The 72,089-nt window shown below is 40.2% G+C and overlaps 1 protein-coding gene across 1 annotated transcript; it reads right to left on the reverse strand.

The window, feature by feature from the left end:
- Nucleotides 1–25,332: 25,332 nt before the first annotated feature.
- SLAMF1 (signaling lymphocytic activation molecule family member 1) lies at nt 25,333–58,285 on the reverse strand. Its single transcript, XM_060088335.1, has 7 exons — nt 58,210–58,285; nt 49,746–50,087; nt 47,516–47,800; nt 36,707–36,805; nt 31,693–31,766; nt 26,784–26,876; nt 25,333–25,383 (listed from the first exon to the last, which is right to left on the reverse strand). The coding sequence occupies exons 1-7, from the start codon at nt 58,283–58,285 to the stop codon at nt 25,333–25,335; spliced, it is 1,020 nt and encodes a 339-aa protein (XP_059944318.1).
- Nucleotides 58,286–72,089: the final 13,804 nt, after the last annotated feature.

Here is a 72,089-nt window from a genome sequence, read left to right on the forward strand (position 1 = left end):
CCTGAAAGTTTCTAATTTCTGGAGGGATCAGGTAGAGAGAAAAGATAAATATTTCAATTTATAAGGTATAATTTACCAAATTGTTATAAATCATAATCAGCTTAAGGGGAAAGGTTCCCTTACATCTGAAAAACAAAGATTGAAAGCCAGTAATATGTCAGACAAAATGTCATAAAAATTATAATCACATTTTTCAGTTCTTTCAGTCCCATGTAATTAATTTTTGTTCTGTTTGAGTCCATTTTTTCCATTAGTTTTGTTGACCTTGCCTGATGATTAAGAATGATAGTGACAGTGATAATTTCAACAAGTTTGTGGGATTTTTTTAAGGCTTGTATGTTTTGTCCAGTGAAGTGGGTGCCTTGATCACTGGAGATTGTAGAAAGTATACCCCAAGTAGAAAATACATTTTTAACCATTTCTTTTTTTTATTGTGAGAGCATCAGCTTTTCATCAAGGGAAGGCTTTAACCCACCAAATAGAAAAATGGGGTTTTCCAGGGAGCCGGGAAGAGCCAATTGGCTGTATTAGGTTTCCCATAGCTCTGAGTATTTAATTCACAACTATTGTTTACCCATCTTAATTTCTCTGATTTAGGAGCAGACTGTTGCCATGACACAAGGATATCAGGATGACAAAAGTCTGACATGAGGGGTTAATTTTTGTAGAAATAGATTGGACTTTATATGTGCCATAATCTTTATACATTCTGTTGTTGTTGCCTTTACATGAAAGTCAGCTAGGGCATTTCCTTAGTATTCGGGTTCAGTCCCTTTAGAGTGAGCCTCAGCTTTGATGACAGATAGCATTTTTTGTTAGGACATATATGATTTCCAGGAACTTCATATAACTTCTGGAACACCTATAATATATATTTATATAGACATAACATAAGAAGGCTTAACGTTACCTTTTATTTGAAAATGCTTCCCCTGTAATCCAATCTACCAAATAATCCTAGTTAGTTTATATTTTTCTGAGATGCTTAAGGGGCCCTGTAAAATATCCTAAAGTTAGCTAGAGAAAGAGATTTAGCCTGTTATCAAAAGCAACATTCTAAGAAAACTTTGTTCTCTTAACAGAGAGAGAGAACCAGATTCCAGCCTTAAATTAGTTTACTGTTAATAACAAAATTCATTTAACTAATTAAATTCACTAAAATCTTAATCAATCCTGACCATGTACAAAATTCTTTTAACAAGGTTCTTTTTCTACAAATTTTTCATAGTTTTCTGAATCCATATTAATTTGTCCCATTTTTCCACCCAGAAATAACCAACTCTAAGAAAAAATTATTCTCCTTTTTTCTCCAACAAATGTATATCCAGTCTTCATATTTTCTATCACTGACAACCTATTTCCTACATTCTTTACACACTGAAATGCTTCCTTTGTCATTTTTAGTAGCTTGAATTACTTATATTACCATTTTAACCCTTAAAAACCTTAACCTCAAATGAAAATCAAGAAACAAACAATTGTGAACCGTATGTCATACCAATATTTCCTGAATAGCAAAGAACTTAACAACATATACCATAACCTCTAAAAACACACATTTTTATAGCATAATTTTTAATGTGGTACAAGACATGTACCTAATAAACCCAAATATCTTTAAGTTTTTTTCTCTTAATAAAAAGGCTTGTCTAGCAAACAAATTTCTAGTATTTTATCCTAATTAAAATGACCTAGACGTTCAATGAATTTTTATCATTGAAGTTAACTTAGCAAAACCCTAAAGTTTCAAGTTACTAAGAATCTAGAAAAACTAAAACATAATTATTTCTAAAAATTTCACGTAAGACATCTTTACCATTTATCTCTTTTTCATTAGTTATGACAATATCATCATATCAAGATAATTTTCTTGCTGACAAATTTTGTAATAAATATAATATGAACTATTGACTTTCAGGATAGCTAGGTACAGTAAAAAAGTATTATACTTAATGTTGATGACTCAAAAGACATGTCTGTATTAATTAATAAACTTAAACAAAATTTAATACCAAATATTAGTTTAATACTGAATATTTCCCAGATCACGTGAAGCTGAAAGTCATTTGGATTATTTTCTGTTGTATTTTATTTATTTATTTATTAAAAATATTTTTTAACATCTTTATTGGAGTACACTTGCTTTACAATGGTGTGTTAGTTTCCACTTTATAACAAAGTGAATCTGCTATACATATACATATATCTCCATAAGATCTCCTTCTTGCGTCGCACTCCCACCCTCCTTATCCCACCCCTCTAGGTGGTCATAAAGCACTGAGCTGATCTCCCTGTGCTATGCAGCTGCTTCCCACTAGCTATCTATTTTACGTTTGGTAGTGTATATATGTCCATGCCACTCTCTCACTTGGTCCCAGCTTACCCTTCCCACCCCCGTGTCCTCAAGTCCATTCTCTACATCTGCATCTTCATTCCTGTCCTGCCCGTAGGTTCTTCAGAGCAATTTTTTTTTTAGATTCCATATATATGTGTTAGCATATAATATTTGTTTTTCTCTTTCTGACTTACTTCACTCTGTATGACAGACTCTAGGTCCATCCACCTCACTGCAAATAACTCAATTTCATTTCCTTCATGGCTGAGTAATATTGCATTGTATATATCTGCACATCTTCTTTATCCATTCATCTGTTGATGGACACTTAGGTTGCTTCCATGTCCTGATTATTGTAAATAGAGATGCAATGAACATTGTGGTACATGACTTTTTGTTTTTGTTTTTGTTTTTTAACATCTTTATTTGAGTATAATTGCTTTACAGTGTTCTGTCAGCCTCCGATTTACAGCAAGGTGAATCAGCTATACACATAAACATGCTCCCATATCTCCACCATCCCACATCTCCCCCCTCCCCCCTCCCCCTCAGGTGGTCATAAACCACCTAGCTGATCTCCCTGTGCTACACGGCCGCCCCCCACCAGCCATCCATTTCACGTCTGAGTGTATATATGTCCATGGCACTCTCTCACTTTGTCACATCTTACCCTTCCCCCTCCCCATATCCTCAAGTCCATGTTCTAGTAGGTCTGTGTCTTTAGTCCCATCTTACCCCTAGGTACTTCATGACCCCCTTTTTTTTTCTTATATTCCATATATATTTGTTAGCATATGGTATTTGTTTTTCTCTCTCTGACTTACTTCACTCTGTAAGACAGACTCTAGGTATGTCCACCTCACTACAAATAACTCAGTTTCGTTTCTTTTTATGGCTGAGTAATATTCCATTGTATATATGTGCCACGTCTTCTTTAACCATTCATCTGTTGATGGGCACTTAGGTTGCTTCCATGTCCTGGCTATTGTAAAAAGAGCTGCAATGAACATTTTGGTACATGACTCTTTTTGAATTATGGTTTTCTCAGGGTATATGTCCAGTAGTGGGATTGCTGGGTCATATGGTAGTTCTATTTTTAGTTTTTTAAGGAACCTCCATATTGTTCTCCATAGTCAGTGAATCAATTTACATTCCCACCAACAGTGAAAGAGGGTACCCTTTGCTCCACACCCTCTCCAGCATTTACTGTTTTTGGATATTTCGATGATGGCCATTCTGACTGGTGTGAGGTGATACCTCATTGTAGTTTTGATTTGCATTTCTCTAATGATTAGTGGTGTTGAGCCTTATTTCATGTGTTGTTGCTAGCCATCTGTATATCTTCTGTGGAAAAATGTCTATTTAGGTCTTCTGCCCATTTTTGGATTGGGTTGTTTGTTCTTTTGATATTGAGTTGCAAGAGCTGCTTGGAAATTTTGGAGGTTAATCCTTTCTCATTTGCTTCATTTGCAAAGATTTTCTCCCATTCTGAGGGTTGTCTTTTCATCTTCTTTATGGTTTCCTTTGCTGTGCAAAAGCTTTTAAGATTGATTAGGGCCCAATTGTTTATTTTTGTTTTTATTTCCATTTTTCTAGGAGGTGGGTCAAAATGATCTTGCTGTGATTTATGTCATATTCTGCCTATATTTTCCTCTAAGAGCTTTATAGTGTCTGGCCTTACATTTAGGTCTTTAATCCATTTTGAGTTTATTTTTCTGCATGGTCTTAGGGACTGTTCTAACTTCATTCTTTTACATGTAGCTGTCCAGTTTTCCCAGCACCACTTATTGAAGAGGGTGTCTTGCTCCACTCTATATTCTTGCCTCCTTTATCAAATATAAGGTAACCATATGTGTGTGTTTTTATCTCTGGACTTTATATCCTGTTACATTGACCCATATTTCTGTTTTTGTGCCAGTACCATACTGTCTTGACTACTGTAGCTTTGTAGTATAGTCTGAAATCCGGGAGCCTCATTCCTCCAGATCCATTTTTCTTTCTCAAGATTGCTTTGGCTATTCGGGGTCTTTTGTGTTTCCATAAAAATTGTGAATTTTTTTGTTTCAGTTCTGTGAAAAATGCCATTTGTAGTTTGATAGGGATTGCATTGAATCTGTAGATTGCATTAGGTAGTGTAGTCATTTTCACAATGCTGATTATCCCAATCCAAGATCATGGTATATCTCTCCATCTGTTTGTATCATCTTTGATCTCTTTCATCACTGTCTTATAGTTTTCTGCATAAAGGTCTTTTGTCTCCTTAGGTAGGTTTATTCCTAGGTATTTTATTCTTTTTGTTGCAATGGTAAATGGGAGTTTTCCCTTAATTTCTCTTTCAGATTTTCACCATTAGTGTATAGAAATGTAAGAGATTTCTGTGCATTAATTTTCTATCCTGCTCCTTTATCAAATTCATTCATTTGCTCTAGAAGTTTTCTGGTAGCACCATTAGGATTATCTATTTATAGATAGTATCATGTCATCTGCAAACAGTGACAGCTTTACTTCTTCTTTTCCAATTTGGATTTCTTTATTTCTTTTTCTTCTCTGATTTCTGTGGCTAAAACTTCCAAAATTATTTTGAGTAATAGTGGTGAGACTGAATCACCTTGCCTTGTTCCTGATCTTAGAGGAAATGGTTTCATTTTTTCACCACTGAGAATGAGGTTTGCTGTGAGTTTGTCATATATGGCCTTTATTATGTTGAGGTAAGTTCCCTCTATGTCTACTTTCTGGAGGTTTTTTTTTTATCATAAATGGGTGCTGAATTTTGTTGAAGCTTTTCTGCATCTGCTGAAATGATCATACGGTTTTTCTTCTTCAATTTGTTAATATGGTTTATCACATTGATTGATTTGCATATATTGAAGAATCCGTGCATTCCTGGGATAAACCCCATTTGATCATGGTGTATGACCCTTTTAATGTACTTTTGGATTCTGTTTGCTAGTATTTTGTTAAGGATTTTTGCATCTATGTTCATCAGTGATATTGGCCTGTAGATGTCTTTCTCTGTGACATCCTGGTCTGGTTTTGGTATCAGGGTGGTGGTGACCTCATAGACTGAGATTGGGAGTGTTCCTCCTCTGCTATATTTTGGAAGAGTTTGAGAAGGATATGTGTTAGCTCTTCTCTAAATGTTTGATAGAATTCGCCTGTGAAGCCATCTGGTCCTGGGCTTTTCTTTCTTGGAAGATTTTTAATCACAGTTTCAATTTCAGTGCTTGTGATTGGTCTCTTTATATTTTCTATTTCTTCCTGGTTCTGTCTCAGAAGGTTGTGCTTTTCTAAGAATTTGTCCATTTCTTCCAGGTTGTCCACTTTATTGCCATATATTTGCTTGTAGTAATCTCTCATGATCTTTTGTATTTCTACAGTGTCAGTTGTTACTTCTTTTTCATTTCTAATCTGTTGATTTGCGTCTTCTCCCTTTTTTTCTTGATGAGTCTGGCTAATGGTTTATCAATTTTGTTTATCTTTTCAAAAACACAGCTTTTAGTTTTACTGATCTTTGCTATTCCTTCCTTCATTTCTTTTTCATTTATTTCTGATCTGATCCATATGATTTCTTTCCTTCTGCTAACTTTGGGGTTTTTTTTTTCTTCTTTTTCTAATTGCTTTAGGTGTAAGGTTAGGTTGTTTATTTGAGATGTTTCTTGTTTCTTTCTTTTTTTTTTTTCCGTACGTGGACCTCTCACTGTTGTGGCCTCTCCCGTTATGGAGCACAGGCTCCGGACGTGCAGGCTCAGTGGCCATGACTCACGGGCTCAGCCACTCCGTGGCATGTGGGATCTTCCCGGACCGGGGCATGAACCCGTGTCCCCTGTATTGGCAGGTGGACTCTCAACAACTGCACTGCCAGGGAAGCCCTCTTATTTCTTGAGGTAGGATTGTATTGCTATAAACTGCCCTCTTAGACCTGTTTTGCTGCATCCCATAAGTTTTGGGTCATCCTGTTTTCATTGTCATTTGTTTCTAGGTATTTTTTTATTTCCTCTTTGATTTCTTCTGTGATCTCTTGGTTATTTAGTAATGTATGGTTTAGCCTACATGTGTTTCTATTTTTTACAGATATTTTCCTGTAGTGATATCTAGTCTTATAGCGTTGTGGTCAGAAAAGATACTTGATACGATTTCAATTTTCTTATATTTACCAAGGCTTGGTTTGTGACCCAAGATATGATCTATCCTGGAGAATGTTCTGTGAGCACTTGAGAAGAAAGTGTAATCTGCCATTTTGGGATGGAATGTCCTATAAATATGAATTAAGTCCATCTACTTTAATGTGTCATTTAAAGCTTGTGGCTCCTTATTTATTTTCATTTCGGATGATCTGTCCATTGGTGAAAGAGGTGTGTTAATATTCCCTACTATGATTGAGTTACTGTTGATGTCCCCTTTTATGACTGTTAGCAGTTGCCTTATATATTGAGGTGCACCTATGTTGAGTGCATAAATATTTATAGTTGCTATATCTTCTTCTTGGATTGATCCCTTGATCATTATGTAGTTCTTCTTTGTCTCTTGTAATAGTCTTTATTTTAAAGTCTATTTTGTCTGATATGAGGATTGCTACTCCAGCTTTCTTTTGATTTCCATTTGCATGGAATATCTTTTTCCATCCCCTCTTTCAGTCTGTATATGTCCCTAGGTCTGAAGTGGGTCTCTTGTATACAGCATATATACGGATCTTGTTTTAGTATCCATTCAGCTAGTCTATGTCTTTCGGTTGGAGCATTTAATACATTTACATTTAAGGTAATTATTGATATGTATGTTCCTATTACCAGTTTCTTAATTGTTTTGGGTTTGTTTTTGTAGGTCTTTTCTTCTCCTTTTTTCCTGCTTAGAGAAGTTCCTTTAGCATTTGTTTAAAAGACGGTTTGGTGGTGCTGAATTCTCTTAGCTTTTGCTTGTCTTTAAAGGTTTTAATTTGTCTGTCAAATCTGAATGAGATCCTTGCCGTGTAGAGTAATCTTGGTTGTAGGTTTTTCCCTTTCTTCACTTTGCTTTTGTACATGTCCTGCCAGTCCCTTCTGACTTGGAGAGTTTCTGCTGAAAGATCAGCTGTTAACCTTATGGGGTTTTCCTTGTATGTTATTTTTCCCTTGCTGGTTGTAATATTTTTTCTTTGTATTTAATTTTTGATAGTTTGATTAATATGTGTCTTGGCGTGTTTCTCCTTGGATTTATCCTGTATGGAATTCTCTGTGCTTCCTGGACTTGAGTAACTATTTAGTTTCCCATATTAGGGAAGTTTTCATCTATAATCTGCTCAAATATTTTCTAAGTCCCTTTCTTTTTCTCTTCTTCTTCTGGGGCCCCTATAATTCGAATGTTGGTGTGTTTAATGTTGTCCCAGAGGTCTCTGAGACTGTCCTCAATTCTTTTCATTCTTTTCTCGTTATTCTGCTCTGTGGTAGTTATTTCTACTGTTTTATTTTCCAGGTCACTTATCCGTTCTTCTGCCTCAGTTATGCTGCTATTGATTCCTTCTAGATAATTTTTAATTTCATTCATTGTGTTGTTCACATTGTTTGTTTGCTCTTTAGTTCTTCTAGGTCCTTGTTAAATGTTTCTCATATTTTCTCCATTCTGCTTCCAAGATTTTGGATCACCTTTACTATCATTACTCTGAATTCTTTTTCAGGTAGACTGCCTATTTCCTCTTCATTTGTTTGGTCTGATGGGTTTTTACCTTGCTCCTTTCTCTGTCTTCTCATGTTGCTTCACTTATTGTGTTTGGGGTCTCCTTTTTGCAGGGTGCAGGTTTGTAGCTGTCATTGTTTTTGGTGTCTACCCCTAGTGGTTAAATTTGGTTCAGTGGGTTGTGTAGGCTTCCTGCTGGAAGGGACTAGTGCCTGTGTTCTGGTGGATGAGGCTGGATCTTGTCTTTCTGGTGAGCAGGACCGCTTCTGGTAGTGTGTTTTGGGGTGCCTGTGACCTTATTATGATTTTAGGCAGCCTCTCTGCTAATGGGTGGGTTTGTTTTCTTTTCTTGGTAGTTGTTTGGCATAGGGTGTCCATCATGGTAGCTTGCTTGTCATTGAGTGGAGCTGGGTCTTAGCGTTGAGATGGAGATTTCAGGGAGATCTTTCACCATTTGATATTACATGGAGCCGGGAGGTCTCTGGTGGACCAATGTCCTGAACTCAGCTCTCTCACTTTAGAAGCACAGACCTGACATACGACTGGAGCACTGAGACCCTGTCTGCCACATGGCTCAAAAGAAAATGGAGAAAAAAAGAAAGAAAGAAAGAAAGAGAAAATGAAATAAAGTTATTAAAATAGAAAAAATTATTTAAAATTAAAAAAAATTTTAATAATTAAATAAAATCAAAAACAGAGAGACAGAACCCCAGGACAAATGGTTAAAGCAAAGCTATACAGACAAAATCACACAAAGAAGCATACACGTATCCATTCACAAAAATAGTAAAAGGAAAAAATACATATCTATATATATTAAAAAAACGACAAGAGCAACCCAATCAATAAGCAAATCTACCAGTGATAATAAACTCTAAATACTAAACTAAGATAAAAATAAAATCAGAAACAAATTGGATGCAGAAAGCAAACCCCAAGTCTACAGTTGCTCCATAAGTCCACTGCCTCAATTTTGGGATGATTCATTGTCTATTCAAGTATTCCAGAGATTCTGGATACATGAAGTTGATTGTGAAGATTTAATCCACTGCTCCTGAGGCTGCTGGGAGAAATTTCCATTTCTCTTCTTTGTTCATCCTGCTCCTGGGGTTCAGCTTTGGATTTGGCCCTGACTCTGCATGTCGGTTTCCTGAGGGCATCTGTTCTTCACTCAGAGAGGACAGGGTTAAAGTAGCAGCTGATTCAGGGGTTCTAGCTCACTCAGGTTGGGGGGAGGGAGGGGTACGGGATGCAGGGCGAGCCTGCAGCGGCAGAGGCCAGTGTGACGTTGCAACAGCCTGAGGCGCGCCATGTGTTCTCCTGGGGAAGTTGTCTCTGGATCACGGGACCCTGGCCATGGCAGGCTTCACAGACTCCTGGGAGGGGAAGTGTGGATAGAGACTTGTGCTTACACACAGGCTTCTTAGTGGCTGCAGCAACAACCTTAGTGTCTCATGCCCATCTTTGGTGTCCGCGTTGATAGCTGCAGCTGGTGCCCTTCTCTCGAGCTTATTTACGGGGTGCTCTGAATCCCCTCTCCTCGAGCACCCTGACATAATGGTCTGTTGCCTCTTAGGCAGTTCCAGGTTTTTTCCCAGACTCCCTCCTGGCTAGCTGTGGTGCACTAGCCCCCTTCAGGCCGTGTTCATGCAGCCAACCCCAGTCCTTTCCCTTGGATCTGATCTCCAAAGCCCGAGGCTCAGATCCTAGCCTCCACCCGCCCCAGTGGGTGAGCAGACAAACCTCTCAGGCTGGTGAGTGCTGATCGGTGCTGATCCTCTGTGTGGGAATCTCTCTGCTTTGCCCTCTGCACCCCTATTGCTGCATTCTCCTCTGTGGCTCTGAAGTTTTCTCCCCGCCACCCCCCGACTCTGCCAGTGAAGGGGCTTCCTAGTGTGTGGAAACTTTTCCTCCTTCACAGCTCCCTCCCAGAAGTGTAGGTCCCATTCCTATTCTTTTGTCTCTGTTTTTTCTTTTTTCTTTTGCCCTACCCAGGTACGTGGGGAGTTTCTTGCCTTTTGGGAAATCTGAGGTTTTCTGCCAGCATTCAGTAGGTGTTCTCTAGGAGTTGTTCCATTTGTAGGTGTATTTCTGATGTATTTGTGGGGAGGAAGGTGATCTCCAAGTCTTATTCCTACGCCATCTTGAAGGTCTCTTCAGTTGTATTTTAAAATGATTGATTTGTAAACATTTACTTTTCTTTAAGCTAATTAAATAAAGCTCATTTACAAATTAACCTCAGCAATATTATCCAAAGACAAAGACACATAATCATATTGAGACTTACATATATCCAGACAGAGATCTCATAGCTTCATCTTAAAATTTAATCATGAATCAGATATTTTAATATAAAACTTATTAATTTATAAAATTTACCTACTTCCTTCTCTATTGTAAAACAGCTGTAATTACATAAGTCTCATAGTTCAGGGATCTACCTGTGGGTCACTTTTTCCCCTGAATCTTAGGAGTATTACCGCCAGGCCATATTACAAGGGAAAATCATCTTTTTATATATCACTGGCTTATAAATGAAATTATCCAATTCTGGAGAATGCACCTCAAAGGGCTGCATCTGGGAAACAAATTTTTGAGTTTCCCACAGCTGGCACACTTACACACAAGATAAAATGCAAACACACACACAAAGAACAAAATCTAATTCCTGTGGGAAAGAAAAAAAAGGGTGAAGTCCAACAATTTTCTCAGTTTTTCAAACAAGGATCCCTCTTTTTAACAACAAACAACATGTAAATGGAAAGGTATGGAATAATGACCACACATGTCATGGCAATTTACCTGGCAAATGCAAAATCAAAAAAATAACATTAGGAATAAGTTAAGTTTACTTACTTGAGCTTAAAAGGTCTCTTTATACTTTTTTCCTTGGTTTGAAGTTCTATTTATTAACCCAAGGCCAAAGTCTCAGGCAAAGGTGAGCTGTGTTTGTATTTCAAGGACATGATAAGAGTTAAAGCTTCAAGCTTTTTCCTAGGAATATTTTTGTTTTCTCAGGGTCAGAATTCTGAAGAATTTTATCAAGCCAGCTTTTCCTAACTACTTGTGCAAAAAGAATGAGTTTTGGAATTTCAAAAGAGTTTCATCCTAACCAGTTTTCTCCAGAGTCTAAACAATATTGTGGCCACAGAGTTTTAAATCATTTTTTCCTTAGTCATAGGTTCATAGCTATAATAAGATCATTTTTCCAAAATATGCCCCAGAGGGCATGTTCCCCAGACAAGAGAAACAAAACACAAATGATGCCCCCAAAACCAAACGTTAGCATCCAAATAAACAAAGAACCAGTTCACAAATAGGGTAGAAGTCCAACAACTATTCCTCTTTCCAACAAGGTACCCCACACCAACATGAAAAAAACAGGCTTATTCTGGGGAGGAAAAGCCCAGGGTAGAGAGGAAAGGAATTTTTGGTTTTACACACAAAAGCCTCTTACCCTCCTACACTGAGTCTGTCAACTCCCAAATGTCTGTTCATTAGTAGAGACAAATCAAAAACAGAGTTTTTTTTTCCTTCATCACAGAATTGAAAGTACTGTGAGCCAACAATGTCTGGTCAACCGCAAGAACTTGGGGCTGCCCCCAAGACAAAGGTGCTCAGGCAGCTGCTGAACAGGATTCAAGAGCCACCGTCATCCAGGCGCTGATGTGCCATGGGCAAGACACCCACTTGGGACTTCCACCCCAGCTGGGGTGCCAACATTGTTACCAAACAGAACGTGGGTCCACTTGCCTGTGCACAGTAAAGCCAATCTACTGACATCAGGTTGTGGTGAAGGAAAGTGTAATGTTTATTACAGGGCACCAAGCAAGGAGTCCAGGTAGCTAGTGCTTAAAAGGCCTGAACCCCTGGAAGGTTTTCAGGAAAAGGTTTTTAAAGACAGGGTGAAGGAGAGGGTTGTGGGGTATGTGATCAGCTCATGGACATTCTTTTGATTGGTTGGTGGTGAGGTAATGAGGAGGCAGCACCATCAACCTTCTGGTTCCAACTGGTCTGTGGTCTACATGCTTGTGGGCAGCATACAGTTAAATTCTCCCACGTAGAGGGGGTTTCAGCATCTGTAAAACAGCTCAAAGGACAGGGCTCAGAATATTATCTATAGTTCTTGAGGAAGAACTAAAAGCCCTTGACTTTGATTAATGGCTGAAGTATTATTTTGTCTTGCTTGACTGGTTTCCTTTCTTTCTGTGTTGTCTCACTTCTTTGATTCATTTTGTTCTTTTATTAAAATTTTTCTACAGAGAAAAGGCAAGCAGAGGATATTGGGGGAGGGGTGTTCTGGGAAGGGCCCATAGGGTCCTGCTTAGTTACACTTGGATTTCTAGATTTCGCCAGGATGTGTTCAAGTGTGTTTTTTTTCTTCAATATATTCCTGTATGGTACTGATTTTTTCTTCAGTAAAGGGCAATTTTCTTCTGTTTCCTTGATTATTACTTCTTTTCTAGCCTCTCTACTTTTTATTCCTGAAATTCCTATTAAAATATCTGAAGCTATCCTCCATATGGATGAATTAACATCTCCCAGTTTTCTCTTTGTCTTTCTGGTTTACATTCTGTTATAATTACTTATAGACATCTTATGGAACATCTTCCAAACACAGGTTTCAACCATGTTCATACTGCTCTTCAGCTTTTTGCTTGAGTTTTAAATTTTGGTAATAAATATTGATTTCTAAGAGTCTTTTCTTAGCCTCCATTTGTACCTGACTCTTCATTTATGATTATCTTTAATTCCATGTTTGGGAATTCTCTACACTAGAAAAAGTGTATGCTAAAAAAAAAAAAAAAAACATATCAACAAAACCCTGTAAGAAACAACTATGACTGGAAGAGAAGGAAACTGTGAAAGAATTGTTAAAGTGGTCAGAGGAAAACAGGAGAGGTAATGCCATGAAATTCAAACAAAGAAGGTTTTACATAAGAAAGGAATGTTGAAGAATTTTTAATTCTGCAAATAATTGAATGAGAAATGAAAGAGTATGTGCAATTTTTAAAATAATGTAAGCAAAATTTAGGTTCTGAGAAAGAAATAAACCAAATAACCAAGTGGCATAAAAAGGCTCAAAATCCATTTACCTGTATGGCCATAGCTTTGAGCTTAACAAAAAAATCCCCAAAAAAACTGTCAAGAGGGAAGAGAAAGGAGGATACCACAATTTAAGTGAAAAACAAGGGGAAAGTTATAAGATGACAATGTTGTACAAATAGTTGAAAACATGAGAGAAAATGCAGAAGACTACAGTCCCCACCCCTTTGCTATATTACCCCATCAGGTTTTTATTAACCATTCTAGGCCTTGGTTTCCTGATTTGTAAAATAAGGACAAACTATAATAGTACCCTAAGTTTGTTTTGCAGTTTCAATGAGAATGTCTGTAAACAGCAAAGTGTTTGGCACATTGTGAGCTTTCAATAAATGTTAGTTCTTAATATTATCATTACTAAGAAATGAATAATAAATAGCATATCATTTGAACAACATTAATGATCAGGAAACTGTCCACCAGAGGGCAACTGATGGTGAAACATGAGGCACTGACAACAATAAGAAAGACATAATTATCTTTTATTGATTGCTGAGTTTGTTTCCAGGACTATGTTAAACAATTCCAGATGAGAAATATTTGAAGGAATTGGGGTTGATTGGCTTGGAAAAGAGAAAATCTGGTGAAGGGGCTGGGATTAAGGTGGGGAGTGGAACAGTGTAATAACCATGGCCAGATATTTGAAACACTGTTGTTTGGATGATGGCATCAAGGTGCCTCCATAAGGCAGAACTAGTCACCATGGATCTTGTTCCAGGAAGCGGACTTCAGTTCAACATAAGGTTTCCTGCCGGTCCTCCTGCCTTCACCAACAAGTGTAGTCATTCCCCAAGGACTACACCTGGACCTCTAGTACGCAGATGCTGCTGTGGGAATGTCTCATTTTGTAGTTGAATCTTGAATGTACCCAAACAAAATTTTTTAAATTCTGTTTCTCATTCTTATGAAATCCTCCCTAGCTACCTAGTGTATGGGGCCATGAACTTAGAGGTTCTTTATCTAATAGATTTTGTTTTTCTAGCTGGCTTAAAAAACCATCAGCAGTTTGTGGGTAACCTAAAATGATAAATATCAGTGGAGGAGGGGATAAATTCTGCAACAATTTCTATATTCTCAGCATGCAAACTAAAATCAATCACTTTTTATATCAACATATGGAAATCTATTTTGGGGTCATGAAAAACAAAGATGTTTATGTTTAATTGTTAATCAGAGACAGTGTGAAACGCCTGAAGCTTACTAGTGCTGTCTCCAGTTGTTTGGAGAAAAAAATCATGTGGAGAACAGTAAGCCCCCTACACACACACACACACACACACACACACACACACACACACACACATGCTCAAGTGCACATCTTCCTTAAGTTATTTGCTCAGAGTCCATTATTAGCATCTAATCCATATCTCCTGTGCATAAGGAGAGGTTCCATTTTTAAATACAACTCATTTTTTTCTTCCTCTCTCCTCATCTCTCTTATTTCTCTCCTACTTTTTTTTTTTTTTTTTTTTTGCTGTATGCGGGCCTCTCACTGCTGTGGCCTCTCCCGTTGCGGAGCACAGGCTCCGGACACACAGGCTCCGCGGCCATGGCTCGCGGGCCCAGCCGCTCCGCGGCATGTGGGATCTTCCGGGATCGGGGCACGAACCCGTGTCCCCTGCATCGGCAGGCGGACTCTCAACCACTGCGCCACCAGGGAAGCCCTCTCCTACTTTTTTATCAAAAATTATTTGAAGAGAAGGTAAGAGAACTAACTTAAAAACAGAAAGATCAATGTTAGTTTAAAAAGTATATTCTTCTAAAAATTTCCAGTAACCTGGAATTAGAGACAGATACAAATGAAAAGCTAAAAAAATTCTGTGACTATGTACCAGGGATAATTATTCTATTTATGTGACTTTTAAAAAAGACAAATAATCATGGAAATTAAGTGGAATAAAGAAGAGAAAACAAATATGCTTTTCAGAAGGGACAGTATGGTGGCTCTGAGTGAAAGGTCAATCTTCCTCCTTGTTATTTGGACTTTAACCTTTTCCCTCTCTCCATCTTGCAACACCAATTTCTACCTCATCACTGGACAGCAATGTAAATACACAAACATGCTTTACAAACGAATCCCCACAGTATCATATCCTAACCTCACATCTTCTACCACAGGGGTCCCCAACCCCCAGGCCATGGACCGATACCTGTCCATGGCCTGCTAGGAACCAGGCCGCACAGCAGGAAGTGAGTGGCGGGTGAGTGAGTGAAGCTTCATCTGTATCTACAGCTGCTCCCCATCACTCGCATTACCACCTGAGCTCCACCTCCCGTCAGATCAGCAGCAGCATTAGATTCTCATAGGAGCCTGAGCCCTGCTGTGACTGCACATACGAGGGATCTAGGTTGCACACTCCTTATGAGAATCTAATGCCTGATGATCTGAGGTGGAGCTGAGGCAGTGTTGCTAGCAATGGGGAGTGGCTGTAAATACAGATTATCATTAGCAGAGAGGTTTGACTGCACAGAGACAATAATGAATGAATTGCTTGCAGACTCATATCAAAACCCTATCAGTAAGTGGCAAGTGAAAACAAGCTTAGGGCTCCCACTGATTCTGAATTATGGTGAGTTGTATAATTATTTCATTATATATTACAATGTAATAATAATAGAAATAAAGTGCACAATAAATGTGATGTGCTTGAATCGTCCCCAAACAATACCCCCCCAACCCTAGTCTGTGGAAAAATTATCTTCTACGAAACTGGTCCCTGGTGCCAAAAAGGTTGGGGGCCGCTGCTCTACCATATACCATCTCATTTTCTTTCCTCTTATTGAAAGCAAGACTTATTGAACTATGAAAATATTGTCATTGTCTTCATGCCCTTATTTTACTTTCTTATTTCAGCCCTCTCCAATAAATCTCAACTCCACTAGAATTCTTCCTGTCAAGTTAATCTGTAACCTCCACATTGTGAACTGTATGGGTTGATTCTTTGTTCTCTTCTTTTTAAAATAATTGTATAATTTATCATCGAAACCAGAAGTTTGAGATTTAAAGGGGCACTTTAATACTATTCAATTTTTTGAAATATTAGCATTTTGGATGACAAATTGATTTTTTTATAATGGTGAACTGGTAAAATAGTTTTGTAAGAATATTTTCAAAATGAAATTTTTTTCTAAAAAGATATGTTTATGTTTATTGAAGTAAAATAAAAACTTTATTACTATTTATACATTAAATTATATTTATATTATTGGTCATCTGAACATCAAAAATAACATAAAATAAAAAATTTAAATAACATAAATAGAATAATTATCCCTGGAACATAGTCACAGAGCTTCATTAGTTTTTCAGTTGTATCTATCTCTAATATCAGGTCACTGGAATTTTTTATCATTTTTAAAAATAAATTTATTGGAGTATAGTTGATTTACAGTGTTGTGCTAGTTTCAGGTATACAGCAAAGTGAATCAGTTATACAGATACATATATCCACTCTTATTTTAGTTTATTTTCCCATATAGGCCATTACAGAGTATTAAGTAGAGTTCCCTGTGCTATACAGTAGGTTCTTATTAGTTATCTATTTTATATAGAGTAGTGTGTATGTCAATCACAATCTCCCAATTTATCCTTCCCCCCCACTCCTTATCCCCTGGTAAACCATAAGTTTGTCTGCTACATCTGTGACTCTTTTTCTGTTTTGTAAATAATTTCATTTGTACCACTTTTTTAGATTCCACGTATAAGCCATATCATATGATATTTGTCTTTCTGTGTCTGTCTTACTTCACTCAGTATGACAATCTCTAGGTCCATCCATATTGCTGCAAATGGCACTGTTTTGTTCTTCTTTGTGGCTGAATAATATTCCTTTGTATATACGTACCACATCTTCTTTATCTATTCCTCTGTTGATGGACATTTAGGTTGCTTCCATGTCCTGGCTATTGTAAATAGTGCTGTAATGAATATTGGGGTGCATGTATCTTAATTTGAAGCTTCTTTGGTTATTTTATACATAATATACAACTTTATATTGAAAAAATTCTATGCAGAAAAAACTATGATTGATAATAATGAGAGAAAATAGACATTAGAAGCAGACCTACAGATATAGATTAAATAAAGATTTTAAAATAACTGTGATTAATATTTTGAAGAAAATAGAGGAAAAGATGTACACAATAGATGAAAAGACAGAGAATTTCAACAGAGAATTTGAATCTATTTAAAAAATTAATTTGACATACTAAACCTATTAGATGATGAAATAGAAGAATATCTTTATAACTTTGAGAGTGAGAAAATTTTTTAACCAAGATATAAAAAATGCAAATAATAAAGTGAAAATTTTGTTCTTTTTTATGGCTGAGTAATATTCCATTGTATATATGTACCACATCTTCTTTATTCATTCCTCTGTTGATGGACATTTAGATTGCTTCCATGTCCTGGCTATTGTAAGTAGTGCTGCAATGAACATTGGGGTGCATGTATCTTTTTGAATGGTTTTCTCCAGATATATGCCCAGGAGTGGGATTCCTGGGTCATATGGTAGCTTTATTTTTATTTTTTAAGGAACTTCCATACTGTCCTCCATAGTGGTTGCACCAGTTTACATTCCTACCAATAGCGTAGGAGGGTTGCCTTTTCTCCACACCCTCTCCAGCATTTATTGTTTGAAGATTTTTTTTTTTTTTTTTTTTGCAACACGTGGGCCTCTCACTGTTGTGGCCTCTCCTGTTGCGGAGCACAGGCTCCGGACGCGCAGGCTCAGTGGCCATGGCTCACAGGCCCAGCCGCTCCATGGCATGTGGGATCTTCCCAGACCAGGGCTCGTGCAGGTGGACTCTTAACCATTGCACCACCAGGGAAGCCCTGAAGATTTTTTTGATGATGGTCATTCTGACTGGTGTGAGGTGATACCTCATTGTAGTTTTGATTTACATTTCTCTAGTAATTAATGACATTGAGCATCTTTTCATGTGCTTTTTAGCCATCTGTAAGTCTCTTTTGGAGAAATGTCTATTTAGATCTTCCACCTATTTTTGGGTTGTTTGTTTTTTTGATACTGAGCTGCATGAGCTGTTTGTATATTTTGGAGATTAGTGCCTTGTCAGTTGCTTCATTTGCAAATATTTTCTCCCATTTTGAAGGTTGTCTTTTCATTTTGTTGATGGTTTCCTTTGCTGTGCAAAAGCTTTTAAGTTTCATTAGGTCCCATTTGTTTATTTTTGTTTTTATTTTGTTTATTTTTGTTTTTATTTTTATTACTCTAGGAGATGGATCAAAAAAGATCTTGCTGCAATTTACATCAAAGAGTGTTCTGCCTATGTTTTCCTCTAAGAGTTTTATAGCATCTTACCTTACATTTAGGTCTTTAATCTATTTTGAGTTTATTTTTCTGTATGGTGTTAGGGACTCTTCTAACTTCATTCTTTTACATGTAGCTGTCCAGTTTTCCCAACGCCACTTATTGAAGAGACTATCTTTTCTCCATCGTACATTCTTTCCTCTTTTGTCATAGATTAGGTGACTATAGGTGCTTGATTTTGTCTCTGGACTTTCTATCCTGTTCCACTGATCTCCATCAATAGAAGAATAGGTAAAGAAGATGTGGTACATATATACTGTGGGATATTAGTCAGCCATAAGACGAACAAAATAATGCCATTTGCAGCAACGTGGATTGACATAGAGATTGTCATACTGAGTGAACTCAGACAGAGAAAGACAAATATCATGTGATATCACTTATATGTGGAATCTAAAAAAAAGTTACAAATGAACGTATCTACAAAACAGAAATGGAATTATAGTTGTAGAAAGAGAACGTATGGTTACCAGGAGATAAGGAGTGGGTAGGGATAAATTGGAAGATTGGGATTGACATATACCCATTACTTTATATAAAATAGATAACTAATAAGGACCTACTGTATAGCACCAGGACCTCTACTCAGTACTCTATAATGGCCTATATGGGAAAAGAATCTCAAAAAGAGTGAACATATGTATCTGTATAACTGATTCACTTTGCTGTACACCCGAAACTGATACAACGTTGTAAATCAAGTTACACCAACAAAAAAGTGAAAATTTACAACTACATCAATTTAAGTTTTATACTTAGAGAAAGACACTATGCACAGTGTTAAAAGAGAGGTGTATGTAACCAACTGAGACTTAATATCCCAAACATATAGGAATAACCTGCATATTATCAAGAACAGAACAGAATATCTCATGATACTGAGTCAATAATATGCATAGGCAATTCATAAAAGTGGAAACTAGATCAGCAAACAAGTATATGGAGAGATGCAATACCCTTCAATAGGGATCAGAGGAGTGAAAGTTAAAACAACTATGCTATATCACATACTTGAGTGGCCAAAACAAACAAAACAGATAATATCAAGTGCTGTTGAGGAAGGGGGAAAGGAGATACTCTAATGAACTCTCAGCGAGAGTATAAATTTTGCAGAACAATTGCACATATCTAGAGAGCTGAGTATTTGCATAATTTATTACCCAGCAATTCCATCCCTGTTACTACCCAGAAAATCACTTATATGGGTGGCAAAAGAGATATAAAATGATGGATATATGGTCGTTCATCATAGCATGGTTTGAAATAATAAAGAGTTAGAAAAACTTCAATGTCTATCAATAGGGAAATGGATAGATGAAAATGTAGCATGTCTGGAGGATGTAATACTATATAGTATTGAAAAAGGTTGATGTAAAGCTACATGTTTCAGCCTAGGAAGATCTAAAAATCACAACATTGAGCAACAAAACCAAAATGAAGCTGAGAAGCAGAATGAGGTGTCTATATACGTAACTTGAAAACAATTCTAGATATTCATTTATACTTATAAACACACACATAAATAAATATATAGATAATGAACTAAAAGGTCACACATTAGATAAATTCTATTCAAGGACATGGAGGAGGGAAAGAGAACAGAGATGTGGTATGAAGGGGAAAAATAAGGATAAAATTAAAATGAGATAAAAGAGGTGTGGTACATGGGCCAGTGATGATCATATACCATGAATTGAGGAATATGCTTAAATGTATTCATCCAGTTCTGTAGACCTGAGTCCAACTTAAAAACCAAAATGACTGTATATTGCTCATATCATGGAAGATAACAGTTCCATTCTTGTCTGCATTGGTACATCTGAAGCAGAGTTCAATCTTGAGCGGTAAATTTTAAGAGGCATTGACGAGTTGGACTGTGTTCAGAGGAGAGTAGTCAGGACAGGAGGGAAATGTAAGGGGCGTGTGTCACGTAACAGATAATTGAAGAAAAAGGAGACTTAGACACAATAGAATCTTAGGAGAAGGAGGTCTTCATTTCCACTGTTATTTAAAACATTTTAACTTTAATAAGCTTACTCTTCTCACTCTTGAAGTCTGAATTTTGTGCACCTCCTCTGTGCTTACTGAATATCCCTTACCCTCTATGTCATTAGGGGGACTACACATTCTGATTTGCCCAGCCATTGCCACAGTATAATTATTAACAGCACCTCCTTTTACTTTCAAGCAGTCCCAGTAGAGCATATGGTTGTCTACCTACTGTAGTATTTTATTTATTTATTTATTTTAATTTTACTGGAGTATAGTTGATTTACAATGTTGTGTTAGTTTCAGGTGTACAGCAAAGTGATTCAGTTATACATATATTCATTCTTTTTTTAGATTCTTTTCTTATATAGGTTATCACAGAATATTGAGTAGAGCTCACTGTGCTATACAGTAGGTCCTTGTTGGTTATCTATCTTATATATAGTAGTGTGTGTGTGTTCATCCCAAGCTTCCGATTTATCCCTCCCCCCACATTTCCCCTTTGGTAACCATAGTTTGTTTTTGATATCTTTAAGTCTGTTTCTATTTTGTAAATAAGTTCATTTGTATCTTTTTTAAAATTAGATTCTACATATGAGTGATATCATATGACATTTGTCATTCTCTGTCTGACTTACTTCACTTAGTATGATAATCTCTAGGTCCATCCATGTTTCTGTAAATGACAGTATTTTGTTCATTTTTATGGTTGAGTAGTATTCCATTGTATATATGTGCCGCATCTTCTTTATCCATTCCTCTGTTGCTGGACATTTAGTTGCTTCCCTGTCCTGGCTATTGTAAATAGTGTTGCAATGAACATTGGGATGCATGTATCTTTTTGGATTATGGTTTTCTCCAGATATTGGATATTGTAGTATTTTAATTGCCTGTATTTTTTTGTATCTCCTACTGGATGACAACCCCTAATGCTTAGTGGGAACTTAATAACTATTTGTTAAATGAGTGAAGCACTGAGCAGAATTAGGAGTCTTCTGTGAAAGAAACTTATTGCAGTTAACTTTGATTACAGTCTGTTTTCAACTCACATTGGGCCTCCTTATCTCTAGGGGGAGGGGTCAACACTCCTTCCAGCCTGTAAGTGCTGTGAACTGGTGAGAATCCAGCCACCATTTCAGCAAGTCTATGACTAAGTCCACATCCTTTAGATGCAAGCGAAGTGGTGTTGGAGATGCTGGTGTGGGGTGGACTATATTGCTACATCTCCCTCTTGTGGTTGTTGTGTGGAACTCTTCACAAAATCCTCTGGTTATAACCATAGCCTCTAAGTTGGTGGTTCTATAGATCGGGGTCCACAACCCCCGGTCCACCTACCGGTTCTGGTCCGCAGCCTGTTAGGAACTAGGTCGCACAGCAGGCAGTGAGCAGCAGGCGAGTGAGCGAAGCTTCATCTGCCGCTCCCCATCGCTCGCATTACCACCTGAACCCCTCCCCCCTCCTACCTCCCACCCCTCCCACCATGGGACCACAAAACTGGTCCCTGGTACCAAAAATGTTGGGGACTGCTGCTGTAGATCTTCACCCAGATTTTATTTGTGTTTGAGGTAGGGTTTGGGCAGGGAGCTCTAATATTTAGATAACCTTGGTAATATTGGCAGATGTGGGTCATGCTTAAGTGACTAGGTGACCACTTTCAAAGTATGATTTTTGATAGATCTACTACTTGGTATATTGATGTATATTTAGTCTATGCAAAGATGACTAGGGAACCAGTATGTTTCTAGATCAGCAGCTCTCAATTTAGGGGTTCTCAATCAGTGGGAAGATTTTGCCCAGTAAGGAATATCCGTCAATGTCAGGAAGCATTTTTGATTGTACTGACCAGGGACAGGGGATGTGCTACTGGCATCTAGTGGGCAGAGGCCAAGGATGCTGATAAACATCATATGATGTACAGAACAGCCCCCATGTCAAACAATTATCTGGACCAAAATGTCAATAGTGCTGCAGTTGAGAAACACAGCCTAGATTTGCTCCACAAGGGGAATTTGGAGAAATTCAGGGAAGGCAATTACCCTGGCAGTGACAAAAATTAAACAATCCTTTAAAAACAAGTTATCTTCTCCATGTGGAGTATGACTTCTGACCTTCCCCCTAAGATAAGGACAACTTCATACTTCATCGAATCAAATCAGCCACCTTCAGTGCTTCACACCATAGCTATAGAGATACAAGGTCATGAAACATGTTTTGCCACACTGCTATGCTATGCCTTCTCTGGGCAACACAAAGACAAAAGTGCAATTTCTTGGATGGACTGTCTATATTTTACTCATTTACAGGAGGTAGAAAGAAAATCTTGAGGAAGAGAAGTAACTTACTGTAATCAGTGGTTTCTTGGTCAACGTATGGACTCTTTACCAATCACATCCTGGTCGTGTAACTAGAGTTAGTGTCCTAAGGAAGCTCAAGGTTATGCCCAGCTGTATTTCAGAACCCCAGCCACTTAAAACTGAGAATGGGCCTGTTCCTCCTGAGTTCTCCAGAGTTCAGATATGCTCAGTCAAAAGAAAACATTAGAGAAGAAACACGGGGAAACCAGAAATTGAAGTATCAGTTTTATTTTAAGCCTGAGGAAGAAGAAAACTTCAGCTCATGCCTTAGGGGAAAATTGGAGAATGGTAAGAGAATAATCTGAGGGGTTCTCTGCTTTCCCACTTGAACCTGGGACCTGGTGATGCAAGACATACATCAAATATTGTTTGAAGAATGGCTCCAAAGACTCCTAATCACAGCCATCCTCCCAGTGAGCTATTGAGTTTTGTCAGGGAATTTTGAGGGGATAGCCTCTTCTTTCCCTCTTTGTTTCTGCCCTTCCATCAGGTAGAATTCAGCCACAGGAAAAACCCAAATGTTGGGAACTGAGCTGTTAAAACAATCTGAGTTATAGTAAAAGAATGATTGCTCATAACCCCAGGGTTTACAAATCCTGGTTAGTAGCTCCTTGGTTTTTTAGTATAGACAGCTAATGAGCCTAAGATTACACAAGGGTGGTATAGTGGACATTGTGTGTGTGTGTGTGTGTGTGTGTGTGTGTGTGTGAGACTGTCCAGCATGGAATCTCACTGCTTGTGTTTGGGGAATTCCCTAATTCATAAGAGACAGATCCCACCACCACCGCTATGAACATGGAAATTGTCAGGTATTCAATTCCCAACCTCCCTTGGAGGTAGAACATGGATGTGTGACCTAGGATTGGCCGCTTGGTCCTGGACTCTGATTTAGAAACTAGAGATGAAAAGCTGAAGAATGGACCCTGGAGAAGTCACTTTGGTACAGATAGTACAACAGCAATTTGGAGTTTTCAAGTCCAGCTGAGGCAGGGAGGGAATGATGGAGTCTGGGTCTAGTGTTGGGAGGACTGGTGCCCAGCATTGTCATCCCTGGGCTGGTTTTTTAATTTGGGCTGTGGCCCTAGTCACAGTCCAAGTCTCCCCTTGCTTGCTCATTTTCAAACCATCATTTTACAGAACCTCCTAGCAGTTATCTGAACCAACCAGTATCTTTTCCATAGATTCCTTTTATACATAGAAGAATGCAGAGTCAGTTTCTGTTCTTCACAAAAAAGAATACTACTGCATTGGTTCCAGGAAGTGGGATGCTCCAAACACCAGAGCTAAAATGTGAATTGATTGAATAGAGGGGATAAAATACAAGGCTATAAGGAACTCAGAGTTTTGAGCTGGAAAGTTGATGACTCTTATTATATGGGTGTAAGACAGTTGGTGATTTCTTAAAGTGCTCACTAGGGTCACACAAGACCCTATCAGAAAGAAGTGCTTAAATTGAAGAAGGCCTATCTGAAAGCGAGAATAGAAGGGAAATAGGACTTTAATGGAAGAGGCTCTTTCTGTCTGCAGCCAATAACTTAAGTTATTAAGCATTCAATTACTTGAAACTATTGGGCCAATATATATTATTGTCTACTTCAGGATAAATTTAGTGATGGGGAGAGGTATGCAAGGATTAAGAAGTGTCTGGTAGAGACCTTGAGGATGTGAGGCCATGGATGTAAAATGGACTCAGAATCAGTTTGAAGAGTCTTAGTTGAGGCTCCAGGTTTGTTGTTCAATGGAGTAAGCAGAGAACTAGGATTTAAAAATCATTTTGGGGAGTGAAAAATCACTCTGGGACAAGTTCTGATTATCCCAAGTTCCTTTGTAACAGCATCACCAAACACCACTTTTCTTTAAATCTGAACATCATTTGCACAGAACTATACTTTTAAGAATCTTAGATTTTTTTTCATTCCATTATTCAAAGCTCAGAGACCTCAAAGTCATATTTTCAGTTTATTGACTCTTAGCTTCCAGGTTTTACAAATAAAATACATTATTAGCTTCTTTTATGGAATAATCTCAGAGTGTTTATTAATCTCATTGAGACAATAATCTCATTGTCTATTCAGAGAGAGAAACTGAGGCCCGGAGACTTGATCAAGTCTGCATGGTGATCGGGAGCAGCTCCCAGACTGAGGACAGGCAGCCCAAGTGTAAGCTGTTCCAGACTTTGTGGCTGGTGGTCAGCTGTCTGAGATAGGTACTAGATGTCCTGTCCTGGCTTTCTGCCTTTGGCTTTTATTACCCAATTTCACCAAAGAGCGAGACACCTCACTGGACCGGCATTATCCATTTCATCTGCTACACCACAGAGATGGAAAGCTATTCCAAGCAGCTCTCTGTTCTGAGCCTGTGCCTCCCACAGAGCAGGCTAAGTGCTTGGGAAGCCTCACTTCCTTATCCATGTCGCAGGTAGATGTGGGAGAAACATGACCAGGGAGTCGATCCGAGAAGAGTACAGATGTGTAGATGTCACAAGAAACTTGGGACTTGGGACCAAGTTCAGTGTTTATTTTGGCTCCTCCGTATTCCTTCAGAAAGTCCCTTCACTGGATCTGTGGTGTCAGCTCTCTGGAAGTGTCACACTGGCATATACTGTGATGGAGCTTGATTCCTGGGGGCAAAACAGAACAAGTCTGTAGGTGGAGGGACCAGCACTAGGTTCACAGGATACAAATGGAAACAGTGATGCTTAGAAAAAGGAAAGGGTCTCAAGAATCAGGTAACATTGCAGCTTGCTCAGGGTCTGCCACAGCTGGGTACTGCTAAATGTAGCACTCAGCTTCCCAGACTGCCTGCTCGCCCACAGCTCCCTTCAAGCATACGCATGTCATCAGGGAGACTAGGAGACCTGTCCCAGTCATCTGAGGACCTGCACTCAGTTTAGAGAAGCCAAAAGAGTTCTAAATTACTGAGCTTTAAAAAGGGGGGGATTAGTGAGACCCAAAGAGAGAAGAAAGAAGTGGTTCCAGCAAGAGAGGGATGGGGAAGAGATGAAGGTTGTGGGCAAAGACCTCTCACAGGGAGAGGAGATTCAAGAGTCTGAGACAGAAAGAGACAGGAATGAGGGAATTTAGGTGGTTTTGCTGTAAAATGTGAAATATACCGAGTGTTGTGTTTCTTCCCCAAGAAAACATCATTAAAAATCTACATTATTTAAAGCTTTTAAAGTCAGATTTATGTTTTTACTTCCCTTTGGATAGGAGAGTGGTCTGTGAATACACCTCAAGATGAAGACGAGGCATCCTCCCAAGCATTGCTGAGTATGTGTACAGTAGGAGCTTTGAGGAAAATGGGTAAATGTAGGCATTTCTGTGGCCTTTTGATCCTCCATTGTCTCCTAAAATGCTTTATTTAATAGGGTCCAACTAAAGCCAAGATTTTAGCCCAGAATTTACTTCTGTTCGTTTAGTAAAAGGAAAGATTCCTGTCAAGTAAACTTAATCCATGCTGATCTTGCAATGGGGTAGAACAGGTGGGCCATGTGTCATACTCTCTTCTAGGCTTTACACCTGTGCAGAGTTCTACTCCTAAGTGTTCTGATTAAACAGGGCTGAGTGGAGACTAGGCAAATTTCCCCTGACAATTCTGTTATGCAGCTGGACTTGAGAACTCCTGGATTCAAGGTGTGATTCCTGAACTTAACTGTGCATCAGGATCACCAGGAGGATGCTGTTTTTTAACATGTAGATGCCTGGTTACCCACCATAGACATTCTGATAGAACAGAATCCTGGGTAGAAGGTCCCAGGAACCTTTATTTTTTAACAAATATGCCAGTTGATTCTGATGTGACAGCTCTCAGAGAAAGCCTGGTGAGCAGAGAGTGAGCAGAGACCCCATGTAAGCAGCCATGAGGGGTTTCCCGGAAGCCCTGCAATTGAGGCTGCAGATGCTCCTTGCTACCTGCTTGCAAGGGCCTACATCCTCCATTTCAGCTCTACACAGGTTCCACCCTTTCCTCTCCTCCACCTATTCCCTCTCTACAGAGAGGAGGCACAGAGTGATGCCTCACCTGGACGGGCTCTGGAACAGGCTCTGTGGCAGCAACGTAAATAGTGGTGCAGGGGTCCTGAGCTGGCAGAGAGTCAGGTTTCTCCTGAACAGACTACAAGGGAAGAAAAGAAAGCAGGAGATTAGCTGAGCAGCAAGTTATTTCCCATTCAACTTTCCCCATGGAGAAGTGTAGCATCAAGAAGTCTTGAGTTAGAAAGCTCCTTGGAGTCATTTGGTCCAGCCTCCTTCCCAGGTGAAAATTCTCCCCCAAATTCCCTGGAATTCAATTCTCTGGGCTTTGCTCAGACTCCCCGAGTGACATCTTGGAGCTCACAGCCTTGTGAGGCAGCCTGCTTCATCATTACCACTTCCCAGATGTTTTAAACATCTTCCTCACAGTGAACTGAAATTGGTGTGGTTCTTACATGGGCAGCTGAAGGGAATAGGATTTTTATAGTATTTTCGTCTCACTCATATCACCCACAACATGAAGTCTTGCTATTCCTCACTCTAATATGGTTTCTCATCAATTCTCTTTCTTGTCCAAATATTGAACTTAATAATAACCACACATGTGCAAGTGTGTTAAAGTTTACCAAGTTCTTCACATATATCTTCCCATTTGTCTCACAACCACTCTATATGTTAAATACTGTTACTCACATTTTACAGATGAAGAGGCCAAAGCCCAGAAAGATTTAGTACTTTCTTGATGTGCACATGCAAGAAGTATCAAAGCCAGGATTTTAACTTAAAATATCTTTTAAATTAAAGCTCATGTATTTTCCATTATACTGTTCTTCTTTGGTTACCCCAACTTATAATGACCTCTCCTTTACCTAAATCCTCAGGTACCTAAAGTCTAATTCACACATTACAGCACTTAACTGTATACTGTATTTAAGACACTCTGATATATTTACACATCGCTTCTCCAAACAGACCATCAATTCCTTGAGAAATAGCCTATTTTTTCTTTTCATTCCCCACGAAACAGTTCCAGGCACATAAGAACCTTCCGTTGATGTTTGTTAATGTTACTTAGAATGAATTAAAATCCACAATACCAGGACAAAGTCAGTGTAGGCATAAATTGAGACCCCGTCCCTCTAAGATGGAGACGACATATCTTATGCCTGGAAAGTCACCTTTTCAACATACTTGGGGGCACTGGTGTAGGATAATGCTATTCTCTGCCTTTCCTGGACATAGAACAAGCCTTAAAACTGAAGCACATGAGAGAGAACTTGGAATCTTGTCATCTGATGGAAGAGATAAGGAATTGGAAAACTTTACTGGAGGAAAGAAGATTCAAGGTGGGACATGATCTTTCTCTTCATATATCTGATGGGTTGCCATGTAGAAGAGGAATTACATTTGTTCTGTACAGTCTGTCAGCTTTAAACCAAGGTTGGAATTTTTAGGGTAATATTTTGGTTCAATATAATGAAGATGTTTCTAATAGTAAGAAGTGCTCAAATGTGGGATAAATTACCTTGAGAGGCAGTGAATTTCCCATAACTGGAAGTGCTTGGAGTAGAGCAGGGCTTCTCACACTTCAATGTGAATATGAATTACCTGGAAATCTTGTTAGAAGTCTGGTTCTATTTCAGAAGATCTGGGGTGGCACCTGACTTTTTGCATTTCTAATTAAGTCCCAGGTAATGCTTTTAGTAAAAGGTCCTTTTAGTAAAAAGGCCCTTTTGGTAAAAAGGTCCTTTTAGTAAAAAGGAGCTAGCCAGCACTTTGGAAGTAATGTTGCAGAAGATAATTCAAGGAGTGATTGGGTAAAATTAAAGAAGATCTAAATAAAGGAAAGGATATATCATTTTGTGAATTGAAAGACTCAATAGGAAAACATATATGGTCTTCTGAAATTGATCAATGTAGTTCTAATTAAAATTCCAGCAGGATTTTAAGGAGGATTTTTACAAACTGAATCTAAAATATATAGATGAAAATGCAAAGGACCAAGAATGGCCAAGAACTTAGAACAAGAACAAGTAAAAAGATTTGTTTTACCAGATATCAAACTTGTAATAAAGCTGCAGTCACAGATTTGTTAAGACAGTATGGTTCTGGTGCAATTGTAAAGAAATAAACCAATGGAGCAGAATAGAGAACTTCAAACTGGATCCACACACAGATGGACCCTTGATTTTTTTTTTTTTTTTTTTTTTTTTTTTTTTTTTTTTTGCGGTATGCGGGCCTCTCAGTGTTGTGGCCTCTCCCGTTGCGGAGCACAGGCTCTGGACACGCAGGCTCAGCGGCCACGGCTCACGGGCCCAGCCGCTCCGTGGCATGTGAGATCTTCCCGTACCAGGGCATGAACCCATGCCCCCTGCATTGACAGGTGGACTCTCAACCACTGCGCCACCTGGGAAGCCCCTGGACCCTTGATTTATAATGAGGTGGCACTGCAGTGGGGCAAGGACAGTTTTTAAATATAAATAGTCAATAGGATATCCATATGGAAAAAAATAAAACTTGACCCATCTCACACCACACTCAAAAAATCATTTTCAGGTGCATAGCAGATATAAGTTGAAAAGATAAACCATACAGTTTTTAGAAGATGATAGAAGAATATCTTCATACCTGGGAGTAGAGAAAGATTTCTTAACTGGAATACAAAAAGTGTTATCTTTTTATAACACAAAGGAAGAGATGATGAAATTGTTCTACACTAAAATTGAGAACTTTCCTTTAACAAAATGTATCTTTGAGAAATTGCAAAGGCAGACCACAAGATGGGTGAAGGTATTTGCTAAAATATAACTGCTAAAAATATTTAAAGGCCTTATAATAATCCCACCCAAAACAGACTGAAACACAAGGGAAAATTGGCAAGAGATTTTACAGTCACTTTAAGAAAGAGGATATTCATACAGCCAATAAACATATGAAAAATTGTTCAACTTTCTTAATATTTAGAGGAATGCAAAATAGAGCTATAAAAAGACACATCCAAAAGAATGACTAAAATTTAAAAGACCAATAACACCAAGTTTTGATTAGAATGTGTAGCAACTGAAACTCTTGTATGTAGTTGCAAAAAAGTAAATTGGTACACCCACTTTGAAAAACAGTTTGGCCTTATCTAATCAATTTGAGGATATGCATACTCTATGACTTAGCAATTCTACCTTTAGATATATCCCCAACTAAAATATGTGCACATATCTACCAAGAAGCACACATATGAATATGAATAACTGCAATTTTCATAATAGCTTCAGACTGGAAATAACACAAATGTCCATAAGTAGTCAACTGGAAAAATAAACTCTTGTATATGTATATACTGATATTCCATAAAGCAATGAATATGAATGCATTATATCTAAGCTCAAAGACATACATGAATCCCCTAAAAGGTAATATTGAGCAAAAGAAACCATACACAGGAGGAAAAATGCTAGAAGATTCCATTTTTATAAAGTCCAAAGGAAAAAAAAAAGAGTAAACTATATTTTCAGAAAGTCAGGATAGGGAATCTTTGGGGAGGAGAGAGAAGATAGTGATTATGAGGCACACAAGGAGGTCTTCTGGGGGTGGGGCAATGTTCTGTTCCTTGATCTGGGTGGTAGTTTTATGGTCTTGGAAGACTCAATACTGAAATATATAATTTCTCCTCAAATAGATCTGCAGATTCAATGTAATCCTAATAGGATTTTTCCCCTTTCTGTGATACTTGAGAAGCTGATTCGGAAATACATATGAAAGTACAAAGGGACAAAAATAGCCAAAAACTCTTGAAAAAAAACAAGCTGGGGAGACTTACTTTACTAGGTATCAAGATGAGGTAATTTTGAGCTGACATTTATACATTGTGCACTTTTTGGTAGGGATGTCATACTTTACAGTAAAAAGAGGGATGCCAGCAACATGGGATAGAATAGATAGGGAAGGCACCATGGTTAAGTTGAACCTGATTACCTAAATGTGTATATGCAAAAGAGGTTGCTCTTGGGACTCATATATTTAAATGGAGTTTGGTTCTCAACGGTGGTCATGACCTGTGTAATAAACCCTCCCGGCCACTAGGGGACAGCAGAAAGAAGGGCTTTGTCCAAGAGTTTATCCCTGGTTATCAGAAATGCATTTACTGTCATCTGATGCAATTTTCCAAGGTGCTAATCAAAGCTGTCTTTACCTTCACATCTTTTACTCAAGAATTTGCCTTCCCCTACACCCTGAATGGCCATATTCTGGCCTATACATCACCTAGAATTGCCTTCATGTCTGAAAAACTATAATATCTTCATATCTAGCCATCATTCTTTAGCCTCCCTCTTACTTCTAACTTATCTGCTCCTCAACTTCATCATGACTCTAGTTTTTTTAAATCCATCTCTTCTGTTTCAGCCCAACCATCACTCTGTCACAGTTTTGCTTTCATCTGCTGCCTACATACCATCTTCCATCTCACCAACCACGCTCTAGACAGAATCCTCAAGATCTTCCTTCCTTGTCCCTTTGATGTTTGCAAACTCTTAAGCTTGGATCAGACCAACATGTCACACAATAGTCTTTCTCAATCTTCCCCTCTCTCCTCAAGCTGGCACCCTTTTCCATAGAGAAGGAAAGAGTTTGATAACAGAGAACCGTAGACTCCTAGAATGCCAGAGCTGGAAGGAGTCATACATCACGTGTTTCTAGCTTCCTTAATTTTTCCTACGAAGAAACAGATGACCAGAAAATTACCCAGTGTTTCCCATTATTTCAAATAATAAATAGTCCCATCTAACACCAAAGTTAATATCCTTTTAGAGAGCTCTTGTTCTTGACTTCTGCTTTCTTAATTTCCTCTGCTTCAGAACCCATGTAGAACCATGAATGTCAGACATGCAAAGTGAACTGAATGACCAGGGATTCCACGGGAAACAAGACAGGTCCACCCCAGACAAAGACAGTATAGGACTTACACCTGATTTCTGGACTTGGGCATAGATAGTAAGGCTTTTTGCTTCCACTGTTGGCTGGTAATTGTCTGTTTTACCTGGGGAAAAGAAACCATAGTGGTTATCTCCCTCTGGTCCCCAGCATGAACTCTCTGCTCAGACCTGTCTGGTCTTTACCCACCATTGCACACCCACCTTCCCCAGAAGTACCACAGGAACAAAGCACTGAGTCCCAAACCCCATGCACATTTGTCATATGACATTAGGTTAGTTACTTAATCTCTCTTGGCCTATTTCCCTATCTGTAAAATGGGATTGAAATACCTGCCTCACAGGGCTGTTGTGATGATTACATGAGATATTACTTGTAAAGTGTATAGAACAGTGCCTGGCACATAGTGTTAGGTGTAATTGTTAGGTGTAATTGATATGCCATTCAATTATTTTGATCTCTATTGTTTGATGTGCATATCTGATCTCCTAATAGAATTCTAAGTTCTTTAGGGGCAGGGCAAGTTATTTATACCTCTTTTGAATTCTTCAGCTCATAGCATGTTGTTTCATTCACAGCTTTCTCACCTCCCTGTTTCTGGGGGACTTGGTGTATGTGTAGGTGGAAGAGGTGTAAGAGGGATGATCTGCCTGGGACTATTTGGAATAAAGCTGCAATGTCAGTCTAATGCCTACCATCATTTTTTGCTCAGAGCCTAGGGTCTCTGGAAATTAATATGTTGTAGAACATTTAAATTTTTAACCAGTTTTTAAATTTTTTCTTTTTAAATTATAGGAATAATTCATTCTTTTACAAAAATTTAAATAATAGAGAGTAAAAAGTATGTCCTCCTTCCCCCATTAACCAGTACAATTTCATTCTTAGAAGTAATTGCTTTTAACAGGTTGATGTATATCCTTCCAGATCAGCTCTGTACAATAGAACATCATCTTTGATGATGGAAATGTTCCATATTTGCAGTCTACTATGGTAGCTGCAAGCCACAAGTCACTACTGAGCACTTGAACTGTGGCTAATGCAACCGAGAAACTGAATTTTAAATTGTTTTTAATTCTATGAAGAAGAATGTATATATATATATATATATATGTATAACTGAATCACTTTGCTGTACAGCAGAAATTAACACATGTTAAATCAACTAAACTTCAATAAAAATTTTTAAAATTGTGTTTAATTCTAATTAATTTAAATTTAAACAGCCACATGTGGCTGATGACTACCATATTAGATGGTACAGTTCTGGACACTTGCTATACTTATACAGATATTTCTTCTGCAAATACAGTCATTCCATACACTTCTCTGTAACTTGACCCTTTCACTTAAAATGTGTTGAGGACATTTTTCATGCTAGTGCAGTAGACCTATCTCATTCTTTCTAATGTCTTGTGGTATTCTTTGGATATATCATGTAGCAGTGAGAAGGATGGAGGGTAAAAAACAGACGGGAGCAGGGAGGCCTGTTTTGGGACTATTGCAAAGTCCAGGCAAAAGCAATGGAGACTTGGGGCCTCCCTGGTGGCGCAGTGGTTAAGAGTCCGCCTGCCGATGCAGGGGATACGGGTTCGTGCCCCGGTCTGGGAGGATCCCATATGCCGCGGAGCGGCTGGGCCCGTGAGCCATGGCCGCTGGGCCTGCGCATCCGGAGCCTGTGCTCTGCAACGGGAGAGGCCACAACAGTGAGAGGCCCGCATACCGCAAAAAGAAAAAAAAAAAAAAAAAGCAATGGAGACTTGATTCAGAGGAAATCACATGAAGCCTTTAGGGTAGACTTATTTTAACACCAATTAATTTATTCTCTTAAAAACCTAGGAGAATGTCTCTGAGGGAATAGCACTTAGGAGAGGTATATTTTTATTTGGAAGGGAAAGGCCTTGTATGTATGTACGTGATGAAGGTGGTGGAAGGTGCTGCATGAGGGTGTGACACTTAGGAAGGAAATGATGGGCAGCCGCTGGGAAGCTTAAAGAATTCAAAGCCAACGTATGGTTTTCATGTGCCTGTGTGGGCATGGAGTACCTGCCTGGTGGTTCCTACTTCACTTTTTTGGTCAGGGTTGATAACTGGCTGAGGATGCGTGTGGGGGGGTGTATAGGGAGGGAGGATAGGGTTTGGGGTGATCAGAGGAGATAACAGAGGGGGCACAAGTTAGTTCTGTGAAATACATCCTTCGGTTCAAAGCCATGAAAGTTTGCACAGTTAGAAGCCCCCACTCAGCACTGTCTTAGGTGTTGTAGGGGAACAAATAGTGTAGAGAACAGACCTCGGTCCTTAAGGACTTTCAGTCTTTCAGGTCAGCTCAGGCTGAAAATTACAATTGAAGGGACAGTCCTAAATGGTCAGAGAGATGGAAAAGGCAAGGCTGAATGTTGCTTCTCAAAAAGACCGCTGGATCAAGATAATTCAGTCTCATGTTTTTTTCCCCAATGCAGGAACAGGTTTTCAGGAGCCAGCTCAACTCTAGTCACTGAGGCCTTAGGATCTAATGAAAAAGGTCTTGACCTTAGAATTGGGGTATCCGCCTTCTAGCCCTCATTAGCTCTGTGGCATTGGACAACATGTCATCTCAATGAGTCTCTTCTCTTACCATAACTGTAAAATGAAGGCATAGTCGGTCTAATATCCTTTTCAGCTCTCATCTGAGGCATAAAGTTGTCTTATGTTACCCTAACCTCAAGTACTTTAAATCTGTTCTAGGTGCTCTTCCCAGATCCTTCCAGTGCTGCCCTCTGCTGGCAATAGGGATTAAATATTGATGCCTACATTAAGAGATTAGCCTTTCTCTGTGTGTGTGTGTGTGTGTGTTTGTGTATCTATCCATCTATTTATCCATCTCTCATCCATCATCTATCCATGGAAGCCATCGTGTTCAGTGCTTTCAGTGTATTGACTTACGGATCCCCACAACAATACCATGATGTACATATTATCCCCATTTTGCAAATTTGTTTGCATTTCGTTTGATCACAGAGCTTGTCAGTGGCAAAGTCTGCATTTGAATGCTAAAAATCTATGTTCTTATCTAGTGTATCCTGGACACGAAATTTCCAGAGAGTCCATTTGAAAACCTTCAGAGTCAGGCTGCATTCTGGCGGTGACACCATTAGAAGTTGGCAACAGAATCTCTTGAGCAAAGTCTTATGGGGGTACAGCAATTAAGTATAAGCTTTTCCCACAGACTTAAGGCAGGGTTTTGTATGTTCCTGGCTTACAAGGAATACACGGTGATTAGAAACAAGGATGGGTACATGTGCTGGGAAAAGTAGTAGAGAATTGTAGTGGGGCGGGAAACACTATTCCCTTCAGAGACAACCATGTGATGAGCAGGATGTAGTCGAGAAAAGAGCGGGGGTTAGGATCCCAGGACCTTCACTAGCTGGGTTAATGCAGGTATGTTAATCTCAGTTTTCTCATCAGTGGTATTTCACTGATTCCTTATTGTCTAAGACAAATGTGGTTGCCCTGGCCTATCCCCATAGACTATCATCATGATTTCTGTCTGCATTGCCGCACTCCCCCCACTCCTCCCCAGCTACCTCTTAGATGGAGGAAATGAGACAAAGTAGGTGGCTTGCTATGACCTAGATTTTTTTACATAAGCAAAACCAACATCAGAGTGCTGAGACAGGGTTTTTCCAAGAAGGTTATATGTGGAGAACACTGATCTACTTGAGAATGAGATTGGCCATCAGATCTGTGGTGTGAGGATCAAGTTCTATTCTCCCCATGGGAAGACCAGCCCAGGGATCTGTCCTGATCGTGGGGCAGGACCTTCTGATGCTAATGTGGGTGGGTGGTGGGTAGTGTGGCTGAAGGGAGCACACTGCCCAGGATATTAAATCATAGGACAACTTGGAGGGGAGGCCAGGAGACACTAACTCTAGGCATTGAAACTGCAAGGGAGTAATTGGGCCCTAATGGTTTCAGTCTACCCTGGTTAACTTTCCATAACTATTTAGTTTGGCTTTAAGTGACCTCATGAATTGCACACTTTTCCAAGGTGAGTCAGAATTTGTGCTAAAAAGGTAGTAAAATGTGTTCTTTCTGCTGTCTTCTGATAACCTGTGGGCCTTCCTAGAGGAACATGCCCTGGTAGTTGGGACACATAGTTGCAGTTCTGATTCCCTCACCAATCAGCTGGGTGACTTTGCAGGAGTCAGTCTCTCTGTGCCTTGGTTACCCCATTGCTAAGTCACATAGAAACAACTATACCCTCCTTTTCTCAGAGGGATATTGTAAACATAAAAAGAAATTATAGAGACTTCCCTGGTGGCACAGTGGTTAAGAATCCACCCTCCAAGGCAGGGGACATGGGTTCGAGCCCTGGTCTGGGAAGATCCCACATGCCGTGGAGCAACTAAGCCTGCGTGCCACAACTACTGAGCCTGCACTCTAGAGCCCGTGAGCCACAACTGCTGAAGCCCGCACGCCTAGAGCCTGTGCTCCGCAACAAGAAAAGCCACTGCAATGAGAAGCCCACACATCGCAACGAAGAGTAACCCTCGCTCGCCGCAACTAGAGAAAGCCCGTGCACCGCAACGAAGACCCAACGGAGCCAAACATAAATAAAATAATTAATTTTAAAAAAAGAAATTATAGAAAGGTTTCAACCCTTGGGTAAAAGCATCCTTTTTATTATTAGTTAGTAGTTATAACTTTTCTGTTGAACAATATTCAAGGGTCCTCTGTATTCTGCTCCTAGTGAATATTTTAAGCTTCTTATCTGCATCCCTTCAGCATCCTGTACACACCTCTGCTGCAGTGTTAGTCATACATACTGAATTTAAATTATCTGGGTCATGTCTCCCATGTTAAATACCTGTGGTTCATCAATCTTTTTATCCTCACAGACTAGTGTGCTGGGATCAAGCAAGACGTTGAATGAAACTGAATTGAACAAGATCCCAGAATATGTTTATGTAAGTGTTTTTGCAAAGGCGTTCCCTGCAGAAAAGCCACAGTGGTGAGAGCAAGTGCTTGTGGGGAGCACAGGGAGTCTGATAAGAATCTATTGTCACCTACCTCTTCTTCTCAACAGTAGTATTACCACTTGCAGAATCATGATGACACCAACGATGGCCCCTAAGAAGAGCCCAGCATACAGTGCCCATTGTCTTGATTCTGAAAAAAAAGTCAAAGGGCAGTCTCAAAAGTGCTGTGAGCTTAAAAACATCCCATGCAGAAGTGGGGAGACCTAGCCTCATGTTTTCTGTCTACGTTCTTTCTCAAGGGAGACATTCGATCTTATGGTTTTAGAGATCAGCTTTAGACCACTGAAGAGTTCCAGATCTGTTTTCTTATCCCGATTTCTCTCACTACTATTGACTTTCATACTCCTAGTTTCTTTAAAGATTCTTCTATTCAAATGTTTTATTTTTCACTTCACTTTAGTCAGTTTACCACATGACTAAAATTAAACTTATCTTTGCTTTTTCTAAGTCAACTTCTCTGCTCAGTTTCTCTGTTTTTAAATTTCTAATGTGTCCTGTATCCATTTTGGTAGAAAGTGCATAATGGCTGCATGTTCTATCCCCATACTCTCACACCATTCTCATGAGACACTGGGAGGAGGGAGGATCTACTTATGTTTTTTTTAAAATAAACATAATAGTGCTATTATTGTCCTTCCATGCAAATAACTGTATTGAACCCACTAGACCGGAACTGAAAGAAAGGTATGTAGTTTTCCTCTGAATCAGTTCTGTGTTTAATATTAGCACTAGAGTACATCACCCAGGCTAAAAATCAGAGAGTCAATTTTCATTGTTTTTTCTTCTTTGCTCCTTTTACCAAATCCTTCTGAATCAGGAGCAGCACTTTGGAAGACAGTGGACAAGACCCCTTACCCCAGTAAATAAGACGTTTAGCTCAATAAGATAATAACAGACAACTACTGAGCATTTACAGTGGGCCAGGCATTTATTTTTAGTGTATCTTGTTTAGTGGTGTATTTAATCCTCACAAAAATCCTGTGAGGTAGATACTCTTATTACTCCCATTTTATGGATAAGGAAGCTGGCACAGAGATCCTCAAGAACTAGAGGTTGGTCTAGGAGTAGAAACATGGCTGAATACTGAAGACAGACTTCTTGGAGAGCCAGGGAGACTTATGGGCTTGGGGTAAGTTACACCAGGATAATTAACGGTGGGGGACAACCTGAAGTACCACTAGGGTTCTAAGTAATAGCATGTACGTTCTAAATAGAATAATACCAGGAGGTAACATTAATGTGTAAGGGTAACTTATAAGGATGGTTGTGGAATCAGCCTGCTTGTTGTTGAACTTATGATGGATTTGTTGGGAAGAAACTGAAAGGAAGAAATAGGTAGGGTACAAAGGGGTAGAGTGCTTGCAGACACAATTCAGATGTTTACAGAGTTGACCAAAGATACAGACTGAAGTCTCAACAACTTGATGAAATGCACCCCACCAAGGTCCAAGTGGGCCATCAGCCTGATAGATAACCAGAAGTTGCCTCCTGGGTTTGAAAATATTCTCTTTTTCTTTCTAGGTGTTTCACATATGGTCATCCCAGGGAATCTCACTGAACTGGTTTTGTAAAGATCTTGACGATAGAGTCTCTTCCCAGAATTAAACATGTTTTAACCCTGTCAGATACCAACTTTGGCAGTCTTTTGACCCCTGATCAAAAAAGCTAGGGGGCCAGCAGAGAGTTGTAGTAAGACTCCTGAATTTATATAAAGCATGAAATATGACCACAAAATCACCGCTGAGGCTGGAATTGCCCTGTGAGCAGCTGTACCCTGAGTAACCACTCTGAATGGCTTATGGTTGCTGAGAACTCACTTCACAGGTGTGTGTGTGTGTGTGTGTGTGTGTGTGTGTGTGTGTGTTGTCCAAGAAACAGTGAGAGACTGATTATTCAGATTGGTGTTGCCAACACCAGAAACCCATGGAGAAAGCTTTCAGATCCTAAGATAAAGAAGCAGAGCCAGAAGCCTAAGTACCACCAGGTTTCATCAGCCCATGGAACTGACCCAGCAAATAGTTATAGTAGCATTTAGTATTTCAAGACTATTTCCTCTTTTTTCTTCCTTCATGTATTTTGAGACCTTCTAAAACAACGGTTAATTTAAGAACAAACACTGCAACTATTTAAGTCATTTAAAAAAATACTAGTTCTCTCAAATTTCATTCAGATAAAAATAAAATAAAACCAACAAGGTGGTGCATCTAAAACTAGAAAACAGCAAAATAAATAAATACATAGATACATCCATAAAATAAAATTAGGAAATAGTAGATGACATAGTGCATCTGTAACACTTCTGCCAAGTGAAACTTTTTCCTGTTGCTGACAGCTCAGCTGCCCACCTACTCACATAAACTAAAAACAATGGGAACATACCACTGACCCAGAGGACACAATAACACCAGCCCTCTCTTTCTTTTCAGGGTCTCAGGGGGATGAAAGCTATCTGTTCCACTTGTCCTATGACATACATGTCCAGCTTCGGCCAGTCCAGCCAGATCTGAGAGGCAACCTGGCCACAGTCCTGAAAGATATTTCAGAAGTCCAAGTTTTCTCCTAGTGTTTGGATACAAAGTAATATGAATCTACTGGAGGATTTAAGTTACAGGACCATAGACTTTTGTAACCTTAGAGGAACTGTAGTGCTTATCTCACCCGGCTCACTAATTTTATGTTGAGGAAACTGAGACTCAGACAAGTGTACCTAGAGTCACAGAAGAAGGTGATGGTCAAGCCAGGTGACATAAGACCTGCAGAATTTATAGTTTGTGTTTTAGCCTGTGGTGGTGAGGCCTCCACATGGAAAGCAGCAGAAGGCTGGGATGCCTGGGAGACCTCATGAGTCAAAAGCCCTCTGAGGTGCCAACTAGTCCCTTAACCATCTTCTATCCAACACCTGTGCATGTGCTCGGTCCTCTATTCTCCCTCCTGCTACACATTCAGCGGTCCACCCCCCCCAACCCTACTGCCGAGTCCTGACCCCCCAGGCCAATCTTACATCCTCTGTGTTACTTTTCCTGACCATTCCAGCTCCCATTCTTCCCTCCCCCTTGGACTCTGAAGCACCTTGGTTTATGTCCTACATCTTTGAATTATGTCTGCTGTGGAGACTATTTTCAGTGAGGGCATTTGGAGCCAAACAGATGGATTCAAATTCTGGGTCTACCACTTGATAGCTCTGTGACCTCAGATAGGCTGCTCCTACTCTCTGGGGCCCCTGTTTCCTCATCTGCAAAATGAACATAAAAATAGTCAGTTCACAGAGTTGTTCTGATGAACCAATGAAATAATGTATGGAAAGTGCTCAGAGCAATGTCTGAAATTCAGCATGTGGTGAATAAATGTCGACTCCACTTGCCTCAATTCTCTAACTAGCTGCTAGGGTCTTGGAGGCCAGAGACCACCTCTTTACTTCTTTTGCATCTCTCTTACTACTTGACACATAGAGGTCCTTGGTAAATTCTTGCTGGTTGATTATAAGGACAAGGAGATAGGTTTGATCTCAAGTCCAGAGTGGTCCCTGAACATCAGTGAAGGATGGATGCGTCAGCACCATCATGCCATTTGCTTATGACTTAATTTCTCTATCTGTCTACCAGGTCCAAATATTTCTACACTTGGTGCTCATCTTTTTGGTGTTCTTATTCAATTATGATATGTATATGGAAACTAAATGTCAGAGACTCTAGGCTGTCAGGAATTTGGGTAAATATGGACAAAATGCTACTTTTTCAGCTTGGTGGGGTCAGGCTGCCCATGATTTCTGTAATTTCTAGGAATAATTTCCTCATGGTTCTCTAAGTTTTCTCTCCTGCAGCTCTACTTGTTCTAGTCTCGGCTGTCCTGGGTGCAAGGTTCAGTGCCTTCATCAGTTTCTACAAAAAACAAAACAAAACAAAACAAAAAAACCTACACTAAGAATTTTGTGGGTTCAAATCCTCTAGTGTAGATTTGAAAGGTCACAAGGAGCAGATTCCATCATGAACCAGGCAGCTTCCCACCATCTGACAGGCTCAGACCCTCTCTCTCTCTCTTCCTATATCTGCACAAGCAACATCTTCCACCATTATAATACAGAACTATCTAAACTACAGCTGGATTCATTGGGAAAGGGGTCTCACCTTCTGCAGTCTAGCATTTATGAAGCTACTATCCTAAACAAACTCTGTTCCCTTCCAAAGAGGAATTCTAGTAGTAATTTCCTTAATATGATCATATTTTTCTACCTAGTAGCTTCTGAGTCCTATCTAGATTGTAAACTCCTTGAAGGTAGATGCTGTACCTTATGCTTCATATGCATTACCCTTCCCACATGACACAGTGTAGGGCAGGAGGGCACTCAGTATACCCGTGATGGACTAAGTTAATTTAGAGGCAATAGAATGAAGCTTAGAGAATTCTGTCATGTACGTTTTGTTAAGAATTATCAGAGCATTAAGTATGAGAAAGTCTGGGAAGGAATGCAGAGTCACCTTCTGAATGGCCCAAGGCAGGAGTAGAATGGAACAAGCAATGACCTACTTGGCATGTGCATTATTATAACAAAATGGAACCAGGAAGAAGGTGTGCATCTGTGCTCTCAGCACCATCTGTGTTCCTATTTCAAACCACCATTTCCTGTGGCAGAATCTCCAGCTCTCCTTCTTTTTGCTCAGTCATGTAGTGAGGCCCCTCAGGATGGCAATGCTCAAAAATCAGGCCAATATTGTTCTGGGGTCCACAGGTCCCATTTTTCATCCACAAAAAATGTTATCTTAACATTCTTAAACAGGAGGTTTGGGACTTTTTCTCCTGTGGAGCCTCTTAGAGGTAGCTGAACAGGCTGGTTGAGAACTCCAGTACTTTATGAAGAGTTCTTTGCACAAGTCTCCACCCCTGGTCTTCTATTAGATTGGCTGTGGTTTAAACCTGATAACTTGGCATGTAGACATGCCTCCAAGGAAAATGCTGAAGGGCCTTTTTTATCTCTGAAAGTCTGCCGCCACAGAAGCACAAAAGCTCCTCCCTCTCAAGTCCCCAAACCTTTATTCTTTAAGGCAGGTAAAGAAGAAAATAAAAAGAATCTGAGAAACAAATGTAGCTCACCCCAGGAGATACTGAGATGCTAATGTAACCGTCTGAGAGTGCCAGATCTCTTTCCTGCCTTTCATGTGGTTCTGTCAGAAAGGCCACCTGCCTGGAGCACATCAACTTGAAGAAGTCAACCATCTTCAAGAGACATCTTTTTGTTGGTGGAAGTTTCCTCTCAGAATTGTTAGTGGGGGAAGGGTGGTCCTAAACCATACCATACACTAATTTAAGATCTGGGACCAACCAGGTAAAAATTATTACAGAGTTCACAGCTTCCAGAAAAATCCCTTACAACTGCCTATCCTACCCAGCACTGTGTTGCAGGGGCTACTAGGTGTGCCTCCAGGGGCATTTTAATTCTCCCACGACAATGCAAGTCTTATCCAGTCACATGGCTGCCCAGCTAAGGATTACATTTCTCAGCATCCTGTGTAGCAGGTGTGGCCATGTGACAAGGCTCTGGTCCAAGGGAAGTGTCCAAGTTCCATCCTTCCAAGATTGTTGCCATGCTTCCTGGATTGGGAGTACCAGGGAGAGGGACCTGCTCTGTGCATGGAACAGCTAGGTGACTCTGTAACAATGGGAGCTCCCTTTTGATGAAATGGCCTTGTTAGAAAGGGGGAGCCCCCAGAACACACTGGCAGGTGTCAGCTTTTCCTTCCACTGAGCTAACCCAGACGTGCTGAGCCAACTTTTTGCTAATCTGCAGAAAGGGGTCCTCTTTTCAAGATGAGCTTCCAGGGGTATTCCCTTTGAGTTGGGCTATTTAAGGTTTAGTATTACTCATTCTTGCACAGAGAGACTATTTTGGAACATGGTCATGAAGGCCAGAAGCATGTCACACACTGTCAAGTGCTGACCCACATCGACATGCGCTACATGACCTAGGAGAATGCTTGGTAGCACCCTTGGAAATGGACTTTGCAGTAAAGAGGCATCATAACAATAGACATGAAGGTGTTTCTTGCTGTAAAACACTGAGATAGCAGTTGGAATAATGATTTATATATGATGGAGAGCCTAGACAGTTGTTAGAAAGAAAAGATTTTGAGGAACAGGGAACTCCCTGGCAGTCCAGTTGTTAAGATTCCACGCTTCCACTGCAGGGGGCCCTAGTTCCATCCCTGGTTGGAGAACTAGGATTCCACAAGCCACGCAGTGTGGCCAAAAAAATGAATGAATAAATAAATAAAATAAAAATAGATTTACCTTTAAAAAGAAAGAAAAGATTTTGAGGAAGAAATATGTTCTTTTGCGGTTTAGTTTGAGTCCTGATGAGAAGCAGTGCTGACATCATGTCTCATTTGCTCTCATCACATCATTAACCACTTTGAGTTTTTCATTAACGAAATTGAAAAATCTTAAAATTACTGTCCTCATTATAGATGGTGAAGTGACCTCTCATAAACCCTCACACTCCACCACTTCAGCCCAAGGCTGGGGTTTCCCTTGAATGGAGTCTTTGTTAAACAAACAGCCACTGCTCTGGTTCAGGCCTCATCATCTCTTGATGGGTGTCTAAAATAATGGGCCCTCCTCATAACTAGTCTCTCTTTATTCTGTTTCTTCCCCACCCCAATTTATTCTCCACACCACTGAAGTTTCTCTCTGAAAGGCAAAGCTGATCTTGTTACTCCTCTACCTAAAACTATCTATTAGTTCCCATCAGGATTCTATAGGATAATATAGAACAAGTCCCAGTTATATCTACCTTTTCCTTTTCCTGGAATGTCTTTCTTTTATCTGCTTGGGTAATTTCTACTTGTTCTTCAAAACTTTGTTTATGTCACATCCTCTGTGATGCTCTTTCTGATTCCCTGAGATAGTGTCAATCATTCCCTCCTCTTGGTTAACTTGCACATACTTCTGTTTTGCACCTGTTGCACTACCAGACCTGAGATAATTAGTTATTTATAGAACTATTCCTTCCTTAAGGGCAAGGACTGTGTCTTTTTTTGTCTTTGTGTTCTCAGCAACTAACACAATGTTGGAACATAGTAGAACCTCAGTAAATGTTTTGTCAAACTAAGCACAGTATTTTAAAAATTAGTGACATTCATTTGCAAACACAAATCAATGAACTAACAAAACTCTGTTTTTCATATTTAGGCAACCGGGTATACTGCAAACGGCATGCCACTAACTAGCTGTGTGATCTGTTTCTGACATGCTGTGGTTCCCCATCCCTGGAGGCAGGGGAGGGGATCTTTACTTGTGTTACGGGTTGAATGTGTTTCCCCAAAAATTCATATGTTGAAGTCCTTAGAATGTGACCTTATTTGGAGACTGGGCCTTTACAGAGGTAATCAAGTTAAAATGAGGTCATTAGGGTGAACCCCAATCTAGTCTTACTGGTGTCCTTATAAGAAGAAGAAACCTGGACACGCTAAGAGACATTACAGATGAGCATGCCCAGAGGAAAGACTGTGTGAAGACACAGCAAGAAGGTAGACATCTACAAGCCAAGGAGAGAGCCCTCAGGAAAAATTCAACCCTGCCAGCACTTTGATCTTGGACTTCTAGCCTCCAGAACTTGTGAAAATAAATTTCTGTTATTTAATCCACTTCGTCTGTGGTGTTTTGTTATGGCAACCCTAGCAAACTAAGTACAGGTGGGTCCTAATCCAACATGACTGGTGTCATTATAATAAGGGGAAATTTGGACAGATATACACATAGAGGGAAGACAATGTGAATAGACAAAATGAGAAGACAGCTATCTACAAGACAAGGAGAGAGGCCTGGAACAGATCTTTCCCTCACAGCCCTCAGAAGGAACCAACCCTGCCGACACCTTAATTTTGGACTTCTAGCCTCCAGAACTGTGAGACAATAAATTTTGGTTATATAAGCCACTCAGTTTATGGCATCTTTTTACAACACCCCTAGCAAACTAATATACCTTGGTAATGCTTTATTAGCATTTCTTATTCAGGTACATACAAACTGAATCATAGAACATTTACTCTGGAAAGAATGTCACTAGTTCACCATTTTCATTTCACATATAATGAAACAGAGGCGCAAGAAAGTGCAGTGGCTGCTGGGTATTTCTCTCAATGCCTGAGCTGAGGTCCTGACAGGCTTCCCCATGGTGCCATGCTTCCGCTTCTTCTTGTCCTTCCCCATCTCACAAAAGCTTGCTCCATACCCAGTAAATCTGGTCACACTAGGGCATACTGGGTCCTCAAAGTGACTTAGATGGGTAACAGCATCTTTACATGTTTTTTTTTTAAGAGTACTTAAAAAAAATTTTTTTTTTTTTAGTTTTTGGCTGCACTGCATGGCATGCGGGATCTTAGTTCCCTGATCAGGGATCAAACTTGCACCTCCAGCGGTGGAAGCACAGAGTCTTAACCACTGGACCACCAGGGAAGTACCTTTACATGTTTCTTTCTTTTTAAAAAAATTAATTTATTAATTAATTTATTTTTGACTGTGTTGGGTCTTCGTTGCTGTGTGCAGGTTTTCTCTAGTTGTGGCGAGCGGGGGCTACTCTTTGTTGCGGTGCACGGGCTTCTCATTGCGGTGGCTTCTCTTGTTGCGGAGCACAGGCTCTAGAGCGCAGGCTCAGTAGTTGTGGAGCATGGGCTTAGTTGCTCTGCAGCATGTGGGATCTTCCCGGACCAGGGCTTGAACCCGTATCACCTGCGTTAGCAGGCAGATTCTTAACAACTGCACCACCAGGGAGTCCCTATATGTTTCTTAAGAATGTCCTGAGCTAAGTGCCCCTAGCCGAAGCTTTATGGCCAAGACTTTGGAAAACATTGATTAAATTCTCATTAAACTATATTGAGGAGCATGAAGAAAATTATTCCTCTTTTCTGAGGTGGGTCAGGGTAAAACATTTGGCTCCCTGTCTTTACTCTAAGAGGGTTGCTACGACCAGAGAAGGCTGTGCAGCGGTAAGGGCTACTACTTCCTCAGCACTGAGGGAAAAACACACATTTTTATTATGATTTATAAGGCATTTAAAAAGTGTATTATCTGTTCCACTAGTACCTATGAGGATTTCAGAATCAGACAACTCAGCTCTGCCCCTTGCTCTGTGTGTGACATTTCCATATCTTTCTTTCCTCATCTGTAAGGTGGGGATACTAATACTATTTGGTTGCTGGGAGGATTAAATGAGATGCCACATATTGACACATAGTAAACAATTAAGACCTTTTAGCTGTTATTATTTTAGATAAAGAATCTAAGTCTTAGACAGGTTAAGTGGCTTATCCTTGTGAGTAAAAAGGGTAATATTGGATCTAGGACAACTGGGGCCACATTCTGTAAACTCCGCACTCATGCAAGACTGCTTTCTTGATCCCACCAGCACGTTCTGAATAGCTGTGGTCAGAGAGAGAGGTCTGAACTGGAGGAGGAGCCTGTGAATGTGGCTTGTGTGCAAGGTGGGCAAGCAGGCAGACACACTGAGTGGGTGGACAGGTGGCCAACTCTGCCATGAATGGCTGGGGGAGGAAACAGGCAGTTGGTTAGGCTCACCAACGAACTCTCAGATGCAGAGACCAGGTAGATTTTCCCAGCATTCCCTCTAGAATACCTCAGGGGAGTCGCTGACTGGACATGCTATGCTGAAGGGCATGACCTGGCTGCATTCCCCTGTCCCTGGATCCTTGGTCATCTGGAAAAGCCCTCCACATATACACCAAGTCTACTGTGGGCAGGAGTCTCCTTGGAATGACTCTTGTTTCCTCCCAGTGGATGCAGGGGGAAGAATGTCAGAGCACAGGTAATACCTTGTAGGGCCAGCACCCGGGTTCTTCTGTCCCTGAACCTACCTGAGGCATGGACACAAGATCGATTAATGAAAAGGCTCAGTGGTCTATCCTGTTTCCAATCTCAAGTGGTTAGATGAGCTTACTTAATCAGCCCTTCATTCATTTTGATAACAGAATAATGATGCTTTATCTTTCCAGAGAAAGATCAGTCAGAAGATCTAGGTTTAGGTACTGACTCTACCATTTATAAGCTGAAGAAACTTGAGGAGAGTACTTACATGCTATGAGCTTAAACTTCCTAATTTGTGAAATGAAGATGATGACAACACTTATCTGATAAGACCATTGTGAGGATCAAAAGAGATCATACAGTTGAAAGTGCTTTGCCAATAATAAAGTGCTCTATGATTTACCATTTTCCCAAACTTCACAGTCTAGGTCTTAGTCAGAGAACTGACTACCCTGGCCCTCTGACCTGCTATGGGATTCACAGTACATTTCATGAAATGTGGCCCTTTATTACCTCCTGCTTTTCATTATTGAGCACATGTTTCATGTCTTATTTTATAACATGTTGATGGAGAGCAGAGGTCATTTATCATATCTATTCCCAATTTCCTACGGAATAGGTGATTGATAAATTCTTATTGATGGTGTAGAACCATCCCACCATTAGTAGAGCATGGGCTTGGGAGTCAAGACCTGCCACGTGCACTCCCTCACCCGACCAGCCTTGCAGGTTGGTGCCATGGCAGGAGGGGAGAGGAAGGATCACAACTTGAGACCTGGGCTCTGGGTCTGGCTCCATCGTTTCTCATTGGTCTCCTCAACTGTGAACTGAGCATAATGCCACCCTGGTCATTATGAAGAGTAACCACTCACTGAATGCACATGGGAGGCTTTTACAAACTATAGAGAAAATATAAAGTGTTGTTCCCAAGGTGAAGACCATGGCTATGGAAGAAGAGCAATTGGTCCAGGTGGGGACTGAGCCCATATCATTAATGTGTCACACTAGCCGCCACAAGGGCACTCACCTGAGGAACCAAGGCTGCATCTGGACCATGGGATGAAGGTCTGAGAGCCATTGCTGACGGGGTTGCTCACGGTGCAGATGTAGATGTTGTTAGCATCCTGAGGGCCAAGGGTGAGATACAGGAGGTGGGAGTTCTTGGTGGGGCTCAGCAGGGGGGCACCCGCCTCCTCACTCCAGTTGTAAACTACATGGTCCCCCTTCTCCACCATGCAGGCCAGCATCAGGCTACAGTTCCCGTTCTCCTGGCTGGAGTTCAACACCTTAATTTCCGGAGTGGAGACCTGCTCTGTCAGGAGGAGGAGGAAGGGAGCCATCACTGAAATGAATCCTCTGGAATGCTGACTTAACCTTCTTGTTAGAAGAAAATGCAACCTAATGGCATCTTTCCCTCCCTGTGGATCTGCACCGTGATTTATTTCTGTGGGGACCTACAGCTTCGCACCATCCCTCTCTCATATGCCCCTCCCCCATACTCCTTTCCAGGATCACCTTGGGATAAAATAGAGAATAAAAAATTGTCTTTTAGTTCCCCCCAACCAGTACTGTTAGGGTTCCCCTTGCCTTTCTGTTGTTCCTCATCTAGGTTGCTCTCCTGTATTCTACCTGTGGAGTTTGCTGTCAGCTAACTCCCCCATGGGTTTTAACTGTCCTTGGCTAAAGTATTACCTTCCAGATCTAAAAGAATGACTTTTTACTGGTGAGATTTCATCTATACTCTGTGTGTGTGTGTGTGTGTGTGTGTGTGTGTGTGTGTGTTATAGGAAGTGCTTTAGGGTGTCTGAAATTGGGATAGCCACAGGCCTCACCAACTTATCTCACTCTAATGTTGTGAAATAGACAAGGTAAAAGGGAAAGTCTTATTTATTTAGTACATACTATAGGATAGGCATAATACTAGAATTTCACATTCATAATATTTTTTAATCTTTTCAACAACTTTCTCAACAATTATGAACCTAGTTATAATTATTCCTATTTTATCGATGAGGAAACTGAGACCCAGAGAGGTGGAGTGTATTACATAATGTCACTCAGCTTCTAACAGCCAAACTGAGATCTGAAACTACATCTTTCTGACTCCAAGATCCAGACTCTTTGACTTGAGAAGAACACCATGGTTGCAGGAACCATATTTTCTAAGTTAAGAATTTGATCATAAAAGACAAGATGTGACAAAGGCAATGAACTGTTCTAGAAAATGCATGTGTAATCTTTGTGCCCATGGCAGTCTTGCCCCGGGAACACTGTTGGAATGATCAGGACACCCTGATACCTGGTGGAGGGCTGTGGGAATTCTGCATACACTGTTTGGAGGAAAGGGAATGCTAGGGCCAGGGGAAGGGCAGGGAGGGTATTTCTGTCTCTCCTGTCAGTACCTGAGGATTTTAAAGAAATGTTGGCTGTTTGGGGCTCCCTGTCCCATCCTCAGAGATAAGAAACTCACTGTGAAGAAGCAGCGTAGCCCACATGGCTGCCAGGGTCCCTGGGAATTCAAGGGAGCCTTGGGACTTAAGAGACAAACTCTGGGTGTGTTCAAGAGGAGCTGGCAGTTAAAGAAGTTCAAAAATGCACTGGCCTTAGATTTAGATGGACCTACGTTCTAGTTAAGTTCTGCAGCTAAACAATTTTATAATCAGAGCATTTGTTTAAATGAGAAAAATATGCCTCTTCCACCAGGTAGATGCAATCCTCTGCCAGGATGCGGGGCTTGGTGAGTGGTGTGTGGGCTGAATTTCAGCCCTCCTTCTCCCAGGACTCCTAGTGCAGTGAACCCACCTACGCAGATGTGGGTAGGAACGTGCAAACCACTTATCTCTAGATTTCAGTGTCCTCATCTATGAAAGCGAGGTTGAGCTTGATCAGTGGTATTTTTTAAATTAAAAAAAAACACCTTTTTTCAAATAAAATCTTATTTGTAAATTGAGACTCTTGGGGCTCCAGGCCCTCTTGCCCACAGGCAGCGGGACTGTAGGCAAGAGGGCCTGGAGCCCCAAGAAAATGGGGTTAAAGGTAACTTGTGCTAATCAGCTATCACTAACATGCAATTTGGACGAAAAAAAGATTTGTGAACTTCTAAAACTTCTTCCTGAAGGACGGTTTACCCCTGGACTGAGATGTCTTTCAAGTTGCTTCCAGCTCTGAATACCCTTTGCTTCTGAGAGAGGCCTAAATTCTTAGGCAAGGAACTATCTCATCCCTCCAGTGGGGACTGGGGAAGCCACCATCATTACCATAGAGCTTCAGCTGCAGGCAAAATTGCTGGACTGAAACATTTTCCTCCAGGCTCATAAAGTACCAGCCCTCATCCTCCTTCCTGCTTTTCAGGATCCTCAGGCTCAGGTTTTCTGGATGAAACTCATAGCCATTCTCCAGATGATGTGGAGAGTCACCTTTCCGCAGATCCAGAGACACTATTTTCTTCTTGATGGTGTCTATGGGTGATTCTGCCATTGTGACAAGGATGTGGATACTCTTATTCATGCTCTTACTTATCCCATCAGATGTCAGGGGCAGCAGCACACTGCTTCCCAGCCGCCCAAGGATCATCACCAGGCAATTCGTTGAGCCCTCACCTGCAGGAGGAAGGAGAATGAAGTCCCTTATTATGGAAGCCTTTGAGACTCACATCCTGTCTGTGGATCAGGAATAATAGACTGGACGATCTCCCTCTTGCTCTTGGCCAATCCCTGGGGTTGCCAGGTCCTTAGTAGTTTATAAGAACTGTCACGAGGATCCCACTATAGTCTCAGTATTTCCCACTATATTCTCAGTATTCAAAAACTCCAGTGGAAATCTTAAAATCACTTATTATAGAGCTGTATAGACTAATTAGGACACTGGGTTTCTTTGATCTAGGAGGGAATTCTATCAACTCAGATTTATAGTTAAGGCACCTAAGGCATAGAGAAGTTAAATGACTTTGTTAAAGTCATATAACTAGTAACTGGATTAATTCCTCAGCCAGACTTCCCACCACCATTGGATATATAGCATGAAGCATGGAGAGTAACTGAAACTAATTCTGAGCTTGTGAGCCCAAGAGACCAAGATTACAGAGGCATCATTTCAGATGAGGAGGAAAGAGAAAAGTCTGAGGGATGTGGAGTCCAGGAGGAGATGAGCCTCATATTCAAACTGTGGAATCCTAACTCTCCCAAAAGCTAAGATATTTAACAATGTCAAGGGCAAGAAATTATTTTACTTCTCTTTTTCAAAAAAGCTGAGCCAACAACCAAAAAAAAAAAAAAACCCCACAACCTCAGTTAATGACCCTGCTTCTCATTTCACTGAAAAAGGAGAAGAAACAAAAGAGGACTTCCATTTGTTTCCACCACCAAGTCAACCTACCTACTTGGATGGATGATCTCTGCTCCCAGATAAGGCTAGCCTCTTCCTTCATGGAGCACTCACTCACTTCAAGGCTTTCCTCCTGCAACTTCCCCCACCCCTTGTGTCATCAACTTTGTTATTGTTATGGTATGTTGTGGGTTATTTCTATTAACACACTACATACCAACATGTAATTTCCCTCATCTTAAAAACCCCTCCCCTGGGGCTGCCCTGGTGGCGCAGTGGTTGAGAGTCTGCCGGCCGATGCAGGGGACACGGGTTCGTGCCCCAACCCGGGAGGATCCCACATGCCGCGAAGCGGCTGGGCCCGTGAGCCATGGCCGCTAAGCCTACGTGTCCAGAGCCTGTGCTTCTCAACAGGAGAGGCCACAATAGTGAAAGGCCCACGTACCTCAAAAAACAAAACAAAACAAAAAACCCTCCCCTGGTCCCAGGTCCATCCCCAGCCACCTCCCCATTTCTCTGTTTTCTTTTATCCCAAAGTCCCTTAATGTGTGTTTATACCTTCTGTCCCCATTTCCTGACTTATTTTTCCTTGTACCCACTCCAGACAGGCCTTCTCCTTACTACTCCTTGGAACCACTCTTGTCAAGGCCACCGTATATTCCATGATACTAAGTCACTTCTCCATCTTCATCCTTGCTTTCTCATCTTGCTTTCACTTGGCCTATTTCACATTCCCCCTTTGAAACACTGCCTTCATTTGGCCTGGGGAACAACACACTCTCCTGGTTTTCTTCCTATTTCACTGGCTGCCCTTTCTCAGTCTCCTTGCCTGAAACCTTCTGCTCTTAAAGACCTCTAAGACTGGAGCATCCCAGAACTCAGTACTCAGACCTCTTCTCTTTCTCAGCCACACTTATCTAGTTGCATAGTTTGACATGTTTCTGGAATCAGAGATATATCTCTTACCCAAACCCTTCACAGTACTGCAAATTGACTACACCGATTGGTATTGGTATTTGGAGGCCTAAAGGGCATCTCAAACTTAGCAAACGAACACTTGATTCTATAGCCCCTTCTGTAAACAACATTACAATTCCTAGGCCAAAACACTGGAATCATCTTTGACTCCTTTCTTCCTCTGATACTCCACATTCAATATATCAGCAATCCTGTTGACTCTGCCTTAAAAATATATCTGGCATCTCAGGACTTTCAACCACCATCATCACCAGCCTGGCCCTGTCATTGTCTTCCAACTTATCTCCCTGCGTCCATGCAATGGACAGCGTAACCTTTTAAAACTATATCAGATTTTGTCTCTCTCCTGCTTTTAATTTTCCAGGGCTTTCTAAGCACCCATAGAATAAAATCTATAGTCCCTATTATTGCTTCAAAGACTGAATAACCCAATTCCTGGTACCTCTCCAACTCCATCTCCTGTCCTCACTGCACTATGGCCACACTGGCTTTGGCTGGTCTGTAACTCATCCAGAACATTCTCATCTCAGAGCTTTTGCATTTGCTGTTCTCTCTCTCTCTTTCTGGCAATCTCTTCCCTTACATATCTAAAGAGCTCATTCCCTCATTTTATTTTAGATTTCTGCTCAAAAAATCATCTTCTCTGAGAGACCTACTCTGACTATCCTATCTATCCTATCCCTTCTTGTTGTGCTTATCACTGTCTGATGTTATACTGTATATATTATTCATTTTATTTTTTAACAGTAGAATGCCAACTTCTCAAGAGGAAGAATTTGATTTTGTTCACTGTTTTGTCCCTAGGACTCACAACTGTGGTTGGCACATAGTAGGCTTTAAATAAATACCTGTTCAATTTATGAATGCTGAAAGCCATGTTACCTGACTAAACCTCTCTTATTTAGCTCTGCCCAATAGGTGACTGAACTTAATAATTGAACTTAACCATAAGCTAATGTTCATAAAAGAAGGAGCGCATGAGTCAGAGAAAGCACAAATTGTTCTAGTTGATAAGAAAGTCAGAAGAGTACAATAAAACTGTCTGCCTAAGTAATGCAGCCACCTAGAAAAGACACAATAACTAGTGGTTAAGATGGATGTTGGAAATTTGGGCAAACTGATTCAGATGTTCTTGATACCAACATGCTCTGAGATCCTGTAAAGGGCCCAGCTGATATCAGACTAGAGATTCAGAGGTTGGGAAAAAAGAAAGATCAGGATTTGAGTGGTTGACACATAGTATTTTTTTTCTTTTGCCATGCATGTCATGTAGCTTGCAGGATCTTAGTTCCCCAACCAGGGATTGAACCCTGGGCCCCGGTAATGAAAGCCCCGAGTTCTAACCACTGGACTGCCAGGGAATTCCTGACACTTATAATTATTAAGGAATAGTGAGAAAGACGATTAGGCATTTGCTCTTTTACATATTGCCAATACATCAACTCTTGAAACAGAGTGCTCTCCCTTGTTGCTTAATTGATTCAATAAGGACTGCTGTTCATGGTGCTGGTGTTGCTGTTTTTATAAAGATAAACTGGAGGGCATGTTGGAATTCCTTCCAGCCACACTTATGGATGCCTGACTGTCCAGATAATGTGGTAGGTACAGTACCCAAGAGAGTAACCTCTTGAATCCTGAACTTAAACTTCTACCAATAAAGGGATGACAGAAAACTAGAACCATCCATGCAAGGAGAAACGTCATGTGGTACATGGGCCCCCTGAAATTGTGTACAAAAGTGGTATAAATAAGCATATGTACATTCTCCTGGGAGCATAGCCATAAATGTCATCTCTCAAAGGAGTCTGGGCTTCAAATCAAGGTTGAGAATTGCCATCATACCGTTGATTTTTTTGGATCAATTTTAATATGGAGAAAAAAGAAATGGAAATTATACCCATTCCTAGACCATAAGTCTCCACCCTGCTGTGTCTCCTGTGTGCCCCTTCCTTCCGCCCATGTAACCCAACAAACTCTTTACACCATGGTTGTTTTCAAAGCTTGGAATTGGAAGGGAGTCAGGGGGGAGAGGAAATAGAGGATGGGGCAGGGAGTAGCCAAAAAAAAAAAAAAAACAAAGAAATCAAAGAAAAAATTTTTTTGAAAAAAGAAAAGAAGAGGGTAAAGAGGGAAAGAAAGAGAGGGCAGATGAGAAGAAAAGCCTGAGTGGTTTAGGCAGACTCAGTCACAGGGAGTGGAATCAAAACTTCATGAGGAAGAGACCCTCACACGCTACAACCCACATAAAGAATGATGATGTGGCAACTAAGCGTGTGAGTGGCCAGGTCTGCAGTGGGTACGTGAACTCATTGCCACCTAAGCAAGAGTGGAAAAATAAGTGGGGACTTTAAAGTGGTTCATAAAACCCTTCAAGTAGAGTCCCAGCTCCTGAAACATCCTACTGCTTGATGAGAGTTTTCCAACAGGTCTGTGATTCAGTCAGCCCCTGATTACTAAGAGAGTCTGGAGGAAACATTTGTAGCTGTTAACACCAACTCACTTTCCTTCCAGGGCAATTCTACTTAGAAAGTAGAGTGATTCACATGGGCCCGTGGATATTTTCCTGAAATCAGTAGCATTTAGCCAAACCTTTCACAAAATGGGATTCTACCAAATGATAACATTATTTTTTGCCCAGCCCTGATATTGGGCATCTTGCCACAGCATTTCTTTCAGGTAGGATTCAGAGCGCTCACAGTTCTTATGGGAAATCTAGGCTTACAAAGAAAAGATAATGTGTCTTTAATAAGTCTCCTTTTTAAACTGAAGTCCTCTCAGCTGTTCTCCTAGTCCCATTCCTTGACGCTGCTGGGTCTTTCTATCTTAGAATATTTGCCCTCACCGTTCCCCAGCCTGAAAGCCTGTTACTGCACTTTATTTGCCAGGTTAACTCCTTCTGTCCTTCAGGCCTCTGCCCTTGACCCTTGGCTTAGATTCGGTTTCTCTGCCATGTGCTTCCAGTGCACTTTGCATCTCTCCTTTCGTATCACTCAACACACTTTTAACTCTGGTTCAATGCTTGTCATCCTTATTCAGTTATAAGTTTCCAAGAGTAGGGACTATGTCTGTTTTGTTCACTGCTGTAATCTTAATACCCACCTGGGACATGGTAGGAACTCAATAAATCCTTTTTGCCCGAGAGAATGAAAAAACTGAATGAGATGAATGAATGAATGAACAAATGACAAAACAGAGTCTAATTTCTTCTCTCTCCAAAATCTGAATGTACTCTCCTTTATCTTTATACCATCCATAAGAGTTGTTTATGTAGGGAGATGAAGGAGACACTTATCCCTATTTGCCAGGTGAGGAGCTAGAAGCAAGTGCCTTAGCTATGAAACCTCTGTTTCAGGTACAACAGGCCACTTACAGTTCCCCCTGCAAACTCACAGCATTTTACCTCTGCATCTGTGCCTTCATCTAGAGTACTCTTTTCAAGTTATATAAAAATCCAACCTACCTGATGTACATATTTAAAAAGATATGCAAGAAACTGGTAACAGTAGGGAGGGGTATAGAAGGGAGATTTGTCTCCATTCTGTACCCTTTTACACTGTTGAAGTTTTATAGACATACATGTGATACTCTTCCAATAAACAAACTAGTTAACAAAAAATTAAATGAAAGCTACATGATGAAAGATGTTTCTATCCACTTTTCAAATTCCAGATCAAATAGCTCCATACGCCTTGTACTTCCTTCTTTGATTTTGTCAACTTCTCTCACCTTTTGAAAATTCTTATACTTCATTTCAGTTCAATTAAAATCAACTCATATGTTTCAATTATAGACAGCATATTCTAATTTTTACCATGGGACCTAGAAACAAATTTTAGGATTCTCCTCCTCCCTAAACATAAGCTTATCGAGTTTCATTCATTCAGGCCTCTGGAGTCAGGCTGGGTGATTAAAGAGAAATTGCTAACTACTCTATGCCTCTTTTTCCTCTTTTATAAAATCATAAAGTAACAATAACTACACATATCTCATAGGGTTGGTATGATAATTAAATTAATAATACACATAAAGCACTTACAACAGTGTTTGGTATACAGCAAGGATTCTGTACATACTATCATTATTCATTCAACAAACATTCATGGAAGGGCTCTCATGTACCAGATACTGTGTCAAGTGCTAGGCAGAGGCTGTGGTTGTTCATTTTTACTTCCCCCACACCTCACATAGTGCTAGCCACATCGTGTGTCCTTAGTAGACCGTTGCTGAATGGGATTGTTCAAAGGCAATCTATGGATAAAACCAAATAGCCTTGAGGTTCTGATTTCCAGTCCAACACTGGAGACAGTGAAGGTAGTGGCATTATATCACAGTATTAAAGCTTTTGAGAGATGAAAGTGCCTAGATCTGCATCTCAGGGTACAATGGGCCAGTGAACAACAAGGTTGGGCCAAGTCTAGGTTGCCCCCACTTGTCCCTCACCTCTCCCCTCATGTGTGTGAAGGAGGTGAGGAAGACCTGAATGAAGGAATAAAAAATCCCACTGGGGTAGATTCATCAGTTGTAAGAGATGCACCACTCAGGTGGGGGATGTTGATAATGGAGGAGGCTGTGCATGTGTGGAGGTAGCTGGAAATCTCTGCACCTTCTGCTCAGTTTTGCTGTGAACTCAAAACAGCTCTAAAAAAATGTAGTCTATTAAAAATGTATCATTGGGGGAAATGGAAAATTCACTTTATTGGGTGGAGGGACATGTGGACTTCTTGATTTTTACAGTTTTGACTGGGAATTATAAGTCGAGCTGAGTAGAGATGGGAAAGGGAGTGGGTACTGATTTTACAAGAATGGGGTTTCTTGGTTGGGTGAATCTGTCATGAATGACCTGTCCCATTTGCAAAGCATTTCCATCTGGGTTTCATTGGGGTTTCACAAAAGGGTGCCTATTTTAAAATAAAAACACTAAAATTTTTGTACATATTTCAGAGAAGATAAAGTCAAGGAAGGGAGACACTACCGATTGGGTAGACATGTCTGTGGGGCTGGGCTGTTTCTTACTGACCAGTGACCTCCAAAGCTTTCTGTGCAGCAGCTGTCAGCAGAACCTGAAATACCAGGGCCAGACTGGCCAGGAGGCAAGCCAGCACAGAAATAGAAAATTCCAGCTCACTGTTCAAACCCATCACGCCTGATAGTCACTAAGAAGAATTCCAAAATTGGTGGAGTCACAAATGGGGTGCACCCAGGAAAGTTTGACTCTCCCTGTGATGGCTTAAAGTGGTTCCGTTTGGCTTTCTGAGCCCTCAGTTCAATTATTGCTCTCTGAGACCTTGGGTAGCAAGAGCCATGGGTCTGCCTGATTCTGAGGAAAAGTGGGGCCAAGGAAGTGCTATTCATCTGGGAATCTGGCAAAAGACAGATCCCAAGTGCAGCCCCTCTGACAATCGTAGCATATCTCTGGGCTTCTCCTGGAAAAGTCCATAATGGATTTGTGGTCTTGAAAACCCCAAGAACAGAACATCCGGAGCCTCAGGAAGTCCCCCCTTCCTTAATGACACTTCCACTCCAGACTGCTTCCCACAGTCCCAAGGCATTTAAGCAGAAAGGAGATTCTCACCCACTCCATAGTGAGCCCAAAGTCTGCCCCTTGCTTGGCTTTTTCTTTCTCAAACACCTTTTCTCATAGCTCAGCTATTACTAAGCAGAGAATACCAGCAAACCAGAAAGACAGGAGCAGAGCCCAGCTCCAAACACTTTGTCTTGTGTCTGGCCCTACACTGGAGCTGTCCTGACCCTGAGCATTTCCAATTTGCATTTCTCACTTACTGTAACCAGCCCTGAGCTCCCCAAATCCTGGCCTCTCCCCCTCTTGCTGCCTTGGAGCCTTCTCTTCCAGGAAAGTAGCCACCAGTATGACCACACTGTGGCCACTATCTGTTCTCAACCAGTGCCTGGGGTTTTCACTTTTACCCTCTCTTCCCACTACAGCCCTTTCATGTAGGTGGAGCATGTTTTCCGTTTGTCTGCTTGCGTATGTGAGGATCCCATCCAGGACAGGGTTGTAGGAGTAATATTCTCCCAGAGCTCCATCCCTACAGCTCATTCCCTTAGCCTGGGTCTCTGCCAGAAGGATACTCATACAAAACCAACCACTCAGCCAGGACTTTGACTGGAGCCTCTCACCCAGAGAGGCTGGTCTAGAATGTGACCAGTGCCTTTGGCTCAGAGCTCCTGGTTTCCTTGGAAACTAGGACTGGTGGGACTTAGCCTCAGAAGCCAGGAGCCCAGTAACTCACAATGTTCCTTCCTCTTTAAAAGAGGCAGGAAGAACTCAGAGTCAGTCTCTGAGGAAGAGGCAGCCGAAAAACAACCCATCACCCCTGCATCTTCTCTCCATCCATGGGTTACAGCTGATTCCTGGTAGGTAATCATGCGACCCAAGCCCTCAGACAGATGAGCACTCACCTGTTCTGCAGCTCAGCTCAAAAGCTAGGGAGAAAAACAGCAGGACGTTCAAGGAGAGGAGCCCCTTGGGATCCATCAGCCAGTGAGGAGAGGGAAGGGAGCCTGGTGAGGAGCCCGGCAGCTGCTCGCAGACGCCACGGCAGAGTGAGCTCTTTGTCAGACAAGTGCTGCCTCTACTGTCTAGTTTATGCATCAGGAACCAGTAGGCTTCCTGTCTCACTGGGACTTTTTCTGCCTGTGCCTCGAGGATTGCTCATCTCCTTTCAGGCTTTAAGTCACTCTGCTGTTCCCAAGAAGTCAAAGTCAGGTGCTTAGACTGCAAGAGCTGAGAAGGGAGCTGTGTAGTCACCTCGGTCAAACCCCAGCCTTGGGCAGAAATGTGCTCTCCCCTCCCTTTCTTAGCTGTCTTCTGGAAAGGGATGTCAAGACTCTCTGGGCGGTTCTGTCTGGTAAATCTTTTTTTTTTTTTTTTTTTTTTACATCTTTATTGGAGTAAAATTTCTTTACAATGGTGTATTAGTTTCTGCTTTATAACAAAGTGAATCAGTTATACATATACATATGTTCCATATCTCTTTGCTCTTGCGTCTCCCTCCCTCCCACCCTCCCTATCCCACCCCTGTAGGTGGTCACAAAGTACTGAGCTGATCTCCCTGTGCTATGTGGCTGCTTCCCACTAGCTATCTATTTTACGTTTGGTAGTGTATATATGTCCATGCCACTCTCTCACTTTGTCACAGCTTACCCTTCCCCCTCCCCACATCCTCAAGTCCATTCTCTAGTAGGTCTGTGTCTTTATTCCCGTCTTACCCCTGGGTTCTTCATGACATTCTTTTTCTTTGATTCCATATACATGTGTTAGCATACGGTATTTGTCTTTCTCTTTCTGACTTACTTCACTCAGTATAACAAACTCTAGGTCCATCCACCTCATTACAAATAATTCAATTTCGTTTCTTTTTATGGATGAGTAATATTCCATTGTATATATGTGCCACATCTTCTTTATCCATTCATCCGATGATGGACACTTAGGTTGTTTCCATCTCCTGGCTATTGTAAGTAGAGCTGCAATGAACATTTTGGTACATTACTCTTATTATACAAATAAAAAGATGTAGTCGTGTCAGGCCACCCCAAATTTGGATGTGTTAGTTCAAAGTTGAACTTGGATGACTGACCTTTAATGAGCTGATGGGCCTTTTACTTCTGATTTGTTCCATAATTTCAGAGAACACTTCTCCATGCAGTCAGGTCCTGGTGCTAAAGTCACAGAGAGATGGGGGTGGGCAAGGGTGGGTCAGCTGGCAGAAACCCAATTTCTCTGCTGGGTACTTGTGGTAGAATTTCGTGAGCCCTGTGCTGTGTTTGGAGGGGCCACCTTATTTTAGAATTTGTAACTAATTTTTTGTTGAGGAGAAGGGACTAGAGTTGACAGAAGAAAGATCTTGTGCTTTTCCATAAGTTAAGCTATAAATATGAAACATGGGAAAGATGCTATTATTGGCTCACAAGGAAATTGAAAGGCCATTTTAACAGGTATTTTTAAAGTCCATTTTAACAGGTCAAAGGCACTTTCCAATGGGCCTCCCTAAGAGGGCAAGGGTAATAAGAACTGGTGATATATGTGAAAGTGCTCTTTATTCTCATCACCCCACCACACACAAACACCTGACATCCAACTTTCCTCCCCACAGCACTACCCAGTGGTGTGCTGGAGCCAGCATGTACCAACTCATGAGAGCCAATTGTTAAATTATCAGAAATCTTATGAGCTGGTTATTGATAAACATTACATTATTAAAAATTGAATTATATAAACTTACAATTAAATAACTTATATCAAAAACTAAGGGAATAAAAACTCATTACTTCTTATATTTTTACATTTTACTATTCTCTATGCTCTTGAGAACATTTACATCTATTGTATCTCTGTGGTGGAAATAAAACATCATATCACTGTGAAATGCATAAAAAATTGAGGAAATATTCTCTAGTACTTAAAAACTATCATCTTATTCAGCATAAAGTCAGTAGTGTCGCTGAAGAGCAAGTGAGGTCACAATATATGTCTTCAAAATGGTTCCACATTCATTTAACTTTAAAAAATGAACTGCAAGCAAGAATTGAGAGTGGAGTAAAATATTTAAAGTGTTGAGGAAAATACCACCAACTTATAATTTTCTGTACCCTGTGAAATTACCCTTCAAAAGTGAAAGAGACATAAGGACTTTTTCAGACAAAAATGGAGGGAATTTGTTGCCGGTAGTTCTGACTTGTAAGAAATGTTAAAAGAAGTTCTTTATAGAGAAGGAAAATAATAAAGGTTAGAAACTCGGATCTACCAACATCAAAGCAAGGAAAGTTATCAGGATAAAGAAGGATGTTACATAATGACAAAGAGGTCAATTCTCCAAGAAGACATAACAATCCTTAACATGTACGTGCCTAACAACAGAGCTTCAAATATGTGCGACAAAACTGTTTGAACTACAAGGAGGAAGAGATAAATCCTCTGTCATAATTGGAGACTTCAACACCCCTCTATCAGAACTAGATGAATCCAACAGGCAGAAAATCAGTAAGAACATCATTGAACTCAATTCCACCACCAATCAACTGTATAAATGTACATCTATAGACTACTTCATTCAATGACAGAAGAACACACATTCTTCTCAAGCACACATGGAACATTCACCAACATAGACCACCTTTTGGTGGTCCATAAAACACACCTTAACAAATTTAAAAGAATACAAGTCATACAATGTCTGCTCTTAGACCACAATGGAGTAAAACTGGAAATCAACAGAAAAAATGGAAAACTTCAATATATGTGGAGATTAGACAACACACTTTTATTTTTTTTCTATTTTTTTATTAGTTTCTGCTTTATAACAAAGTGAATCAGTCATACATATACATCTGTTCCCACATCCCCTCCCTCATGCATCTCCCTCCCTCCCACCCTCCCCATCCCTCCCCTCCAGGCAGTCACAAAGCACCGAGCTGATCTCCCTGTGCTCTGCGGCTGCTTCCCACTATCTGTCTACCCTACGTTTGGTAGTGTATATATGTCCATGCCTCTCTTTCGCTTTGTCACAGCTTACCCTTCCCCCTCCCCATATCCTCAAGTCCATTCTCAAGTAGGTCTGTGTCTTTATTCCCGTTTTACCCCTAGGTTCTTCATGACATTTTTTTTTCTTATATTCCATATATATGTGTTAGCATACGGTATTTGTCTTTCTCTTTCTGACTTACTTCACTCTGTATGACAGACTCTAGGTCTATCCACCTCATTACAAATAGCTCAGTTTCGTTTCTTTTTATGGCTGAGTAATATTCCATTGTATATATGTGCCACATCTTCTTTATCCATTCATCCGATGATGGACACTTAGGTTGTTTCCAGCTCCGGGCTATTGTGAATAGAGCTGCAATGAACATTTTGGTACATGTCTCTTTTTGAATTATGGTTTTCTCTGGGTATATGCCTAGTAGTGGGATTGCTGGATCATATGGTAGTTCTATTTTTAGTTTTTTAAGGAACCTCCATACTGTTCTCCATAGTGGCTGTACCAATTTACATTCCCACCAGCAGTGCAAGAGTGTTCCCTTTTCTCCACACCCTCTCCAGCATTTATTGTTTCTAGATTTCTTGATGATGGCCATTCTGACTGGTGTGAGATGATATCTCATTGTAGTTTTGATTTGCATTTCTCTAATGATTAATGATGTTGAGCATTCTTTCATGTGTTTGTTGGCAGTCTGTATATCTTCTTTGGAGAAATGCCTATTTAAGTCTTCTGCCCATTTTTGGATTGGGTTGTTTGTTTTTTTGCTATTGAGCTGCATGAGCTGTTTATAAATTTTGGAGATTAATCCTTTGTCAGTTGCTTCATTTGCAAATATTTTCTCCCATTCTGAGGGTTGTCTTTTGGTCTTGTTTATGGTTTCCTTTGCTGTGCAAAAGCTTTGAAGTTTCATTAGGTCCCATGTGTTTATCTTTGTTTTTATTTCCATTTCTCTAGGAGGTGGGTCCAAAAGGATCTTGCTGTGATTTATGTCATAGAGTGTTCTACCTATGTTTTCCTCTAAGAGTTTGATAGTTTCTGGCCTTACATTTAAGTCTTTAATCCATTTTGAGCTTATTTTTGTGTATGGTGTTAGGGAATGATCTAATCTCATACTTTTACATGTCCCTGTCCAGTTTTCCCAGCACCACTTATTGAAGAGGCTGTCCTTTCTCCACTGTACATTCCTGCCTCCTTTATCAAAGATAAGTTGGCCATATGTGCGTGGGTTTATCTCTGGGCTTTCTATCCTGATCCACTGATCTATCTTTCTGTTTTTATGCCAGTACCACACTAGACAACACACTTTTAAATAAGATAGGTTAAAGAAGAAATCTCAAGAGAAATTTTTGAATATTTTGAACAAAATGAAAATGAAAGCACTACTTATCAAAATGTGTGGGATAGCAATAGTAGTGCCTAGAAAGAAATTTATAGCATTGAATGCATGTATTAGAAAAGAATAAAGGACTAAAATCAGTCATTGAAGCTTCCACCTCATCAAACTAGAAAAAGAAGAGCATATTAAATCCAAAGTTAGCAGAAGAAAAGAAATAATAAAATTAGAACAGTAAGAAATGAAATTGAAAACAGGAAATCAATAGAGAAAATCAATGAAACCAAAATGTGGTTCTCTGAAAAGGTCAGCAAAATCGATAAAACTGTAGCCAGGCTAAATAAGGAAAAAAAAGATGATGCAAATTACTAATATTAGAAATGAAAGAGGGGACATCACTACCAACCTCATAAACATTAAAAGGATAATAAAGAAATGCTATGACATCTCCATGCCCACAAATTTGAAAATCTAAATGAAATGGACCAACTCCTTGAAAGACACAACCTGCCAAAACTCACACAGGATGAAATAGACAATCTGAATAGGCCTACATCTATTAAATAAATTGAATCAATAATTAATTACCTTCCAAAGCAGAAAGCATCAGTTCCAGTTGGGCTTACTGGTGAATTCTACCAAACATTTAATGGAAGAAATCATACCAGTTCTCTAGAATCTCTTTCAGAAGATAGATATAAAGGGATTTCTTCTGAACTCATTATTTCCCATATTCTAACTCACTCTAATAACAAAACCAGACAAAGACTATACAAGGAAAGAAACCCCACGGACAAATAACTCTCATGTGCATAGGCAGAAAAATCCTCAACAAAATATTAGCAACTCCAATCCAACAATGTACAGAAAGAATTATATACTACAACAAAGTGGGATTTATCCCAGGTATGCAAGACTTGTTTAACATTTGAAAAACAATTAATCCATCATACCAACAGGATAAAGAAGAAGAATCACATGACCACATTAATAGACACAGAAAAATAATTTGACAAAACTGAACAGTTTTTGTCTTCCCTCTGCAAAAATCTTTTATTTTTTTTAACATCTTTATTGGAGTATAATTGCTTTACATTCTTGTGTTAGTTTCTGTGGTATAACAAAGTGAATCAGCTATACGAATACATATATCCCCATATCCCCTCCCTCTTGGGTCTCCCTCCCACTCTCCCTATCCCACCTCTCTAGGTGGACACAAAGCACCGAGTTGATCTCCCTGTGTTATGCAGCTGCTTCCCACTAGCTATCTATTTTTTATTTGGTAGTGTATATATGTCCATTCTACTCTCTCACTTTGTCCCAGCATACCCTTCCCCCACCCCATGTCCTCAAGTCCATTCTCTATGTTTGCATCTTTATTCCTGTCCTGCCCCTAGGTTCCTCAGAACCATTTATTTTTATTCCATATATATGTGTTAGCATATAGTATTTGCTTTTCTCTTTCTGACTTACTTCACTCTGTATGACAGTCTCTAGGTCCATCCACCTCACTACAAATAACTCAATTTCATTTCTTTTTATGGCTGAGTAATATTCCACTGTATATATGTGCCACATCTTCTTTATCCATTCATCTGTCAATGGACACTTAGGTTGCTTCCATGTCCTGGCTATTGTAAATAGTGCTGCAATGAACATTGTGGTACATGACTCTTAGAATTATGGTTTTCTCAGGCTTTATGCCCAGTAGTGGGATTGCTGGGTCATATGGGAGTTCTAACTTTACTTTTTTACTTTTTTAAGGAACCTCCATACTGTTCTCTATAGTGGCTGTATCAATTTACATTCCCACCAACAGTGCAAGAGTGTTCCCTTTTCTCCACATTCTCTCCAGCATTTATTGTTTGTAATTTTTATGATATGGCCATTCTGACCACTGTGAGGTGATACCTCATTGTACATTTGATTTACATTTCTCTAACGATTAGTGAAGTTGAGCATACTTTCATGTATTTGTTGGCAATCTGTATATTTTCTTTGGAGAAATGTCTATTTAAGTCTTCTTTTTGGATTGGGTTGTTTGTTTTTTTGATATTGAGCTGCATGAACTGCTTGTAAATTTTGGAGATTAATACTTTGTCAGTTGCTTCATTTGCAAATATTTCTCCCATTCTGAGGGTTGTCTTTTCATCTTATTTATGGTTTCCTTTGCAGTGCAAAAGCTTTTAAGTTTCATTAGGTCCCATTTGTTTATTTTTGTTTTTATTTCCATTTCTCTAGGAAGTGGGTCAACAAGGATCTTGCTGTGATTTATGTCATAGAGTGTTCTTCCTATGTTTTCCTCTAAGAGTTTGATAGTGTCTAGCCTTACATTTAGGTATTTAATCCATTTTGAGTTTATTTTTGTGTATGGTGTTAGGAAGTGTTCTAATTTCATTCTTTTACATGTAGCTGTCCAGTTTTCCCAGCATCACTTATTGAAGAGGCTGTCTTTGCTGCATTCTATATTCTTGCCTCCTTTATCAAAGGTAAGGTGACCATATGTGTGTGGGTTTATCTCTGGGCTTTCTTTCCTGTTCCATTAATCTATATTTCTGTTTTTGTGCCAGTACCACACTGTCTTAATTACCATAGCTTTGTAGTATTGTCTGAATCAGGGAGCCTGATTCCTCTGGCTCCGTTTTTCTTTTCTCAAGATTGCTTTGACTATTCGGGGTCTTTTTTGTTTCCATACAAATTGTGAAATTTTTTTGTTCTAGGTCTGTGAAAAATGCCATTGGTAGTTTGATAGGGATTGCATTGAATCTGTAGATTGCTTTGAGCAGTAGAAGTCATTTTCACAATGTTGATTCTTCCAATCCAAGAACATGGTATATCTCTTCATCTGTTTGTATCATATTTAATTTCTTTCATCAGTGTCTTATAGTTTTCTGCATACAGGTCTTTTGTCTCCTTAGGTAGGTTTATGCCTAGATATTCTTTCCATTACAATGGTAAATGGGAGTGTTTCCTTAATTTCTCTTTCAGGTCTTTCATCATTAGTGTATAGGAATGCAAGAGATTTCTGTGCATTAATTTTGTATCCTGCTGCCTTACCAAATTCATTGATTAGCTCTAGTAGTTTTCTGGTAGCATCTTTAGGATTCTCTATGTATAGTATCATGTCATCTGAAAACAGTGACAGCTTTACTTCTTGTTTTCTGATTTGGACTCCTTTTATTTCTTTTTTACCTCTGATTGCTGTGGCTAAAGCTTCCAAAACTATGTTGAATAATACTGGTGAGAGTGGACATCCTTGTCTTGTTCCTGATCTTAGTGGAAATGGTTTCAGTTTTTCACCATTGAAAATGATGTTGGCTGTGGGTTTGTCGTATTATGTTGAGGTAAGTTCCCTCTATGCCTACTTTCTGGAGAATTTTTATCATTGTTGAATTCTGCCAAAAGCTTTTTATGCATCTACTGAGATTATCATATGGTTTTTATCCTTCAATTTTTTAATATGGTGTATCACATTGATTGATTCATTTGCATATACTGAGGAATCCTTGCTTTGCTGGGATAACCCCCCCCCCTTGATCACGGTGTATGATCCTTTTAATGTGCTGCTGGATTCTGTTAGCTAGTATTTTGTTGAGGAGTTTTGCATCTATGTTCATCAGTGATATTGGCCTGTAGTTTTCTTTCTTTGAGACATCTTTGTCTGGTTTTGGTATCAGGGTGATGGTGGCCTCGTAGACTGAGTCTGGGAGTATTCCTCCCTCTGTTATATTTTGGAAGAGTTTGAGAAGACAGGTGTTAGCTCTTCTCTAAATGTTTGATAGAATTCGCCTGTGAAGCCATCTGGTCCTGGGCTTTTGTTGTTGGAAGATTTTTAATCACAGCTTCAATTTCAGTGATTGTGATTGGTCTGTTTATATTTTCTATTTCTTCCTGGTTCAGTGCCTGAAGGTTGTGCTTTTCTAAAAATTTGTCCATTTCTTCCAGGTTGTCCATATTATTGGTATATAGTTTCTTGTAGTAATCTCTCATGATCCTTTGTATTTGTACAGTGTCAGTTGTTACTTCTTTTTCATTTCTAATTCTGTTGATTTGAGTCTTCTCCCTTTTTTCCTGATGAGTCTGGCTAATGGTTTATCAATTTTGTTTATCTTTCAAAGAACCAGCTTTTAGTTTTATTGATCTTTGCTACTGTTTCCTTCATTTCTTTTTCATTTATTTCTGATCTGATCTTTATGATTTCTTTCCTTCTGCTAACTTTGGGGGTTTTTTTGTTGTTGTTCTTCTTTCTCTAAATGCTTTAGGTGTAAGGTTAGGTTGTTTATTTGAGATGTTTCTTATTTCTTGAGATAGGATTGTATTGCTATAAACTTCCCTCTTAGAACTGTTTTTGCTGGATCCCATAGGTTTTGGGCCATCGTGTTTTCATTGTCTTTTGTTTCTAGGTACTTTTTGATTTCCTCTTTGATTTCTTCAGTGATGTCTTGGTTATTTATTAGTTATTGTTTAGCCTCCATGCATTTGTATTTTTTACAGTTTTCTTTTCCTCTGATTGATACCTAGTCTCATAGCATTGTGGTCAGAAAACATACTTGATATACTTTCAATTTTCTTAAGTTTGCCAGGGCTTGATTTGTGACCCATGATATCTATCCTGGAGAATGTTTCATGAGCACTTGAGAAGAAAGTGTATTCTGTTGTTTTTGGATGGCATGTCCTATAAATATCAATTAAGTCCATCTTGTTTAATGTATCATTTAAAGTTTGTGGTTCCTTATTTATTTTTATTTTGTTTGATCTGTCCATTGGTGTAAGTGGGGTGTTAAAGTCCCCTACTATGATTGTGTTACTATTGATTTCCCCTCTTATGGCTGTTAGCAGTTGCCTTATGTATTGAGGTGCCCCTACGTTGGTTGCATAAATATTTACAATTGTTATACCTTCTTGGATTGATCCCTTGATCATTATGTAGTGTCCTTCTTTGTCTCTTGTAATAGTCTTTATTTAAAGTCTGTTTTGTCTGATATGAGAGTTGCTACCCCAGCTTTCTTTTGATTTCCATTTGCATGGAATATCTTTTTCCATCCCCTCACTTTCAGTCTGTATGTGTCCCTAGGTCTGAAGTGGGTCTCTTGTAGACAGCATATATATGGGTCTTGTTATTGTACCATTCAGCCATTCTATGTCTTTTGGTTGAAGAATTTAATTCATTTACATTTAAGGTAATTATCGATATGTATGTTCCTATTATCAGTTTCTTGTTTGAGGTTTGTTTTTGTAGGTCTTTCCCTTCTCTTGTGTTTCCTGCCTAGAGAAGTTCCTTTAACATTTGTTGTAAATCTGGTTTGGTGGTGCTGAGTTCTCTTAGCTTTTGCTTCTCTGTAAAGATTTTAATATATCTGTCAAATCTGAGTGAGATCCTTGCTGGGTAGAGTAGTCTTGGTTGTAGGTTTTTCCCTTTCATCAGTTTAAGTATGTCCTGCCAGTCCCTTCTGGCTTGCAGAGTTTCTGCTGAAAGATCAGCTCTTAACCTTATGAATATTCCCTTGTATGTTATTTGTTGTTTTTCCCTTGCTGCTTTTAATATTTTTTCTCTGTACTTAATTTTTTATAGTTTGATTAATTTGTGTCTTGGCATGTTTCTCCTTGGATTTATCCTGTATGGGACTCTCTGTGCTTCCTTGACTTGATTGACTATTTCCTTTCCCATAATAGGGAAGTTTTCAACTACAATCTCTTCAAATACTTTCTCAATCCCTTTCTTTTTCTCTTCTACTTCTGGGCCCCGTATAATTCGTATAGTGGTGCATTTAATGTTGTCCCAGAAGTCTCTGAGACTGTTCTCAATTCTTTTCATTCTTTTTTCTGCTCTGTGGTAGTTATTTCCACTATTTTATCTTCCAGGTCACTTCTCCGTTCTTTTGCCTCAATTTTTCCTCTATTTTTTCGTTCTAGAGAATTTTTAATTTCATTTACTGCGTTGTTCATCATTGTTTGTTTGCTATTTAGTTCTTCTGGGTCCTTGTTAAATGTTTCTTGTATTTTCTGCATTTTATTTCCAAGATTTTGCATCATCTTTACTACCATTACTCTGAATTCTTTTTCAGGTAGACTTCCTACTTCCTCTTCATTTGTTTGGTCTGGTGGGTTTTTACGTTGCTCCTTCACCTGCTGCATTTTTCTGTGTCTTCTCATTTTGCTTAACTTACTGTGTTTGGGGTCTCCTTTTCACAGGCTGCTGGTTCATAGTTCCCGTTGTTTTTTGTGTCTGCCCCCAGTGGCTAAGTTTGGTTCAGTGGACTGTATAGGCTTCCTGGTGGAGGGGACTGGTGCCAGTGTTCTGTTGGATGAGGCTGGGTCTTGTCTTTCTGGTGGGCTGGACTGCATCCGGTGGTGTGTTTTGGGGTGCCTGTGACCTTGTTATGATTTTCGGCAGCCTCTCTGCTAATGGGTGTGGTTGTGTTCATGTCTTGCTAGTTGTTTGACATGGGGTGTCCAGCACTGTAGCTTGCTGGTCATTGAGTGAAGCTGGGTCTTAGCATTGAGATGGAGATTTCTGGGAGACCTCTCACCAATTGATATTACATGCGGCCCGGAGGTCTCTGGTGAACCAATGTCCTTAACTCGGCGCTCCCACCTCTGAGGCTCAGGCCTCTCACCCGGCTGGAGCACCAAGACCCTGTCAGCCACGTGGCCAGATACGTGGGCCATTTCTTTCCTTTTGGGAAGTCTGAGGTCTTCTGCCAGTGTTCAGTAGGTGTTCTGCAGGAGTTGTTCCACATGTAGATGTATTTTTGTTGTATTTGTGGAGAGGAAGGTGATCTCCTCATCTTACTCCTCCACCATCTTGAAGGTCCTCCTGCACAAATCTATAAGCTCTTTTTTCTCCTTTACTCTTAGAGATCACAGAAGATTAAAGTTCCAGAATACCCAGGTAGATCATTTACCAACTGAACAGTTTTTCATGATAAAAACTCTTGGCCAGCTAGAAATAGTGGGGAACTTCTCAATTTGATAAAGAATATCCACAAAATCCTACAGTTAAGCCATCAAGTTTGTGGTAATTTGTTATAGCAGCCCCAGGGAAGAGTTACAGGACTTAAGAGGCAAGGTGACTTACCTGAGGTTTGAAGTTATCATACTTGGTGCACCAAGCTGCTTCATCAGCTATAAAGAAGATACTTTGGGGCTTCCCTGGTGGCGCAGTGGTTGAGAGTCCGCCTGCCAATGCAGGGGACACGGGTTCGTGCCCCGGTCCAGGAAGATCCCACATACCGCAGAGTGGCTGGGCCTGTGAGCCATGGCCGCTGAGCCTGTGTGTCCGGAACCTGTGCTCTGCAACGGGAGAGGCCACAACAGTGAGAGGCCCGCATACTGCAAAAAAATAAATAAAAATAAAAGTTTAAGAACATACTTTGGCAGACCAACAACAAAAGATACACAGGTGACAATGCTTTGTATTTACAAAGTCATTTTCAAAGGCCTTCACATTCACTGCCTTATTTCATCTTTACAACAGCCCTATGAAGGAGGCAGTGCTGGTTGTGGTGTAAGGCATGTTCTGAACCAAACTTGGGAATCCTGACTCTGGGTCAAGACCTCTTTCTCTTCCCCTGGAGTGTACTCATTTTCCCCATGAATATTCAAGAGGGTAGGAAGAGGAAAATTCTGCTAACTCAACTCCCTAAATGTCCAGGGCCTCCACATACATTATTCCATTAATCTTTGTGATAGTAAAAAGCAGCCATATTTATCACTGTTTTACAGATTGAGGAAAAGAGCTGCTAAATAACTTGTCTAATGGCTCATAGCCAAAAAAATGGGAGGATTGGATTCAATACTAATTTGACTCCAGAGATTGAGCTCTATCCACTCACCATACCACTTATTACACTGACAAGAACCTTAACCAATCTTCAAGCTTGTGTTGGTCAATAGCCCATTATCCATGGAACATTCCATCTAGCACAGAGAAATGTATAGGCAACAAGAGCATGCTGGGTGAGCACCATTTCCTGCCCCACACCTTTATCACTTGTGACAAAGCACCACTTCCTTCCTTTGGCTATGTGGAACCCCTCCCTGAGAGCAAAGAGGACCATGTGTCTGTGGGAAAAAACCCTCCCTAAAAAATCTCAGGTGGGCTGCACAATGAGGTCATCTCCTGTTCTTAATCAAGAGAGTCTAAATATTCCCCTGAGACTTGCTGCTCTCTCTTCTGACACTTTAAGGCTTAGGATGGCAAAGTGACCTGCCTGAAGATACCTGGGTCTGGGCTGCCCCTGAGCATCCCATCTTCCCAGCCAATGACGGTTCTCATCACGGTCTCTGACTAGAGGTCCCTATAATATAAGCCAGCCCCACAGTGAAGGGTCACTGATAAGCAGTCCAGACCACCTGGCCACTTGGAACCCATGATGAGTACATTTATCTGGATAAGTAAAAGAAAATCAAAAAACAAAAACCCCACAAAAACAAAATGAAAGTATAAAATTCCCCCAAACTCTGAAACATCTCCTAGGAGATCTGATTGCAGAGTCTAAAACTGGCCTGGGGAAAGCACTGGGAAAAATACCCTGGGGTCAGCCCTGCTAGATGAGATGAGGAAGCCCATGGGGACAGGTGTCTGATATGGAGGCTGAGCAGACCAGTGTACCAAACAGTCCTGTCGTGGGCTGGGGTTGTAAGGTTGAGCGGAGATGGGGGCAAAAATGAGACTATGAGGTGGCTCTCTCTCAGATCTAGGCCCAGGTTTTATCCAGCATCTTTCCCCTGGGAATTCAGGAAGTCACCTTCCTGAGCAGATAGATGTGCCCAGGCTCAAGGAGGGGAACTGGGGACATAGCCCAGTATGGTCTGTGATGATGCCCACTGGCAGTGCCTTCTGGACCTTACCCAATCTATTCTACTCAGAAAGCCCACTCCAAGGCTTTTACCAGTTTTCCCACATCAGTGCCTCCTCCAGGGTTCAGATCTGGTTCAGAGCACTGGCTTCTGGAGGTTGAGGAAAGAGATTCATGAGCATCTGTAATCTGACGATTTTCTCCCTGAATGCTTGTCACTTTCCTGATGCTCCTGCCATCCTTCCAGACCCCAGACCCAATATGTGGAATCTCTCCCCTTCTTGGGCCTTCCTGGGACTTGACCCTGAATTTCTCACGTTCCTGCAGTCTCCACAGCTCTTTGAGAAACATTCTTAGTAGGGTTGGGGGTACTTTTTAATGTCCCTCAAATTACCCTACATGGCAAGCCATGTAGTTTGCTAGCTTGCTTTCTGCTGCCATAAGCCACTTGAGAGAGGGAAATGTCTTTACCATTCCACAACTTCTAGGAAGGAATAGCATTTAGGGACCAGTAACCGTGATTGTTGAGTCACCAACCTCAAACCTTTTCTGTGCACCAAAAACTGCCTCCCATAACTCTGATCTACCTTCTTAGACAAGAGTGGTAAATATTACAATAATTTGTGAAGTACCCTAGAAACCCTGATTAACCACATTCAGCCT

This window comes from Mesoplodon densirostris, chromosome 2 (assembly GCF_025265405.1).
Source record: "Mesoplodon densirostris isolate mMesDen1 chromosome 2, mMesDen1 primary haplotype, whole genome shotgun sequence".
Taxonomy (NCBI): domain Eukaryota; kingdom Metazoa; phylum Chordata; class Mammalia; order Artiodactyla; family Ziphiidae; genus Mesoplodon; species Mesoplodon densirostris.

What these genes read in the sequence shown, in the direction of transcription:
- SLAMF1 (XM_060088335.1), bottom strand. Translation starts at nt 58,285, where the DNA reads ATGGATCCCAAGGGGCTCCTCTCCTTGAACGTCCTGCTGTTTTTCTCC. An exon ending in ATGCAGCCTTGGTTCCTCAG is followed by an intron (nt 36,806 to 47,515) that starts GTGAGTGCCCTT and finishes CTTTTTTTTCAG; the next exon opens with AATCAAGACAATGGGCACTG. An exon ending in CTGTTCCAGAGCCCGTCCAG is followed by an intron (nt 25,384 to 26,783) that starts GTGAGGCATCAC and finishes TTTTGCCCCCAG; the next exon opens with GAATCAAGCTCCATCACAGT.